We start from the raw sequence: 72,089 nt of genomic DNA on the forward strand, positions 1-72,089 counted from the left end.
CTTACACCCCAGAGCCCAAGGTCAAGAAAACTGAGATGGGCACAGTAGGCCTTGGCCCTCTATGGGCTGTCATGCCACTGAGTATATATATATATATATATATATATATATATATATATATTTTAATTTAATATTATATATTTTAAATCATTCTTGAAAAATTTCCCGTCCATGTAAGTAGATCTGATTTCGCTACTCGCTTTATAGTCCATTTTTTATGCTATTTTTTATACTGTTTTTTCTTTTATTTTATTTTCTGTTTTTACACGTTATTTTTACTTTTTTTTGTTCTATTTTATTTGTTGTAATTTTTGTAAAAAAAAAAAAATTTTTTTTGAGTGCTCCTCATACTATTGTATTAATATATTTTGCTTTGGCTTTACTGATACAATATCAGAAAGCACTCTGTTTTGCGGATATAATCGTGTGGGCTGATGAAAAGATTATATCTTTTTTTTTTTCCTTCGTTTTTTTTTTTTTTTTTTTTTTAACTGTGTTTGTTATTTTTTTACTTATTATTTCCCCCACTTTTTTTTTCTTCATGTGTCTATAATTGTTCTTTGTTTTATCTTCATTTTGAACTTATATATATCCTTCTTGAGTAAACCATCTTCTAAGAAAGGAAAACTTTAAACTTTGTGCCCAAACCCCATTAATTTCGTTCAGGTTACGCCTATGTTATGTTTAATGCATTTATCAAAGTTAATTCAGTTTTTTCTTCCAATGCGATTAGCTTATACTAAACTAATACCCAAATATTCTAGCGAAGTGTTCTTTCATTCCTTTCATTCATTAGATTTTAACAAGGGAATGAGTATACCACTTTTTTGTTGATTCCTTTTATAGTATACTGTTTCTCAAATAGAGGGCAGCACGATACCAAAAATATTTCTTTGCTTCTAAAAATTTGTCTCTCGTTTCCATTATGTATTTATTTAAAATATATTTTAAATACATAATTTTTTTTATCATCATAAATTTCATATATATTTACAATACTTTTTTTTACAGGTTTAAAGATTAGTAAATGCTATCTTCACAACTTACATAAGTAGAGGTTATCAAATAGCGTTATTTCAAATTATATTTAGATTAAAATTATCTATCGCTTTAAAAAATTATGAAATTTACTTCCAAATAATATGATAATAAAAAACATATTTTATGAGCTATATTACCAAAGAGTTATGAATATATTACCAAAGAGTTAGAATTTACTCAATTTTTTATTCTCATAAAGCCAGAAAATACGGTAAATTTTGTCCTATTCTGTTAGTTTTTACTTTACTTTTCCCCTGCGGTGAAAATCCTAATATTTGAAAGGGTTGACGGCAAGCATGCTAATGAATTAGTGCTAAAAAATCAAGTAACTGAAACTAAATCAGACACAAAGACATACTTTCTCTCAATAAATATACCTCTTTTTTTAAAAACAAATTTGAATTTGATTTGAAATTTTTGATTTTTAAAAACAAATTTGATTTTTTAAAAACAAATTTGAATTTGAACCCTGCGGTGGAAATCCTAATATTTGAAAGGGTTGACGGCAAGCATGCTAATGATTTAGTGCTAAAAAAATCAAGCAACTGAAACTAAATCAGACATAAAAACATACTTTCTCTCAATAAATATACCTCTTTCTTTAAAAACAAATTTAAATTTGATTTTAAATTTTTGATTTTTAATTTTGATTTGAATTGTTTTTTTTTTTTTGGGGGGGGGGAATAATTTTAATTGCCAAAGAAACATTCTGTACATAATTTTTTTTAACGTTTTAAAAAGTATGGGAAAAGGTAAATGCTTTGTTAAATCTGAGTAATGCTTTAAGTAACACTGTTTTATAAAGGTTTAATAACATAAAGCTGACATCTTGTTAAAAATTTCCACAAACCCCAAAACTCGTTATAAATCAGAGCTCATAATAAACGAGCTCGGCTGATTGTAAGCATAGAAATATTAATTATAATCAGTATGTAAAAAACGGATTATTTAAATATGAGGATCTTTTAAAAGTGAAAAATGAGTCTCAATAAATAGCAACCAATTTTGCACTAAGCCTGCATAAGATAGCCATGATTTTGACAAACTTAAAAGCATCTTTGAATTTACGGTATTTCTAAGTTATAACTTGAAAAACACAATCGTTCGTAAATTTAAACTGAAAACTTTAAAAAGCTTTAAACAAAAACAATTGATATAAGCTTCCATTTTTCTGCTTTTTCTTTTAAAAATCCTTCATCTATCCGTAATCAATGAAATAAAATTTTATTTTCAATTATCATTTACAATGAGTCTTAAAAAACATGAACTGTGATTTATTTTATCAAAAGGCTCATAAATAATTTCTGTATTTTATGAGCGAGAGCAAACTCAAAATCGGGTTGGCTGCTCGACGCCGGTTATTAAAAAATGAAATAAAATGTCATCTTCAGAATGGCATTTTTGATTGATTCTTAAAAGTATAATTTATTATGTAGAATTAAAAATTTATTGCTATGCCAGTTTTTACCCCCTCAATAGCTACTTTTTAAATTTTATCCCAATTTAAAAGGCTGCTTGAAATTTCGAGTTCTAGAATCTTGCGTTAACACTTTGATGCAAAATTATTATTAAAGAGATTTTTTCATACGTTTTTTATTTTGTATTAATTTAGGCCAAAATAAGTGAAAAATATTATATTTAGAGTTTTAATAATTTACGGTTATGAAATATAACATGAAATAAAGATGCCTTTTCTGTGTTAACGGTTAAATTTTTCAAACACGGCTCACCTCCAAAAAAAATTTCTAATTCGCACTTATTTACAGTTATTAAGATCAGATCTAAAAACATTTGTTTATTATCGAAATTTATTTATTTTACAAAATCAATTATTGATAAATTTTTGAATGAGAAGGAAAAAAAAAGTTCCAAGCTACTTTTTTTGGATTTTATATTTTAACACAAATATAATTCCGATAATCTAACAGATTTTTTTAGTAACTATGATATTGTTGTTTATAATTGAAAAATACCATAATATATTTTTGCTTGTAAATAAAGCGTCGGAAAAAATATATCAAAGGAACATCGGTTCTAAAAATCATATAAAATGACCCATAGTATGAACATTGCAGCATTATAGAATTATCAAAATAAAATTGTGTAAATTAAATTTGTCAACAAAACATTCTGTTATTATAAAAAAGAAAAAGAAATGGTAATAAACAAGGTTAGGTGTCTCAGAAAACAACACAAATGCTGAAAGTCTTTTTAAAATTCGACTTCGTTAGAGATGAAGAAAAAGGGGAGCATTATTTGAACAGGAAAAAAAAAAATATCCTGTTTCATGCTCAAATGCGTTTCTTAAATACATTTAATTAAAATTTTAGTGCACCTAGATACTTCTAGCCAGCTGTTCAAATACATCGCCTAACAGTGTCAAACTAATACTATAATTTATATCATTTCTTCCCTATGCCCTCTTTTTACTCAAGATGGCGGTGATTCCACGTCCTATGCTGCGAACTTTTTTGCTGTGCATATTTGGAGCTCTTGTATTGTTTTTCATAGCCAGAGATTATTTACAGTTTAAAACTCCATTATCATATTTTGCCTCGCGCCAATTAACAGTTTACTTAAACCCATCAGCTGCCACCATACATAAAAATGGTACCAAAAGAGAATTACTCCTTTTACAGATGGTGAGTAATTGTAATTAATATATAATCTGATATTAATTATAGTAAATTAAAAGAGTAATATTGAAGTGTTAAAAGAGTAATTTTGAAGTGTTAAAAGAGTAATATTGAAGTGTTAAAAGAGTAATTTTGAAGTGTTAAAAGAGTAATTTTGAAGTGTTAAAAGAGTAATATTGAAGTGTAAAAAGAGTAATATTGAAGTGTAAAAAGAGTAATATTGAAGTGTTAAAAGAGTAATATTGAAGTGTTAAAAGAGTAATATTGAAGTGTTAAAAGAGTAATATTGAAGTGTTAAAAGAGTAATTTTGGAGTGTTAAAAGAATAATATTGAAGTGTTAAAAGAGTAATATTGAAGTATTAAAATTTAAATGAACTTGTTTTTTTCCTTACGTTGTTATAACTGCAAATTTCTAATGGAAATGGTATGCCAAAAATACGATGACACTTTTTTTTCTATTTTTTAAATATTCATATTTTTTTTTAATTTGTAAATTTTAATGTTGATTTTTTGATGTTGGATGGTTTAATATCATATATCTAAGTTTAGGTTTGAAGTTGAGTGGTATGACCTCAATTTTCCTTTTACTCTGAAATGCGATTTTTTTTCCTTTCTTTTTTTTTAGTCATGTGTTTTTTAATACGATAATAATTTTCCCTACATTCCGTTGCTCAACAGGTATGTTTGCTCTACAGCTCATTTTCTCGAAAAGCAAACAAATTTTTGTTAAAAAACAAGAAAAAAAAATTTTAGGAAAGGAAAAAAAACACAATAATAAAACACAGTGAAAAATTGAAACACAAAAGAATGAAAAAATAAATTATAAAACAAAAGGAATAAAAAAATTAAAAAAGAAAAAAGAAATTAAAAGAATAAAAAAGAATAAAAAAAATAAATAAATAAAATTTAAAAAATATAGATAAATTTAAAAATATAGATAATTTTAAAAAAAAAAGTATTTAAAAAAAAAAGCATTTATTGCTGCTCATAACTAAATATAATTCTTGAAGGTCCCAAGTCCTTAAGCAGAAGGCGAGATTTACAGCTTAAACAGTTACTATTTAAACAGTCATTAAATGCCGCTTCCTCTTTCCTGCCGTAAGTTGTCAACAAATTTGCCAACAAAGAATATTATATTCATTTCCTTTACATGCCAGCCAACATACCCGTCGGGAAAATAAATTGTCGGACAAATGTTCATGTCGGGAAAAAGAGTTTTCAGGCAAACGTACCTGTCGGGCAAATGAAATGTCTGGAAAAACGGAATCAGACATTTGAGTTGTCGGGCAACCGAGTGTTGACCAAATGACCTTATTCGTTTCGAAAAAATACCTAGTGATTAAAATCTCTAGGAAAATTATATCAAAATGACAAGGCAATTGACCTAATTTTTTTTTTTTTTACTTTCACTTTAACGTTTCATAAAATTTTAACGGATTTTTTTGAAAATATTAACAGCAAATATTTTGCAAAAATTTAGTCTTTTTTGTATTTTGAATGGACTGTACTAACCACTATTATTATACATTTTTAGAATCCATAGAAAAAAAACGGGCGTTAGATGTCGTGGATTGTAAATAAATATTTAAGTAAAGAGGAAATAAAAACGCTCTCATATCTAACTTATCACTACTGAGGAAGTTAGTACTAAAAACATGAAGACTGCTTTTATTGTTGGTAGAAACCAAGAGGAGTTGAAAAACAATTATTTATTATAGGTCTCCAAGTTTCACACCTGGCAATTAAATTGGTTTTAAAGAGCTTCATCTGTATTATGAACCAATGATTCGAGAAATTTCCATATTGTCTTCATTTCTTTCTCAATTGAATATTAATATGTGTTCCGTAATGTGTTTTTTACAACATTTTTGACAAGGATTCCAAACCAATATATTATGGATGGTTATTACAAAATACCTTATATGTAAGAGGGATAATGGTGAGCCAAAAATACCATAATGAATCGAGTTACATTCTTGAATCCCGTTGGAAATAGAATTTCTTTTTCTATTATTAAAAGTTATGAAAACTTTTATATTTAGTACCTGGCTAATACTATTAGAATAATAATATCTTTAGTACATTTGAATTAGTAAGGTCCTAAAAAAGTAAATAAAAAATTTTATAATTGAAAAAGAACTGCGCGTCAATAACTTATACTTATTTTATTTTTTCCTTTATTTTTAATTAAACTTTTTATACCAATAATTTAAACAATCAGGAATTATTTTCTATGACGAAAGCTCAAATCAAGACAGAATGGTTGGTGCCTCCAGTCCATCACTAGTATTTAGGTAAAAAGCTGGGTTGGACTCTTAAACCTGGTTTGCTACAGAGGCTATCAGAATGCCCTCACACGGTAACTAGTGGACACAGTAAAGTGCGTAAAATTTAGTTTAATGGTCATCGCTTTCTTTAGTCTCTTTCAAAAATGGTGTGAAAATCTTTGCCATCTGCATAAAATGCCACCATCAAGACGCTTTTACCAAAAACACAAATTAGACTGTTTGGGCCTCACTAGGGAGGGGGGGGGGAATTTATACAAATCCCTTCAAAGTCATTGATTTTTTTCGAGTTAATGGTCGTTTAGGCCTGATCTTACTTCGTCAAGCTTTGGAGGATTAGTATCCTTAATTTTAAGATAAATATCAAAGATTCAGATTAGCCGATAATGAATATTTTGAGTCTTTGCTTTGCAATTACGGAATGAAATATCAAAGATTTTTTGCAGCTCTTCAGGCACGGACATCGAGCACCTTTTATGCTATACCCTACAGATCCAAACAATGAAACTTTCTGGAAGGAAGGCTTGGGAACCTTGACGCGGGTATGTAATTACAAATACATGATAAATTTTAAAAAATATGGACATGAATATGGTACTTCTAGTGAAGGTGGATGATTTGAATAGTCTTTTTAAATTCAAAATGTCAGAGAGCAGACAAAATTAGCATGCTCACAATGTTAATCAAGAATGTAGAAGCAGGCTGCTACCGATTGAATACGTAAGTGAAAAAGTCAAAATCGTGAAGTTTGGAAATTTTATTGTTTTGTACATGTTAATTCAATTATCACTTTCCATGCTATGCATATCTAAACGCCGATGTTACAATTACAAAATGTTAAATAAATATGGGGTAAAAAAAATAAGTGCCCATTGTAGGAAACCGGTAAACTTCCATTGAGTCAAAAAGTATCTAAGAATGTGTATATAGATATCACCCTTATATAAGTCGGTAAAATGTTTGAAACAATCGCGAGTAAAAATTAACACAAACCACAGAAAATGTATTTCAATACAAAATGATGAACCATGTTCATCAAGAAGGCAGATTGCCATCTAATTATAAATAAATTCCTCCTGATATATTTTAAATACAACGGCATTTTGTTGTATTAGCCTTGATATGTTAGCCAACAAAATTATTAGCCTTGATATGTTAGAATTGAACAAGTCCATTCATATTTACTCTGGCTGGCTCATTGAAGGCAACTTGCAGTCGGTATATATTATGCCTAGAAATTCTGTTATAATAAGTTTATACAACCATTGATAATATTGCTGACTTTGATTGAACGCAGTTTTAATTAACAGTCATTTACATTTAACAAATAAAAACTAGCAACGTTTCACTGATGATATCCATATGTTCACATTGAAGAAATAGAGGAAAAGTACAAAATTAGAACCTATCTTGAACAGAAACATTTTCTAAAAGTGAATTAACTTGCGATCAACAAAGCGATTTCGTAAGTTCATAAAGTATTGTAAACAGTCAAAATCTATGCAGTTAGTATCTAAAATATAATGAAGGTGGCCTAACGAAGGAGTCGGCTAAATGATAGAAAGGGAAAACTGTAAAATAATTATAAACTATAAAAATAATCATAATTATTAAAAATATTACTCAACCTTATCTGAGTTATTAAACAATTTATTTATTGTAGTGAACTAATCTCCCGTGGTTATTAATTCTTTTGCAGCTGGGCCGAGTACAACATTATCGACTTGGAAGACATCTTCAGGACAGATATAAAGATTTCATAACTACAAATCCCAAGGAGGTAAACAAATTAAATTATTAAATGTTCTCCGGTTTATTTCTCAAAGGTATGCAAGCATATCAATATGCATAAAGAAATCTTAGATTTCAAGACCCACTAGGGACAGAAGATCCTGTTCTTTGCCCACCATGACTCTTTTGCAATCGTTTTTGCCTTTTGTTTAAGTGTATTGCTTCAGCAAAAGCGGAAATATTAGATTGGTTAACTGAAAAATAGATTGGCTTGGAAGAGATCTTCATGTTCGTTGAATTCTTCAATTAAAAATAATTTACTAAAAGGTTTTCCTGATCACACTCATGTCATCAACATTATCCCCCTCCTCCTAAATACCTTTGCTATTCTATTGGGATACCTGCTTTTTTTTTTAAAACTAAACCACAAAATAGCATAATTTAAAATCAAAGCAGTTTTTTTTTCGTCATAAAATGATGAAACCAACCGTTTTCTTATAGTTTCGCCTTTCAATAGACTTATTAACGATACGACTTCATGAACAAAGCACAGCTTTAAATCTTTTAATAGCTACTCTATAAACACGTGTTATGTATTTTATCAATTAGTTAATATGTAAATTCATATTATGGCAAATAATAGCAATAAAATTTTATAATTTAAATAATAATTCAAATGATAAATTATCATTTAATAAAAATGATAAATGATGAATTATCATTTAAATGGTAATTTAAATGATGATTCTATTTATTTATTGAAGATCCTATCGTATTTGCTCTTTACTTATCTCTCCCCCTCAAGCAAAACGAAACAATGCTTTGATAATTTTTCAATCGTTTATTTTCGAAAACACAAAAAAAAATTTTTTTTCAAATAAAATATTGCAATGGATGATAAAAATTACAAATCATTTAAGCCTTTGAAAAACACTAAGAGCCATGAGACATTCTTCAAAATCATACTGGATAACACAAACCCGCGGCTACACATAGTTTGATGATAACAAAACTTGAGAGAAATAAATATTATCTAGCTAAAAGTATCCAAGCACCCAGTTCTACTAACTTGGAGAGTTTTGATACATATATTAATATGATGTTGACCCCTTTTGCATCGATGACAGCCTACATACGTCAGAAGATACTTGGTTTTTGATAAATTTCCATGGAATTGGCTTCTAGGGGCCAATCACAGCTGAAGAGAGAGTTGGAGTTTGAATAGTCAATTTTGCTGGCTACATAATCGGTATTCTAATTCGTCCTATGAGTATTCCCTGGGTTGGGGCTCTAAGAAGGCTATTCCAGTTTCTGAATAGCCATTTCGCCAAATCATGTCTATGCAAATCTCAAAGCGTGAATGTTATCCAGCTGGATCCCCAAATTATTTTCATAACAGTTGAGAGAGCAACATTATCCAGATTGTCCACATACATCTCAAAACTCATATTTCCAACCTCAGGAATTAAGGGACCCAGGCTTAAACCACGAAAAAACTCCTACACCATGATAAGCTCCACTTCTTCAGGTAGGTATCCGGATACTTTTAGTCAGACAGAAAATGACAATAAATGACCTAGATACAGGATTACATGAATTATACCACCATTTCATTAAAAAATCTTTTCACTTTGTTCGCTATAGCAGATAAAAAAGAATCAGTTGGCTGCTTCTGTATGAAATATCGCATTTTTTTTCTTTCTTAACAGACTTGGTTCCTTTTAACTTAGTTCTGAGGAGTAATTTTTAAATCTTCGTATTAGGTTGAACTTGTGAGTGCAGAATCTTCGAGGACACAACATGGCGCTTACTCCTTCCTTGCTGGTTTATATTCTCCAAAGGAAGAGTTTCAGTTTACCAATGAATTACTCTGGCAACCCATTATCAGCAAGAATTCTGGTAAATATAACGTACGTAATAATTTTTAGTTCAAAATGAGGATATGTTTTCCATTTTTTAAAAAAAAGCAAGATGAAGTAATTTTAAAGTTTTATGCAAATTTATTTTTAAATCGATGTAGATACTATATGAGGAAACTGGTGTACCTGCATTAAATACATGAATGTCAACGTCTAATATTACAAAATTGTATGAAATAGTAGATTGTTTAAGTATTATGGTATTGGTGATCACTTTTAAAAAGTAATCTTTACTTATGAAAATTTTAAATTTTAGTTAGAATGATCCCCCCTCCCCCAAGATTATAAAATGAATTGTATAATTATGTGCAAAATTTTTTCATTTCGCTTAAAAAAATCTCGAGATCCAATCAAATTTGCAAAATCATTAAAGGGTCAAAAATTTTGAACCGCTCTGCCGACCAAGCTATTGGGACCATGTTTTCCAGATTGCGGCTACTACTCATATTATCAGGATAAGGGTTCCAAATCCGTCTGAAAAAAGTGTGTTTATACCCAGAGAAAATACGTTTTTGAGTCTGATTTCTTAGCTTAAAATATCTCCTGCACTAATGAATTAACATGCATTACTAATTAATTTACTTAAACCATTAAGATTGAGTCCTGATTATTGGATTAAAAAATATTCAGGGTGTGCAATTTATATTTTATTTTATTTCATTTATTTATTTTTTATCACTGTTTATTAATTGTTTCATTTTTTTCATTTTTAAAAATGCAGTTTCAATTACATATCTAATGATTTTTTTAAAAAATTTATTTTAGAATATATTGACAAGGAGCAAATGCGAAAGACTTGAGAAGGAGTTCAAGGCTTTGAAGAATTCGAAATTAGCCAATGACACGAGAGCTAGGTTTGAAGTGTGAATTGTCAAATTTCATTTATGATTCATTAACGGTTTGTCATTATTGAAAAAAACAAGCAGAAATATAATGAACTATTGTTTTTTCCTTATAGGGTATCTATAAATTTTGGTCTACGATGTCTGGAAGAGTAATTGACGATTGGCATTTAGCAAATGATTTGGGGAAAACGTTTGCTTGCGAGGTAAATAAATAAACCAATAAAATTCAAATTAAAAATCAATTAAAATCATTAGAATATATAGTATAAAAATAAAATGATAAAATGTAGGTAAAATTTGAGAAAGAAAATAAAACTGTACTGATATTTTCGGTAATTATGCAAACGCATATTATCTAAAGACTGTTTTTCCAAGCTCTGTAGTAGCAGAGCGGATAATATGCGATATTCTATACATATATGCACATTATTAATATATATATTAATATGCCATTTTCAATATATATGAAATATCCTACATTCAATATGTAAGAGATATTTAACGTATATTTTAAATATATCTTTATTCAATCGTATTCGAATCTAAACTCGACATAAAAACATAATAATTCCAAAAACAACATTTACGACAAGTCATACTTATGCTCGCCCTTGAAACATTTGACTGCTTACATTCGGCCATCCTATAAATGGATGACCCCATCCATGAAAACAACAAAAATCAAAAGAGTCAACTAAAGTATATAGTCCTTTAAATAGGAAGGCAATTTTTTTGGTCTTTTCTGTTGAACATGTAACTCATCTCTAGATGTGTCTTCGGAAATCTGAGACAGATTTAGCGAGTCGGTGATTATCGATGGTTCATTATCATCGTCATCTTCGTAAAACAATGAGTCATCATTTTGTGATACGTCATCATCATTTACAATATGAAATAATTTCATTTGAGATGCATGAGCAGTTGTAGTGTAAGCTCGTCTTGTGCGGCCTTGTCCAGATTTTCTAAAATCTGTGACTTGATATACGTCGGACGGCAAGACCTTCATTACTACAAGAGGGCCTCTATAGCGAGATTGAGTTTTTGTACGCAATCCAGTTTTCTCCGGAAGTCTCTTTACAACGACTACATCTCCGACCGAATATTTATGTGCGTCGCAATGTCTTTTATCGAAAGATAATTTCATTTTTTCTTGTGATTTCAAAATATTGTCTCGTGCTTCTTGGCGCAGCAACTCGGGAGACGTATACTCATCAGAAGTCGGAAGCAACTCCTTGGGAAAATTATCAAATTTATTAGGTTTAAATCCATACAATAATTCAAAAGGAGCTTTTCCTGTCGATTTGCTTGGAGTCCAGTTAATGCAACGTTGAATTTCTGGAAGCAATTTGTCCCAATCTCTGTGAGTGTCGGATTGTGAGCTTGACGAAATCATAGGTATTAAAATGCGGTTTATTCGCTCTACTTGCCCATTTGCTGCTGGTCTTTGACTACAGTTTAAAGTATGTTTTATTCCATGCGTCATACAGTATTCCTTAAAATTAGAAGACGTAAAACAAGTTCCACGATCCGTTATTATCCTGTTGGGGCTTCCAAAATCATTAATAAAATTTTCAAGACACCTTAATACGCATCTTGTTGAACAACTAGAACAGGGCCGAAGGAAAACAAATTTCGTTAAATTGTCTACGAAAACCAACAGTTCTGTGTTACGATTTACAGTAATATTGAAAGGTCCTATAAAATCTAAATGAATTATATCAAATGGTCGTTTGCCTGGTGGTATTGGATTCAATTTACCCTGAACTTTTCCTGCTGGTACTTTCGTAAAGGCACAACTAACACATTGCTGTATATGCTGCTTAATATACTCTCTCATTCGAGGAAAATAGAATTGTTGCTTGATAAGTAAGACTACTTTATCAACCCCAAAATGGCCAAAGAGTTCATGAAATCGAACAGCAAGATATTTTCTCATCGATTTCGGCATTACGAATAATTTCATATACTTCCCATTAATTATTTCTAGGCGATAAAGTATATCATTTATGGGTGGCTTGTTTGACTAGTGCTTTACCAAGAGATATAGTTGAAATAATTATGCGAGAATCAGAAGAATTAGCGGAAAACTATTCTCATGTAAAGGAATTGTTACTAAAACGATATAAATTAAGTCCTGAAAAATTTAGACAGTTGTTTTATTCGCATAAAATTAAAATTAATAGCACTTGGCGAGAATATTACTATGAACTTGAAACATTTTTTGACGGATGGATAAAAGGTTTAAATATAAAAACAGTGGAAGATTTAAAAAATTTAATTATATCAGACAGAATTAAGCAAAGTGCACCAGCAGCAGTTCAAGAATATTATTTCTGAATTGTAAGAGATATTTAACGTATATTTTAAATATATCTTTATTCAATCGTATTCGAATCTAAACTCGACATAAAAACATAATAATTCCAAAAACAACATTTACGACAAGTCATACTTATGCTCGCCCTTGAAACATTTGACTGCTTACAAATATGCATGCAATATGCTATATTCGATATACATTTTCAATAATATGCTTTTGCGAATAATAGTCTATTTGCATAACTGCTGTGAGTTTGTAACAGTTACTCGTTACTACTAGGTCAAGTTTTTTTAAAAAAAAGGTGCGAAATTTAAAATGGAGGAAAGCCACAGTTCTGAGAAATGGAAAAGCGTTTGTGGTCAAAATTTTTTAATATTTAAAAACTTACTTCACTGCTTCATTATCTGAGCTTATAAAAATTTCTAAAAAATGAGATTAAGGCATTGATTTTGATAATTTTCATCCAGGTGGAAAAATGTTACCAATTTGGCAATTTTCAAAAAAGTTTAGGAACTTTTTAAATATATAATATTATTTCTCTGTTCTAAAGCCTAGACCGTTCTTTAGGGCAAGATAGCATATATAGTTTAAAGGTGCAGTTTTGCTTCAAGTGTAAGGCACTTAAACTATGGATTTTTCTTATTTTCCTTGACGAAAGAACTTCGAAAAACCATGTTAACATATAAAATTATCTGGCTACCTTATTTGAAACTAAAAATGTTTTATTTCTTTTAGAAAAAATACAATTTAACTATTCCTGATTGGGCTTATAAATACTGGAAAGAGCTGCAAATTCAAACAGCGCTCAATTATTATTTTCACTATGGAACAAAGGAATTACTCAGGTATCGTATAGGTAAGATAATTCATAAAAAATAACACCATATATATATATATATATATATATATATATATATATATATATTGATAATTTTTGCCCCGTTACTGCTCTATAACACTAATGTCCATAGATCAGCTTAAATAATAAAATTTTTTGTCTGCACTTATCTCTATATAAAAGGATCGAAAATCATTTTTTCATAAAAATAAAAAAAAAATTACTTTACAAGAACTCCTCACAATAGGTTTATATTCTATTGATTCGGCTAGTTTCAGTTGTGTCAATTTAACTAAGTCCTATAAACATGTTAAGAAAACATGTAATTAGAACAGGATCTTATTAATATAAATGTGGATAACTCATACCCAGAAATTTTGTCATACGCCGATAGGGGTGCTTTCCTATTTTAAACAGTTTCTTCGCTGCTTCTAAATATGCCTATTATAGAGATGTGTCCCTGGCCGCGTACATCGTCATTTCCTGACATAGGTTTCTATGGAATTTTAACCCTGATGATGTGCCCTAACATCGCTAGAAGTTTGTCTTTATATTTACGTGACCTTCTATTATTTGTAACGTTTGTAAACGTACAAAAATAGACTATAAATGTCATAAAAAATACTATAGTTTTAGATGCAAAAGTAATTTCTAATTTTATATACCTACACTCGAATTAGGCAAGATCAATTATTTCTATGAATGCAACAAAAAACTTAATTCACAGTGTTATTTTCAGAGAATTGTCTTTTAGTATTATCTACAGTCTTTAAGTTGTATTTTTGTTTAAAATAATGTTTGTAACTAATTTCATTGCTTATATTTTTCCTGTAAGAAATATTTATGCAGTCAGAACATAATAGTTCTTTTTCCGAGAAGCAAGATTTTACTTATAGAGACGTGATATTTTGTTTTCAAAAAAATGGCGAAGAATAGAACGGTTAAACAATTTCTTCTCTTTTTCCTTTACATTTCTGTACAGCATGATTTTCTATAATTACATAGTAATGTGGTACATGTAACTTATTTTCTTATCAACAGGACCTTTGATAGGATTTATGGTTGAAAAAATGAAAGACAGAATAAAAATGAACAGAGAAAAGCGTGTTTATATTTATTCTGCGGTAAGTTTCATAATAAATATTCGAATTTAAACAGAAATTTCTTTAAGTTTTGCTGCTATTCATGTATGGTAGAATCCATTAGCTCAGGGGTAGTCAACTTTCTTATACGTGGCGCTAAATTTTATATTTATCAGTAGTTAAGTTTTCTAAACGACCACCGGTTTAACCGTAATAGTTATATAATATCACAGTAATGGTTATAAAGCAGGAAAGACGTAAAATACTCTCAGTGGTAGACGGATCATGGTTAGAGCCCCCTTGCTGTCTAGCTAACAATGGGAGGTTTACCTCTGCATGTAACGCAAATGCGGGTTAGTTTCATCAAAAAGTCCTCCATGAAGGCAACATTTCTCCCAATAATTGATCAAGCAGTTCCCTTGTCTTCTGGATTGGGTTCTACGGAGTTGAACATTAGTAGCCGTAATACCAAAAATTGCGTTGGCTGTTCAACGACGGTTATAAGATAAGATATAAAGCAAGAAAGTAATTTTATTTCCCAAAATTTTTGAAGCATTGTTACAACAAGCTAACGCAAATATCTTAAATCTTTGGCTGACTATGGTGATTGGTTTGAAGTCAGACTGTTGTTATAATCTTGAACAGTCAACGATTAGCTGACTCGCTTAGCTGCTTCAATATTTTTTTTACATCATTTGTAATGGTGTAGTTTTATTATGATGACGTATCTATGGCAAAATTACGTAGCGGTACTGCATCATTTTGCGTTCTAAAATTTGACTCGTTATAAAATATAAACACTAAACAAATTTATTGCAAAAGTTACAAAAATATCTATTAATAATTCGACAAGATTGTTCTTTTTTAAAATAATTTCAATATTTTTTTACATCATTTATAATGGTGTAGTTTTATTATGATAACTTATCTATGGCAAAATTACGTAGCGGTACTGCATCATTTTGTGTTTTAAAATTTGACTCGTTATAAAATATAAACACTAAACAAATTTATTGAACAAGTTACAAAAATATCTATTAATAATTCGACAAGATTTTTCTTTTTTAAAATAATTTCCATTTTAGTATTTTACAAAATTCATAAAACGGAAAAGAAAAGAGGAAACGACTTTATTAGATATAACCCCTATCTCTCACAACAAAAGATGGAATGCTCATAATCACCCTATCTTTTATTAATTATTATGATAACGAGATACATTGTTACCAAATTGCTTAGGGTAGTACTTGTCGGATATTCCAAATGACTTGAATGATTAGGAGGGAACAACTAGTCACTCTTTTATTTTGTGACGTAGCTAAGTTAACTGTTAACCGAGCTTAAAGCCAAAACATAAATATTTCGTCATAAAAAGGTCGTCCCGCAGTGGACTGATCGTTAAGACACGGTTCCCAGCAGATCACCGAAGTCAAGCATCACTGGTTGCGGTCAGTGTGCGGATGGGTGACCACTTGGATCAGTCTGCGTAGGGACCGAGGGAGTGCGGTATTGGTCCTCGTTAAACTGTTCTACCGTAAAGTGCTCGACTTCGCGTGCAGGTCGTCGGGCTACCGAAGCGGGGGTGCCATCCCCTCTGCGGAGGATCAAAATTGTGATGGCATGTCTTCGGATCATCCTCAGGGATGTTTCCCAGACAGTCGCCAATAGCCCATTGTGCAGCTCTAGTACGACGTAAATGAACAAATCAATCAATCATAAAAAGGTCTTATCTTTGTTCTGAATATACATGGTGTTCCAAAATTATCTTTACATCACCTGGCTTGAAATTGATTACAGACTGGAAGTGCTTAGGACCACCAATGGTGCGCATGTTAAAGTGTACTAAACAAAACTTTATTAGTTGCAGTAATACATGCAAAAGACAGAATATAAATACCTTGTTTATTTTCGAAGTTATGAATTTTTGAAGTTGTAAAGAGAATTTTGGAACACCCTGTATATACAAAAATCGGTTCAGAAAAGTGAGAAGAGGTTTTTACTTTCTCAAAAATACACAAAGCAGAATTTGTTACGTAATAGAATCAGTTGAACCTTAATCATTGCTACGAAAATCACCTTACTTATAAGGCAAACTTAAACAGTTAAAGAGTTTCTGTGCCATTCGCCTTGTGCATTTCAGAAAAACATACAGAAATAGAAATAAACGGTTTCTTGCGTTTTGTTTCAAAAACCTAAGATTTATTCTTTTAAATATTTGAAAAGGCGTCATTTAAACTTGTTTTCCGGCAGTTAATAGTGGTTCTTTTAAAGTTTTCAGCGCCATCTCTTAACGAACATTTAAACTATTTTTTAAAACTTGGTTAGAATAAATAAATTGGTTCCCTTAGTGAAACTCAGGTAACCATAAATTTTTGTCTCATTCAGTGACTTTTCAAATTGGTCATTTTTAGAACACTTGATAAATTCAAATCACGAAGAGACATAGGAGTTCACAAACCAGAACTCAACTTCGTCATGAAACATTATAAACACATGTTTAAAAACTTATACAAGGCATATCGATCATGAAAACGATTAAAGCTTAAAAACTATCTTCAAAAATAAGAAGATATTAATAAATTGAATCTCAGAATAATTTATTAATCTTTCAATATTTCAGCATGGTAGCTATATTGCTCAGACCTTGATGATCTTAAATCGCTATAATTGGCGTGAACCTCCACCAGCTTCAACGATGGTTCTCGAATTGTGGAAAGAAGAAGATGATTACACTATACGATGGCTTTATTTCAATTCAACAAGTCCAGAAATACATGTAGAGCCACCCTACATAATCCATTTTGACATATGCGGAGAATTCTGCTCTCTCTCCAAATTCATGGCGTACACGGAGCAATTTATACCTAAAAACTACACTGCTGAATGCAACGATACTAGCAAAGTGTTTAAATCTTTAGACCTGATAGCTGATCCAACAACAGTAAGTGTTAGAGAATTAAAAAAAAAAAAAAATAAACAGTTTAGCTATCAAATTTTGTAATTCTGTTATAGGATTTTTTAAAAAGGAAAACATAAAAGCTTAATAGTAAATATGTTGTGATATTTTATTGTTAGTAAATCAGCTTTAGAATGTGTAAAAACCTTTAAAAGCTGTTTCAAAAACATATTTTTCAATCGAAATATACTTTGCTGCATGTTTTATAAAGTATTGCAGATACTTTTATATCAGAAAAGTTAGGTGTTTTCAAAATATAACTTGATTTTCTACTACAATTTAATCTTTTTGTTTAGGTTACAAATGTCTGACACACTATAAAGAATTAATGAAGATTAAAAAAAGCATATATTTAATGCGTCGTTTTCTTAACGGAAGAATTATAAATTTAGTAACGATAAAATAAATATTCTTTTATTCATTAATTTAACACTTAACAAAATCTTGCATAAATACCATTATTTTTGAAAGAGGAATACATTCATCTTTTATTTTTTTGACTTTAGTGATTAAATAAATTTAAAAATATTGGCAAAGATTAATCATTTGGGTGATGTTTTTATAAGATAATTTTATGAAACATCAAAATGCAACAATATTTATTAAAATCGCACAAAATTAACTACGTTTTAGCTCCAAATGGACTTATTCCAGTTTCAAAAATAATGACTCATATTAAATAAATAATCCCAAGAAACTGAAATCTTTATCAAGATATACTTGATTGAAAATTTCTTTGGCTTCAAAAAATATGAATATGGCAATAAAGTCCACAAATTTCAAGAGCTCAAAAATAGACGCCAATTCTAAAGACTCACCAGATGTTTATGACAACAAAAAAAAAATCTCACGTCTGTCAAGTCTTGAAAATGAGCGTCCATTTTTGAGCACTGAAACTTGTCGACTTTTATTAACATCTTCATATTTTTTTAAGACGAAGTTTTTAATAAATTATATCTTATGTAATGACTCATATGTTGTCATATTACATTATTCAGTTTTTTTATTTAAAAAAAAAATACAAGTTGTGACAACTTTAAAAATGTCTTCTTTGAGTAAATCTAATTAGAATAAGCTTGCACTGTCACTAAAATAATTTTTCAATGCAGTACTCAAATTTAACTTAAGTTTATAATCGAGTACTCAGACTCACAGATTATGTTTAGCAATGAAATGTACTTTATTGTGACTGATGAAAAATATTATATGCATGGTAGTAAGCAGAAATTTTCAAAAAAGGACTTAAATTTGAGATGATATACCCAAGGCAACAAAAAATTAGAATATGCAGAGTCTTATTTCATTTGGTTATAAATCAGTAGAATGAATAGTAAATTTACATCTGTTAAAATACAGTTAAATAAGTAAAATAAATAAAAAAAACATTATGGAAATAATTGTAAAAATGCAACAAGAAAAAGAGGATATATTTTTTAAAAGATAGTAAAATGATAATATATACAGTGAGAAAAAAAAAATAAACGGACCACCTTGAATAACCTTTGATCTAATGATCCGATCTTGTTTTAGGACTTAATCTTCATGGTTTGAGAGGGGAGTTGAAATATGCTAATTAATTAGTGCAGACGATAGTTTGAGTAACTAAATCAGACACAAAAGTTCTCTCTCTCTCTAAATATACATACCTTTTATCCAACGGATACAATTGTTTTACAGGTTCGACTATTCTTTTCTTATAAGTTTAAGGTCCATTTTCTGAAAACAAGTGTCTTCAAATTTTGCTTTTATTTTGATAGCTAATACATTTGTACAATTTTCAAAAATACTTTGAAATTTTTACCTATTTATCTGAGCGTTGGAGGATGGTATGGATTTGTAATTTTAATTATTATATAGGTATTGTATTTTTTTTGAAATTGCAAAGTTTATTTTATTTCATTAATACCAGCTCTCACAAGATAACATTGGCAGTTTTAATTTTCTAAGTTGCCCATTACAATACAACCTCACCATATAAAATATGATTTTTATATATTGTAATGAAAGAAATGTTTCCTTCTCACCAAAAAAAAAAATTCTCTTTTAAGAGTTTTTAGAATATTTTATTTGATATCATAAGAATATTTAAATTAATAAATAGGGGTGAGCATTAAAACACATAAAAATCTAAAATTATATTAAAATAGGTATTTTTAATGAATAAAAATGTTATCTTTCACTCTTCAATATTTTTTTTCAGGTACTTGGATCCTGTTCTGGAAAATTGCAGATTTCACATTTCATTCTTACACTAATAGTCAGTTATTATAGCATAAAAAGGATATTTTAATAAATACTTATTTTACTTTTCTGTTTAATGACTCACTTGTTCACGAAGTAATAATTAAGATTTAAACTTAGCACATATCAATCAGTTTTATATATATTAAGAATAAAATAAAACACTATGAATAAAGCACAAATAATGGAATAGAAATGAGCATACTATAGCTTTGGTTCTATAAACAAGAATCTCCCTTTCAGTCTAAACACAAAATAATAATACATATTTTGGGTTTTGAAAGTTTATTTTATCTCCTTTATAGAATTGAAACTATAGTATGTTCATTCCTGAACCTTTATTCAAATTGTCTTAGTTTATTCATATGTAGCACAAAGTATATCCTATCTTAACTTTTTATTTTATAACCATTGTTGAACAGCTGATCCAATTTTGAGTTTACGACTACTTATACTCAAATCCATACCCTTGTAATTTTGAACCTAATCTAGAGGACAAGGCAACTCCAGAATCAAGTATTGGGAGAAATTTGTCATTATGGGGGACTTTTTGATGGAACTAATCTGCATTTGCATTACATGGAGAACAAAACCACGAAAACCTCCTTTGGTTAGCCTCACAGCAAGCGGACTCTAACCCATGATTTATCTACCATTGAGGATATTTTACGTTCGTAATGTAAACGGTGCGAGTCGTCCACGGAATTTATATTGACCAGATATCGCTGGGATACGAACCTGAGTAATTTCATTGACAGTTTAGCTCCCTATTCTCATTTTTTAACTTTATAACCATCACTGAATAGCCGACAAAATTTCAGTTTACAACTAACAAAGTTTAACTCTGTATCTTCGTAATTTTGAACCCAATGCAGAAGACAAGGAACTCCTAGATCAAGTAATGGGAGAAATTGGCCCTTATGGCAGACTTGCCCTATCCTCATTTGCAATGATTAAGAAATAAAATATTTCAAATTGAAAATATTTATTTTCTAGACATCCTAAAGGCATAAATAAACTAGGCGCCAAACATACTTTATAGAACCAGACATAATGATGAGAATGTCTGATATATACATTGCAAATATTTAAAAAAAAATAACAAAATTTATTTTGATTTAAAAATATTTATTTTTTCAACTTTGTACACAAATAACAATAACTCAATCATCCCAATGTTTGATGATTGCAGCAAATAAATGTTTTCTCTTTTATACAATACAATCATAATGTAAAATTGGAATGAAAAATTCTAGAAAGAAAAAAAAAACATATCCCTCCCAAAAACAAATTTCTAAAAATGCATAAAGTTTTGAGTGTAAATAAGATATAATTAAAATAAAATAATTAAAAAAAAAGAGGAAAAAACATTTAACAATTGTATAAAAACACTCGGGTTAGTTAAAATGTTTACAAAAATTGATGCCCATGCCCAACTAAATTGTACTCATGACAAAAAGTATTACATCGTAGGACGGAATGAAATGGATGGAATGTACACAAAATGTCTTTGGTTCTTATGTTAAATGCTGCTTTTAGAAACAAAAGCTTACGTGAACCATTTATTCATCAAACTGCAGCAAAAGGTGGTGCATGTGGTGTAAGTGCTAAAGGAGGTCCATGAGGAGTGGAGGCTCTGGATTGTGTCCCACCCAACATATTAACAGAATAATGTGAAAGGCTGTGAGATGTGGTATTCAAACTACTCATTGTGCCCATCTGAAAAAGAAAAAAATGAGTTAGAATATATAAGTTCATTCTACTTTAAAATTTTTAGTATATATTTGTAAAAAAAGATTTTATAGAATTAAAAATGTAATCTTAACCTATAATAACAAAAAGAATTTAGGTTTGTATTTGTGTCGATTGAGGTGTAGGCATAAGTTGGCCAAAGATCTGAAATTTAATGTAGATTAGAATGCAGACTAGCAGTCAGTTAAGGCATCACTCACACTGCTGGTTAGAGGGCTGGGAGTAGTGAGTTCCATCCTGGTAGCTAATAAAACAACTGGCATGTATACACAGCAAGGTGCACGTATATGTCCTGTAGCTGAAAGTCTTTTTGTTGGTTGTAGTGTGGAAGTTTGAAGAGAGGGGCACCAGCTCAGTCAATGTCTCTATCATCTGATTGAGGTCAAAATTAAGAGAGGTTCCTACCACAGACGTTTAAATATAGAGCCCTATAAATGGGGCTAGGTGCTTGAACATGGTTGGGTGATAATGTAATAAGAAGTAAATTAAAACTGAGAATCTATTTTCTGTAGCAACTTGAACTTTAGATATTTTAGAGCATGTACAGTTATGAAGTTCACATTTTTGTCTATATGATAGATAGAATATTTTAAAATTATTTCATACAAGCTTTTTCTCATAATGGTACCCATGTTCACATGAGCTTTTAAATCCATCTTTGATGACGCCTGTTTATGAGTTCTTTTTCTTTATTTCACTATTAGTAAATGTTAGCGACTAAAAGTAATTTGTACTTGATGCAAGCCACAAAAGAACCAGTTGTGTGCCATTTTGAGGCATGCCATAAGTTCACTATCTTTGTTATAGGCATTTAAACTAAAATATCTGAGATGGTTTATTGACACAATATTTATAAATCACAAACGATATTATAGTTAAAAAAACATCTTTCTTCAGATTTCAACTTGCTAAATGATTAAACATTGTGAACTAAATTATATTATAGATATCCTTATTTAGCTCATATAAATTTTTACTATCATTGAATAGCAAGCTTAAATTAAATATATATTTCACAGAAAAAGGACCTTAGTTCATTTCCCAGTGGCAGAATTTTTTTGAGTCTTTTGCGACAGTTCTTCTTAACACTTATACCATACTTAAAGACATTTTCAATAGTAACAGAACAGATTCATGTTTACAAATGAAAAAAAAAAAAGCCTTTACGTATAGAATTAAATAATATATAATTTTTTTAATAGTAAATGTCAGAATTTTTAGTTAATCAACACATAAAATCTTCATAACATTAAAAAGAATTATAACTCGTCAAAATCTGTAGCAGCAACTACAAAAAAAAAAAAAAAAAAATTGACGACGAAATCACGCAATCAGACTCTTCAAAAAAGGGTTACTCAAATCCATGTTTCCCTTGTTGTAATAAACAATATTATATTAAAAATATATTACCTAAAACAATTTGAGGAAACCAATAGCAATAACTGCCGAAAAATCGATCATAAAAAACAATAAGATCATAGCGTCAAAAATTAAATTCCCTAATGCGCGATTTGAAGCTCTCATATTATATAAAATACATCGGGAGTATATATTAAATACGTCCAAACTATATGGTGATCTTTAAAAACTATGTACAAACTAATATCAAAAATATTAATTTATACAATAAAATGCAATCAAAACACCACATGGGCTTATGATGCCAAAGGCATAAATTGAGGGTGTCAAAAAAGTGATTACCCTATATTCCGGCACATAACGCGCCCTGGCGTATAACGCGCACCCGTAATTTCTAATAACTTTTATTAAATTTTAAGATATACTCTTCGTATAACGCTCACGAAAAATTGGATTGTACATGTGCAATATCTCATCTAGTATCAATAGAAAACCAGAAAGCCTTTTAGTGTGGGACAAGTTTAGGTCCCACCTTATAGATAATACAAAAAAATTGTTCAAAGAATGTAACACCGATATGGCAGTTATTTCGGGCGGATTGACACCATTAGTTCAGCCATTGGACGTCTGCTTAAACAAACCATTTAAAGCCAATTTAAGAAAACAGTGGAACACTTGGATGTTGGAGGGCGAGAAAACCTTTACGAAAGGAGGACATATGCGTCATGCAAGTTTGGAAACAGTGTGCGAATGGATATTAAAAGCATGGGATGAAATTAAGCCTGAGATGGTTAGAAAATCATTCAAAAAATGCAGCATTTCAAATAATCTGGACAGATCAGAAGATGATTGTTTATTTATGGATGAGGGTAACACAAATGATGAAGACGAAACAGATTGTAATGACGTGACTGAAGAAATAACGGAAGACGAATATAATGAACTATTTATGTAATAACGAAAATCAATAAAGTATATAAGTAAAGGTATGTTATTTCTTTAAAATAAAAGTATTTTTCTATATTTAAATTTTTCAATCTATAATTTTTTATATTCGGCGTGTACCGCGCACCCGTAAATTCCAATGTTATTTTTTGTATTAAAAGTGCGCGTTATACGCCGGAATATACGGTAGGTGTTTTAATGCATGATGCAAATTTCATGTGTTGAAATAATATCAAATGAGAAAAAAGTACTTCGGAAAAAAAAAATACTGAAAGGATGAAAAAATGGTGGAATCACAACATTAAAGGTTAACTAATCAAATGCCGTGTTGTAATAATATTCGTATTTAAAAGAAAAGAATCATAAGAATATCATTATATCACCAATAGTAATAACTGAGCAATGAAAGATATCAGGATTTTATAAAACCAAAATTCGAAGCAATAATTACTGTAAAAAGATGATCAAAATACTATTTACGATGTAATTGGCATGACCTGTGAGCAATAAAGTGAAGGTTCTAATGTGTGATTTAATATTTTTGTGCTAATGTCAGAGTAAGAATATTGAATAGATTTTATATATACCAAATCAAAAAAAGAAAAGAAAAATATACCACAATGATTTATTAATTCTTTTCCTACACATCTGAATTTGTAACAAATCCCCACTCACAGTCATATTTTATTAAAATATAAAATAAAATGTTCTAAAAAATCTATTTTAAAACAAACTATTTTTTAAATTTTTGCAATTTTGGAATTAATTTTTATAATATTAATTTTAAATTCTAGTTAAAGACAATCATTACAGAAATTTTTTATTTTTAAAGGAAAAAAAAAAAAAAAGAATTACAGTAGTTTTTTCCCCCTATGACATGTGGAATGTTCTTAAAGGAGATACTAAAAAAAAATTTAAAAAAAAGAAAGAAAGAAAGAAATAGAAAACATGGTTATAAAACTTAAGAAGGGAAGAAAAAAAATCTGCCACGGGGTTTATTCTTCTAGTAAAATACATGTAAATGTTACAAAACATGTCATATAAGCATTAATATATTAAAGCTTACAAGATTTTTAAAAAATTTTTTTCTAAAAAAGGAATTTTTGAAACTTTTTAAAGGCCTTTAAAATAGTTTCGTTATTTAGTTAAAAATAGGGAAGAGTTAAAATTTAAGTATATGCAATAAACACAAGCATTGTATTTTAATTAATTCATATCAATTAAAATATTTAAAAGTTTTTTATCCCTTTAATTTTTAGATAGGAATAATCTAGATAAAGCAGACAAAAAACAAACTTGTAGATAGATACATACTTTAAGCCTGGCCATATCTTCAAGCTTAGTAATGTCTGTTAGCTCTTGGTAGTTGGAATAAACAACCAGTATAAAAAATACCTGCAATATATTAGAAATATTAGTACAAGTATTTGTCAAAAAATTTAGGCATCATCTTTTCAAATATTTAATTATTTTTTATAGACTTTATACAAATAAGATGGAAATCAAATTTTTTTTCTAAATCTACAACAGAATTAAACCAAATTAGCTGCTTTCGGTAATTTACTCGGCTGTTCTAACAAACTAACTGCTTCGTGCTATCTTGCTGCATGGTATGTCATCTTAGAAATGCGACATTTCAAAATTAATTTTAATAATAATTAATCAAGTTCTTGTTGTTCCAAGGTTTTACATATGATTCAAGGGTAACCAACTTAAATAACTTTGACATAGCAACCTTGTAAAACAAATGGATTGGAATTAAATAAAACATATTTTTAAGGGAACAAATTAATTTGCTGTGGCAATTTCAATTACAAATACAGACAATTTAAGTTTAAAAGTATGTAAGTATTCATGCATTAAAACATAAATTTTATTCTTTAAGAGTGGAATTAAATCAAATAAGGAAAATAATTTAAGTGATTAATACATTTGCTGTAACATTTTCATTAACCAACAGAGATGTGGTAAGAGCAAATATGTCATGCACAAGTATTCATACATTAAGTTTGAAATAAGAATTACTAAAAGCACTTGAAATCAAAGAAAGTTTCTAAATTTTCTGAAACAATTTATATTAACATTTAAAATGAAAATAGCAACTAGAAATACAGAAGAATCAAGATCTATGAAGAAAAAATAAATAAAGATGAAAACAAAGAAAAAAAAAGTAACGAGAAAATAATAAAATACTAATTTCTATTATTTTTAAAGACAATTTCTAAAATATTTGTATTTTTACTGGCACGAAAAAACATTAAGAATCTATATATGAAATTTCATGCAAGATTCATTTTAGAGATATGCAAATTGAATTACAGAAGTAAGTTACAGATTTAAGGCTACTACATATAAATTTCTTCTTAGAATGACTATTTCTATTTCACAATATGATTTATTTTATTTTATTGCAACTTAGTATTATAATTAGCATTCTAATTTCTTAGACATTTTCAAAATAATTATAAGATCTGAACTTTACAAAATACAATAAAAAACTATGAATAAATAAAGAGAAAGCTAAAGCTTTAGATACAGATAAAGATTTTTTGACATTTCAAGCAAGCACACAAAATGAAAATTAAGTTGTTATAAGGTCAGTTGTTTCTTGTAAAAGAAATTTTATATTATTCCTTCGCTGCAAAATATACGCTGCAAATTATTTACTGCAATATAAGTTCTTAAAAAAATTCAAGAGTTTAATTCAAAAAAAAAAAAAAAAAAACGAAGTAAATTTAGAATAGCACAAATTTAGCAATATTAAGTTGAGTTATCAGGGGTCAGTCCAGACATTTTGCGAAAGGTCCGTTTTCGTAAAATTGTGAAAAAATTACTCATAATTTGTGAATATAAAATAAACGTTAAGTCACATTCTTTCAACCAGGGTCCTGTTTTTGTGAATATGTGCAAAAAACCTGTTAATGCAAAAAACTTTTTCAAGGAGTTTTTAAATTGTAAAGAGATACAAGATTATGCTCAACACTGTAATATTATAATAAAAAAAAAATTCTAAAAGATAAACAGCAATTGCTGCTACTAAATTAGGGATGCAACATACAAATATTTGGTATTTAGCCTATACTACTGAACGCAGAATATTAACTTCAGACGAATAAAGGAAGAAGCGTCTGCTGAAGACAAAACTTAGTTCGTTTACATCTGTCTCCCCCCCCCCAGGAAGGGTTTATTCGATTAACAAAACAATAATGAAGATAAACAAAGTTGTGAAGGGTCCGATTAAAAGATAAATTATTTTGTGAAGGGTCCGTTAACGGACCCTAATTTCTTCAAAACAGACCACTGATTATTATTATTTTTTGCTTAATATGGCTATTTAACTTGGCAAAAAATTTATCATACCGTGAGTTAAAGCTTTTGATTAAACAAATATTAATATATTTTAAATAACATAAAATTTTTCACTATTATTAATGACTTACATTTCCAGCTAACATCAATGTCCATATTATTAGCATTGCTTGATGATATGCATAATAAAGATCCTTGAAGAAAAAAAATTTGTTTTAACACACGTACATTAATAAACATTTATAAAATAGAAAGAAAAAAAACTAGGCAAATTTTCTGTAAAATAAACATTACTTTAAAAAAAAGTTTATATATAATACAAAAATTAATTGCTTTATAAATAAAAAATTGATTGCTTTATAAATAAAAAATTGATTGAATATACATAAAAAATTTATTGCTTTATAATACTTATAAAAACTCTTTAATTTTACTTATTTTTAATAATAATAATTACACAAGAAAATATTTATATAATGCAGGTAGTCAGGTTAAAAATGAATACAAAAATACAAGTTTTATTACATAAAAGAATTTTATTAGTTTAAAATTCAACTAAATGAAGCTTATATAATTGTTAAACTGTATATGAAATAAAAAATATAACAAATAAAAAACAAATTTTGTAATAAATATTGAAAAAAAGAAAGATAAACAGTTTATATTTTATTTTAAAAAGGGTTTATAAATTCCTTTCCTATACTGAATCTACTAGAACAAAGTAAAGTGATTTATGAGTATTGTTACAGAAAAAGTATACAACTACTAGTTCAAAATAACAACATGCAAAACATTAAAATCTAAAAACCATGATATAAGAAAGCAAACAATATTTAAAAGCATATAAGTTAGAACAAAAATTAAAGCACTAAAGCAATAAGAATTGAAAGAGTATCACACTGAAACTGAGATAAAATTTCACTATAATACATTTAATTTTTCCCCCATAAAATGCTATTAATAATGTTTTGCACCTAGGTGACTCATACAAGAGAGATAGAATTTCTGGCAATGTATTTTGAAAGAAAAAAAGTAAATTCTGCATTAAAAAATAATAAATAAATTAACTAATAATATATTAGTCCAAATTAATATTACACATTTACAAGCACTCTTTTACTAGATGATATAAATTTTCAGTAATAAATTAGATCAGTGTGTAACACAAAAATTGTAAATTTCAGGAGAGACGTCACTCAGATGCAATTTGAGATTAAACATTGTTGTCCTCATAGAATTCTATGAGGGAATTTTATTAGAATTTCTAAGAGATAGTTTTTTGCTATAAATAATAAAACAAATTAAAAGTACATACATTGGCTGTAGATTTGAAAAGAATGGCAACAAAATTCCAAGATGTAAATATGAGAGCTGCCATAAGCCATGGCATGAATTTTTTCTCAAGTTCCTGAAAAAATTATAAGAATAAAACTTTTACTAAATAAAAATAATAATAAAACAATTTAACAATGAGTATCATTACAATAAATCAGATTAAAATGTTAGTTATGTTAAAAGTTTAATTATTAATATTACAACTTAACCTACTGAACCTCTGTAATAAAATTTTACATACCGTATATTCCGGCGTATAACGCGCACTTTTAATACAAAAATAAGCATTGGAATTTACGGGTGCGCGGTATACGCCGAATATAAAAAATTATAGATTAAAAAAATTTAAATATAGAAAAATACTTTTATTTTAAAGAAATAACATACCTTTACCTATATACTTTATTGATTTTTGTTATTACATAAATAGTACATTATATTCGTCTTCCGTTATTTCTTCTGGCACGTCATCACAATCTATTTCGTCTTCATCATCCGTGTTACCCTCATCCATAAATAAACAGTCATCTTCTGATCCGTCCAGATTATTTGAAATGCTGCATTTTTTTAATGATTTTCTATCCATCTCAGGCTTAATTTCATCCCATGCTTTTAATATCCATTTGCACACTGCTTCCAAACTTGCATGAGGCATATGTCCTCCTTTCGTAAAGATTTTCTCGCCCTCCAACATCCAAGTGTTCCACCGTTATTTTAAATTGGCTTTAAATGATTTGTTTAAGCAGGCGTCCATTTGGCTGAACTAATAGTGTCAATCTGCCTGGAATAACTGTCATATCGGTGTTACATTCTTTCAACAATTTTTTTTGTATTATCTGTAAGGTGGGACCTAAACATGTCCCACACTAAAAGGCTTTTTGGTTTTCTTACGCAACCAGGACGGATTTGCCAGACATTTTTTACCCACAATTTAACACCATTTTCGTCCATCCAGCCTTTTTCGTGGACATGAACAAAAGTACCTTTTGGAAAAGTTTTTCTCTTAAAAAGAACCATTGGTTTTAGTTTCGTTCCATCCGCTAAGCAAGAAAGGGCTACAGTGAAATGAGATTTCTCATGTCCCGTTGTTCTTACGTTGACAGATTTTACTCTCTTTAAATCAATTGTTTTATTACCGATCATGTCAAACATGACTGGGGTCTCATCCATATTTCCTATTTGCGAAAGTAAATATTCCTTTTTTCGCAGTTCTATAATATATTTTTGAAAATTGAACAATTCCGAATTTTCGTGCGCGTTATATGAAGAGTATATCTTAAAATTTAAAAAAAGTTATTAGAAATTACGAGTGCGCGTTATACGCCGGGGCGCGTTATGCGCCGGAATATACGGTAAATGACTAAGTGTCTGTCTTTGTTGATTACGAAACATTACTAAGCAGGTCTAAAAAGTATGCCTAACTTTTACAAGTCTAACCAGGCGGGAAATGCTATAATATACATGCATGAATAACAATTCTACTTGCACATCGAATCTAATCTAATTATCCTTTTGGAATGCATTTTATGAAAATATGAATGTTTGTATCTATTATTAATCTGAAGAAAAAAAGAAGCATCTTCATTATCTCTACACCAACTTTTTTTATTTTAAGTATTAACTAGAAGTATAAAGTAACAAAAATATTGAAAATATTACAAAGTATTGAGCATTAATGGAGTTTCTTTTGTCTTGCTCTTTGGTTATTTTGAACCAATAAGTTTTGATAAGACAATCTAGAATGTTATTAGTGAAAAAGTATTATTGGCAAATGCGTATTCTTTAGTCTGCCAATTTCCTTTCATGCAAAATAAAAATCATATATTATAGTAATACTGAAGAAAAAAAACTAATAAATGAACAAAAAATAAAATAAAATTTAAAAAGATTTTTTCATTAAAATAAAAATTTCAAGTGCGATCAATTTAAATAATACTTTTACTTTAAGAGACATTTAAAAAACTATTTTAGATGTAGTTGATAAAAATAATGAAATTGCAGATGTTATATATTACCTTCCTTAAAGCTCTCATCAAAATCACAGATACTACTAACATATAAACAGCCAAAGCAAAGGAAATTACTGAGCACAGTATTAGTAAATTCCTCACTGAAAGAAAATGATTGAAAAATTCATAAGTAAGCAAAAGTTAATATTTAATAGAAACTTATGTTACTCTTATAATTTTAAAAAGCTTCAATTTCTCCAAAGAATTGCAGATAGAAGTTTTCAACATAACACAAATCTTCTCTAAAATTCTGAATATGTTTACAATCATGATTCAGAAATTTCTCATACCATAACATACCCACAATTATTAACATGCACACAAATTTTGGAAAAATCTTAAATTCAATTCTTACAAATCAAATTATATTATATTACTCACTAGACGTTTTATTACAGATACAACAAAAATTATAATTGATATTTTTACTACTCTAAAATATAAAATATAATTAATATAAAAGTCTTTTTACAAAATAATAATTCTCTGTATATTATTAATCTATTACAAAAGGACACCAATTGACAGAAATTTGATATGACGCACTTGGTTATTTGAAATTTTTTTAGTTTACAACTTAAACTGTGAAAGCTGCACGTGATTTGCAAAAATCTTAAAAAATTATATTATTTCTTAAAAATTAGTGAGTTTTGAATACCTTAGTAATAGCTGATTAAAATACAGTTAAACAACACATTTAATTGTACTCATTAAAAAATAAAGGGTTCTGAAAAATTTATGAATTTAAAATTGGAAATATAATTAGAAATGAATTTTCTTGAAATAGTATTATTATTCATAAAAGAAAAGGACAACTTGCTAGTAGTACCTACTATATTTAATATGTTTATTAATTTTGCAATTTTAATTTAGAATTTTTAGCAAATGAATAGAAAATCAGTACCCACTCTGACTGTCTGATTATTTTTCCAACCATCAGGTATTGAATAGTTAAGAGTTAAGCCGTATATTAATATGCAAAGTGTAATAATCTTTATTACGAGTTTTACAACGTTTTTCAAATTGGATACATCATGCCTCTAAAGCAGAAAACGTTGAAAACTGTGACATGTGTAACAGAACATTTTATACATAATTATAATTTAAATTAATAATTATGTATAAGTATACTTTTATCTCTAATCACATTTATTCTACTAGAAAAAATATTTACAAATGAAAAAGACACCAAGTATAAATTCCAGTTCTTATATTTTTAAATAAAATAGACAAGAAGTTTTATACATTAATGTGATCAATGATTTTTTGAAACTTTTGGACCTTTCCGAATCGCAGTTAGCGATTTTTTCCGGAGCACAATCATCTCTGAATTTTATAACTGTTTAATTTATGAACAATTATTGACTTTTCAGCTCAACATAATTCAAATTTGCTTAATTTAAATTGTTTTAGGTGGTTACCATTCTTTTAAACACCGACTATTTAAATGTTATCTGCCAACCTCAGAATTTTGAAGAAAAAAAACTTGAGACTTTTGGTGACCATGGTATAGTGTATCAAGCAGATCAATATAATAAAGTTATATATAAATATTAACTAACATAAAGTTAATAAAAATAATAAATATACATATTCTTTAAATTAAGTTTAAGTAATTTCATTTTATCTAAAAATTAACAAATGAAATTTTTATCTATTGTTTATAAACAGATCATTGTTCATACACAGAATTTTTTAAAAATCTTAAGTAAAATTTTTCCTGAAACTCTTTCTGGTTTACCTTCTTAATCAACATATTTTTCAAAGTTTGTTTAGACAATAAAGAACAGAATTAAGTTAAGATTTTCATTATATGGTTTAATTTGAATATTCTCACACCAGTCGTATCACTGTTAACGCTAACCAGCATCATTAACTTGTTCAACAGGCTGAAGGCATTACTTTCCATGTTACTGACTTCACAAATTTTGTATCAATCCCATCTCAAGAATAAAAAAATAAAATAAAAATATCTTCACATTGTAAAGCACAATACCGAGTTTCTAGAACATCAAGAAACATGTATTATCTTTCTTAAAACAGAAAAACTATCAACACAAAACTGGATGCTTAACAAAGAAACACATTTCAAAATATTTCTCAAATTTCAAAATCAGCTACTTAAGCATGTATTAATATATGGTTTTTAAAAGATAAATCATCCATATGCTTTGTTAGAAACAGTATCATGCTTTTTTTTTTACTAATTAGATATTTAAATTTTTAAAAAAAAAAAAAATCTGATTTACACCCTTGTGCAAATTAATTGAAACAAACTTTTTTTTTCGTGTTTTTTAAAGAAGATGTTTTGGGGTTGTTTCGGTTACAATGGGGTTGGACCTTTGCAGCCTATTGACGGTATGATGCGTTCTGAGCAGTACATTACTATTCTGGGTAAAAAAGTTGTTTCAGAGTTGAAGAAACAATACCCTGATGGAACAGGGATTTTTCAACAGGATTTAGCTCCTTGCCATACGACCAAAATTGTTAAGAAATTCATGTCTGAGAATCAAATTGAGACATTGTAATGGCCAGGGAACTCTCCGGATATAAACCCAATTCAGAATCTCTGGGCCATATGCAAGAATCGCCTATTAAATATGGACTGTACAACTATAGAGAAGCTAATCACGGCGTTAATTCATGTGTGGTACAAGGACACAAATATTATAAATGACTGTAAAAAATTAGTGGAATCCATGCCGAATCGTGTCCAAATGTTAATAAAGTGTCGTGGAGATCATATTATGTACTAAAAATTTTTGAGTTTGTATAAATTTAAATAAAATAGTATTTTCTCTTAGTTTTCTGAATTTATTGAGTTTGTTTCAATTAATTTGCACAAGGGTGTAATATTGCTTCTTATACTTTTCGTAATTTTTACTTTAAACAATAAAAAGGGGGGGATTTAAAGAGAATTAGTACTGAACTCAGTGCATTAATTATTCTATTAGAATAAATAATATAAAAATAAAACTCCTTACTTTAATTCAGTCAAAACAAAACAAATCAAAATAAAGGGAAAAAAAGCAATTTATAATAATTTCATCAACTTAATGTAAATCAACAATTTAGGTGAAAAATTAAATCCTTTTCTTTTTATATTCTGATGGCAACTCAAACAACACTTAATGAGCAAACATTAGGTCATGGAGGTTGTTGCCATTAGACTAGTAGAAACAACTTTCAAGGTAAATAAGGAAGAAATAAAAAGTACAAAGCATAAAGAATATCCTAAACAGGAAAGGCTAACTTTTTTCTCACATCACAAATTAAAATAATAAAAAAATTGCATTTTCTTATTTTATAATAAGTTAATATTAAATAACATCAGGCCAACTTACCATGCTTATTACCACTGTACACAAAAAGAAAATTTATTCCAAAATATCTGTAATGAGTAGAACCTGGTGAAGCTTCAATTAAAACATAAAGGTCAAAAATCGATAAGATTTGAGTGATGACACTTTGGACCTATAAAAGTGTAAAGAAGATTGGTTAACATAAAAATATTTGTAAGAGTAAAAAAAAAAAAAAAAAAAAAAAACATACATCAATTATTTTATTTATTACATTCATTAAGCGTTTTATTATTTTTATCATCCTACATTCAGTGAACTTGTAATTCCTTTGCAATTATGCATCAAATGACCAGCAAGTGTAGAATAACAATTTTCAGCATTTAGCTTTGTTCAAGAGAAAAGTAAAAATTGTAAACCCAGGCAGCTAGCTAATTGTTACAGTATGCTTAATTCTAAAATCTGTATCGACGTAAATTAATAAATAAATAACTATTTTCCCATAAGCAAGTGTTTAATTATTTCCTTTTTCCTTACAATTAATTTAGTCAAACAAATAACGAAAAGAAAATTTCTTCATTCATTCATTTTACTTGAAGTAATTTTTTAAAGGCAAGCAAAAGATTAAATAAATTATGAACAAACTCTTAGAAAAAGAGCCAGCTCAACCGGATATAAAGCATTAAAGTATTTTTAAACTAATTTGCTGAATAGTCAAAATTTTATATGAAGAAAAATAGATGTAACATAATCAATAACTAAAAGTTACATAAAATTTGGGAATTTCGCATTCCTTAGCTATATGTGTTATAAACACTTTATGGAGTCATTAAACGTAAAAACTGTTAATACTGGGCTCCGCCCCCTACTCACTACGCTCCTCAAAAAATATTTTTAAAAGTCAATATTTTCCACAAAAATGCAGAACATATTAATTGAAATATGTCTAATTATTGTAGCTTTCTATAAGAACATTTTGTTAATCTCAACGAAATAGATGATTACCTAGTTTTGAAAAACAATCATCTGTACTTGAAAAAATAAATCAAAGGAATGCAGATTGTGAGATTTAATAAGGAAAAAAAAAAAAAAAAAAAAAAAAAAGAGGTAATTTTACTCTTGGAAAATATTTATAGCAATTCAAATAGGGAATGGTTTTTATTGCTATTAAGTTTTTTTTAAATTTTTCTTCTTATTTACAAAAATTTCACTATGAATGTTAATATTTATATCTTAAACAACATAGCACAACACATCTTAAACAACTCTCTCTCTTTTTTGCTACTTTTCGAAGATATCTATTCGTGCGCGAGTATATAAAATAGAGATCTTGATAGAGAAAAATAAATTTTCTACTGCAATGAATAAATAATCGATATATATTTTAAAAAAAATCAAGAAAAAACAACTTTTTCAATATTTTCTAAATAAGAATTTCGAAAAGAATAAAAAAATACCGTTAAAATTAAAATAAAAAATGGTCCCATCAGTGCATCAAATTTTAACTCTACAGTGGCATTTTAGAAAACAGTAGATAGATCAACCAGCGTTTTTTTTTTTTTTTTTTCACTACAAGTACAAGTTTAACAGTTAATAATTCTCAACCTAATAACCGAATTGTATATATAATTCTAACGAAAGCTTTGTGCATTTTTCAGCACACCTTTGTAATTTCAAGTTTCTAAGTCTTATAGATTTTGAGCAGCGAAACGAAATGAAACGTAAAGCGGGGGGAAAAAAATCACAAAAAAAGTACCTAAAAACTGAATAACTTTCAAACAAATTGGAATTTCGAAAAAAAAATCTCTGTGTCTTCAAACATGTGACCTCTTCAACATGCCAAATTTCTGCTCGTTATTTGCATTTCTGCGGCTTGTAGAGCGACCCGTATGGTATTTTTTCCAACAAGGTTTTTTTGAATTAATTACAAATGTTAACTTTTTTTATTCTATCGTAATCCCGATACATTTTTCTACACATCTTAGTAATTTTAAGTTTCTAAGTCTCATAATTTTTGCGGAGCAAAACAAAATGTAACGTTAAGTTGAAGACCAAAACCAGCAGTGGCGGAGGCTTTTACTAATATTTTTAATATAGACAAATAGAATTTTTGTAACAATCTTGTTTGTAAAAAGATGAATTCCCATTAATCTTTTTAGAGGGTTTACATCAGAGGTCGCCAAAGTGGTCTATATAGACCCCCAGGGGTCTATTTAACATAAGCGGGGGTTGATCTGAGCCAGGGGGTCGATCCGAACCGGAAAGGTCGATTGGTCGAAGGATTATCAGTATTTTTCAGATATGTGACAATAAGAAATAAAAGAAGACTTGGAAATGTATACAGGTAATCTTCAAAAATTGAGCGACGATTTTAAACTGCGTCTTGTTGATTTGGAAAACATTGACATCCCTGATTGGATTATTGTGCCATTTTCTGCTCAAATTGAAAACGTGGACATCAACCTGCAAGATGAGCGTGCTGAATTTTTATGGGGATTTGAAGCAAAGACGATTTTTAAAAATTTAACAATAAGCAAATTTTGGACAAATATAAATATAATGCAAAAATATGTAAGACTTTACGAAATAGCTCAGCCATTTATGATAGCATTTCCAAGTTCCTATATGGTTGAAGCAGGTTTCAGTCACGTAAATTCAAACTTAACTAAGAACAGAAATAAATTAAAATGGAGTTTCGAGGGGATTTAAGATTAAAATTGACCAATTTTGAACCCAATATAACGAACCTTACAGAAAAAAACACCAGACACACCCATGTCATTAATTAAGAAGCAGTAAATCCGTTGTTACTTTACTTATTATTTCTGCTTACTTATAATTACTTATTATTTCATAAATATTAAGGTATTTATATTTCAACATTAATATATTTTTCATAAAACTAGTGTTACACTATGTACTATTACTATAATAAATGTTCAAAATCATAAAATAAATATACAAACACAGTATCTAATAGAGTTTTATTTTAATTAACAGAAAATTACTTTTATGGGGGTCGATGGAGATTTCGAAAAATTACGTAGGGGTCGATGATCAAAAAAGTTTGGCAACCCCTGGTTTACACCAAAGGAAAACAAATAACCTAAAAGAGACAGGAATGTGTATCGAAGAGGAAATTAATATACCCAACTCAGATAAAAAATAGTGAAATGGTATGGAAATGACAAATTATCAACACATTTTTTTGAAGATCTTAAAGAATTAACACATAGGCATACTGAAAATACCCTTCAAAAATTACTGAAAAATCACATGTCTGGACTAAAAACTAGTTTAATTTAATAATAGAGCTGGGAAGAAATAGCGTGATTACTGAACGGATAGAAGGAGTTGAAATCACGCGAACAACTTTCTAACATTAAAAATTATTTCGCAATAGGAAACATGGGCTATTGAAAGTAAACGAGTGACTGAATCGACGAATAGGCCAGGAGTAACGGGCATTGCTTTTGCACAGGAAAAATTTGCATTATCTTAGAGACGTCATTCTTTTAACTAAACGATTGGTAAAAAAATATAAATTTACTTATAAGTATATCACGTGGATAGACTACATGAAACATAACATACATTAAAGCTCAACAAAATTGTACGCGAGGTCAGAATTTGTAATATCCTTATCAACGGCATGAAAAATTGAATTTCCAACCGAAATTGTTATGAAATATGTTTCCGAAATTAAGATTCTGACTAGCATTTTCATTATTTATTTTTTAATAAAAAAATATTCAAAACAAATTTCGAAAATTTTAACTTGATTTATATAAGTATAACATAAGCAATCATTAAAGAGGTATCGAGGAAGTAATTCTTTGAGTTAATAATATACAAAACGTTATTTCTAAGAAAAACGAGCTTTTATAGTTTGACAAAGCGATGCCGGTTTAATTTCGATGGCCTGATTTTGAGATTATTTGCACACCGTGACGCCGTTATAAGTGAAGCGTAAGAAACAATTGTCATTCTCATTCAAGACACATGTTAGGATCATAGAGGTGTGTAAGACAGAATCTGTTATCAAGAAATCATTTATTGTACGGTGAGCAATTGTAAAAATAAAACTCCAGGAAATATCGTTTACTAATGAATGGAAGTTTCACCACCCGGCAAATTTTCTAGCGAATTTCAAAGACATGTATATAAAATACGAAACGAATAAATATCATCCTATCAGCTCCCACGATTTATCTCCGCAAAATAGTGCTTTCCAATATTACTTTAAAATATAACCAAAGCAAATTATATCAATACAACAGTGTGAGGAGCACTGAAAATTTCATTGTCTCTTCACTTAATATAACTAGGTATATATATTGAGGATCGGTGGTGTCTAAGGGGTTGTTAAAGAATTAAACAATTAATGTTAAAGGCATTATACAAGATCGTTACAAAATAGGTTTTTAAACTAGACCAACTCAGAACATCTGTTCCGTCTGTATGCAATTTTTGGGACAGGTCTGTGTTGCTGTAGCAAAAAAGTGGCGCTTCTGTGTCTGGCGTGATATACCATATACATAACAAAACCGAAGAACTCGTATAGGAACTTTTATTTTAACTAATGTAAATAACTAAACAACCGATTCCCATCGTTTGTAAGTTGTATAAACACACATTAAAATGTGTTTTTTGCATTCTTTAATTAACAATTTTACTTATCTGTTAAGAAATATTGTAAGATTTCTTGACAACTATAATTATTTATTTTTTGTTAATCATTAGTTTGAGTAACCAATGAAAAAGGGGAAAAGCATTACAAACTAAACTTAATAGAAAAAAAGTAATAAGCAGAGAAAATTAATAGTAAGAAAAATTTGAAATGTTCAGATCGTTATTGATAATAATTTAGTATGAGATAGAAAAATAAAACACTACTAATTACACCTAATAATTATGGAAAAAAAAAAAGAAATTGCGAGCTGTTAAGAGTTGCGAACAGCCTAAAAAACTATTGGTACCTAGCTATTTATTTTGTGATAAGAAATCTGTAGTTAATGATTTATACTTATATAATTTACAGTTCTAGAACGCAACAACAAGTTTGCATATTTTGATTTTTAATGCCAAAACTATATAATTTATTCTCAAGGAAGAGAGAGAATCGCAACAACTTATTTAAGAATATTTATAAAAAACAACAGACTAATCCGTTTCACAAAACTACTAACAAATTCAACAAAAACACATGTAATTAAACACATTAACTGAAACTTATTTTAACCGCATCAGATATCGATAGTAAATGATGTAAAAAAACACTTTTCAAGTTTATCGCTCATAAGAGCGATACATATTTGTCTCAATAGATTCATTTATTTATTTAATAGACAGCATTTATTTGAAACGTTTAAGACGAATGACGAACGCATTGTTTTAAACTGATCAATAATAATTGAAACGTTCTAATTTAAACCAATCTCTTTTAATAAATACAAAACAACCCAACGTTTTAATTTCATGAAAACAGCTTGGAATTTAAAGGAAAGCATTTCTGGAAAGTATAAGAAAGAATTTCTGTGACCTTACTCAAGCTAGCTCGAATTAGACGAAGCGAGTTGCTTCCTTATTTTATTGTTTTGCGGCGTTAAGCCAGGTGTAAATTGTAAATAGAATCGTGTTCGAAAATAAAAATTAATTGTTTTGCATGCCCACGATCATGGCAAATAATTAATTTTGTTTGATATTCAAGCTTCAGTTACTTTACATTCATCAAAGTTGATTGGCAAGAATGATGGAGGAACAGTAACTTCGTGAGATTTTCGACGATGCACGAGAATGAACTAACGAGTTTTCACGATTTTCAATTCGAATACCCAATTCCGAAATATAGTTTTTTCGCGATTTTGAAGAACCTAAAAATTCAAAAATAATTTAAATTCGAAATAAATTATCCGCATAATTTGGAAGCCAATTTAATTATTCAGCAGATAAAGTTTGTCTTCTCCTTTAAACGTATTAAAAAAATTACTGACTTGTACGGAAAACGACTTAGACTTAGAACAAAGATGTCGATGGTGCTTTCTTTCATAACATATAAAATAAACAGTGCCATAAATAACAGATAATTAAATCCACATATGTTTGGAAATAAGAACTTGGTTAACACTGTGATTGTAAATATTTTTAAACTAAGGTTTAAATAATAATTGCGATTAAAATAATTATTTTCTTGCGATAGATCATTATAGAGGATTAAAATAGTAAGGTTAGTTTAGTTCCCACTTAATTTCAGATAAAAAATTCTCAGACTGTTCCACGTATTTCAAGAAAATCTTAATGTAAATTCGATTCATATTTTATCGATACAATGCAATTTTGAGATGTTAGAGCAAAGATGTTAGAATTATTTAACTCGAATTTCAATAACTGATTACAGTTACTGACAATTCTAAGACTGATTATTTTCCAAATATGACGTAGGAATTTTGCAGGTTTTCGTTAAAAAAAAAAAATAAAAAAAAAAATTCAACCTTTCCTGGCTACTCCCTGCTTTTTGGAGACAAAATAAAATTACCTAACAATTACGTGTTTTCCCTTTTCTCCCTTATCCGTAGGAGCCTTGAATGGATATTCTCAAATTTAATTTCAACTTGAATCAAAAAGGCAATCAAAAAATTTTGTAACAAAAAGAGAAAGAAAAAAAAGAGGTAAAGAATAAAAAATATTGAACAAAAATTATACAAAAATTTAGAAGGAAAAATTAATCATCAAACAATAGGGCAATGCAAATTAAATTCATTTGCCGGTATATCAATAAAAATTTCCTATTTTTCTAACAATTGTTTTCGTACTGATAGCTATTGGTTCAAGTAATACAGATAAGTAAGAAAATCTAAGACAATTTGATTCAATAAAAATATAAATTATCCTTAGTTATGTCTCATAAAAATTAAATTAAGTCTTTTGAATAAACTCTACTGGAATGGAAGTATTTTATAATCAAGGATTTATAAACACAATGCTTGAAATTCTTATAGATGCGAGGCAGGATAATTCAACTGATTTTTTAATGATATAAACAATGCACCGTAGCATATTTTATAATCAATTTAAATTAAATTAAATATTCTTGATAATTCCTTTTAAAAAAGAAGAATTTAATAATCAAGGTTGAATCCATAAATACAGCGCTCGATTTTCATATGGATGCGATGCAGGTTAACTCAACCGATTCTTACGTGAAATAAACAAAAGCTTTGAAACATTTTTTTTATTGTCAGATCTCAGTACCGTTATTTCCCCAAACAATGCATGCACCTTTTTCATTGAAAAACTCGTTTACTATTTTTGGACTATGCCATTGGATTCTACAGATAAAAAAGCAAAATCTCTAGTCATATCTTATGAAAAAATAATTAATCACTCTTGGGTTTAGAATACACACAAGTTTCTCTTCGAATTGGGATAAGTGCTTAACCCTAAATAACTAGAATAAAATCAGCATCCTGTATCTTATTGTTAACGGATGAAAGACATGCAAACTATCATATTATCTTTACCTATTTAAAACAAATCAGTTCATTGGCACCTTCGTTCATTGGCAGTATTTTTATATTATCTTCCAGTGTTTTTAAATAGAAAAATGGCATTTATTGTTTAGAATCTTGAACGAGTTTAAGTGCAATGCTAGAAATTCGGCTGAGTAAAATCGGCAGAATTCGATTCTTTTAGACATTGCTTAGTAATCTACGAAAGTGACAACGATTTACATTGCATGCTAATTGAAATCATAACTATAACCTTTTGATTTTTTCTGATGTTTTACCGATTTAGGTAATTGTAATAGAAAAGTAATTAAATAAATGAATCAAAATTTTAATATATATTTATAGCCAGTGTTGAACAATTGAACCAATTCTGAGTTTATGACCAACAGGGGATAGAGCTCTCGCCTTCCAGTGAGGTGCTACAGGTTCGAATCCCAGCGATGGCTAGTCGATATAAATTCTGCACCCGGCAAGCACCGACCACAGTGCTGGCGTAAAATATCCCAGTGATAGACGGATTCTGGGTTAGAGTCGCCTTGTTGTCAGCCTCAACGAGGGAGGTTTTCGTGATTTTCCACTCCAGGTAACGCAAATGAGGGTTAATGCCAACAAAAAATCATCCACGAAGGCAAGTTTTTCACAGTGCTTGAACCAGGCGTTCCCTTATATTTTGGGATAGGTTCAAAATTACAAGATTTTAATACAGATTTCGAGCAGATGATAGACACAAATGAAATAATTAAAAAATTTGACAAGATTTCAGATAATAATAAATAAATATGCATTTTTTTTTAAGAAACTCGAAGTTAAATAATAAATAAAACATTATCACTTGCATAAAACATTATCATCTGATTTTTGGTATTATGTGACTTGTTAACAGTGAATGATCTATCATAAGGCCTGAAATATGGCATAAATAAGGGGGCCCAGGCTCAATCTTAAATGTTAATAAGTATCTTTTTTTTTAATGATACATCTTTCTTATTTTGTTTAAAAATATGCAACGCCGGATACTAAGAGTAAATTTCGGACGGAAAATAACTCTAGAAAACTGGAAAAAATATATTTCCAATTCTTTAGAATTATTACATTAGAATTGTTTCTAAACCAATTTAGAAAATTACTATAAATGCAATTATTTTTAAAACATACACCACTTTATTAAAATGAACTTCAGGTTTGAAAATGCTTACTATTTAGAGAGTAAATAATGCAGTAATAAAAAAAGAAATTAATGAAATTTTTAACATTCAAACAACAAGGGCGAAAAAATAAAAATGCACTCTTTTTTATTTCAAGATATTTTATTTCCTACTCTTTATTTTTTAAATAACAAAACGAATAGACTAATAAGAATTTTGATTTCGGATATAATTAAAACATAATAGGGTAACCTCCATTTTACTTACAAATAAATAAAAAATCAATGCCTTATTTAAGTTTTTATTTAAATCAAATCATTTGAAAAACAAGAATGAGAAAGAGAAGGTAACTCAAATTGAAATTCGACTGAAGAATATTTTCCTCATCCTCCACAAATTCGATCAGCGTAACTATGCATTTCTTAAAATTTTTATTTCTTTTACTTTTTTTAAATTCACCAGATTATACAACCTGATTGTTAAAAAGTTAGTTTCAACAAATAAATAAGTGAACGTGATTATAAAGAATTTTTTTAATTAAATTGATTATGTGACCTTAATTCGTTCGTTCATTTGCGCTTTCGACACGCAAGAGAGCTTCCAATTTCACCCTAAACAATGTCAGACAAGAAATTTGAATCTGTGCTGTTGGAATGTATAACACATTTTTTTCCTCTTTCAATGAGAGTGGAGTAAGGATTAAAAAACTGAACATAAAAAAATGGTAAAGAGAACAATAGGAAGACGGAACAAAAATGTCAAGAACAAAATAAAAACTACAACAGTAAGAACAAAGCTATCACCTAATAGCAAAATCCAAACAGAAGTATTTGAACAAAAGCAATGCCTCTTTGAAAAGAATAGCAAAGCAAGGAAGGCTTAATAAGATGGATGAAAAAAAGTATTTGACAATTTATTAGAGACAAGAATCTCTTGTTTAATTTTAAATAAAATTCTGACTCTTTATTGCTCAAACTGCATTGGAAGTTAGTCATTGAGTAATGAAAAAGAAAGAATAAATAAATCGGGTCTGGAAAAAAAAAATAATAATTTGGTGGGAAGGGGGGCGTAAAATTGAAGTATTGCTTGTCTCACTTCCTATCAAGTATCAATCTCCTATCAAGTATCTATCAAATTGCAAAGGTCGTTAGGTTGCTTCCTACATCATTTTTGGCAATTTTCTGCAGACCTAATGAACCCAGTATGATTATAATTTATCAACTATTACCAATGATTTGTTCCAACTCTCAGCGGATTCATTTTGGCACCAATTAGAATTAATTAAACTTACCAGCTGACTTTAATCCCAGCGTAAAGAAATATGGATTGGATTTTTATGTTGATTTGAATTAGTTTATCAATTAAAGCTATCTTAATTAGTTGATTCAAATCAGTCAACTGAATTTCAGAAAAAAAGTGTCCGTTCATTTCCACGAGCAACTTTTAATTTCATAGCTGCTACTATGAGTTCACGTAACAACACACCGTGAAAAATTTTAAATGTGTAACTAGATAATGTAAGTTTTGCTGTTACACAGTACACATATACATCTCAGTATGTGCATAATGTATTTGGCACCGCTATAGCAACCTAGTGGATGTCACACTTGAGGAGGCACTATATCTTATCTATTCTTTTCAAAATCATTTACATTTTTCTCACAAATCTGTACTATTTTGAAGAAGAAAAAAACTTATTATTAATCCTGCAACACATAGAAAACCATTGGTTATTGTTTAAAAAAAAGGTTTAAAAGTTATTTAAAACTGCCAAAATTTAAAAAAATAGTCTCTGTGTTTCTACATTATACAAACACATTGTTGCAAATCGATAACTTTGTACATCAACAATCTTGACACAGAAGAATAGAATAGATCAATGCTTTAATTGTTACACTACAAGTTAGTACTATTAATTCAAGAAAAAACAGTATTGGAAAGACAAAAAAAAAAAAAAAAAAAAAAAAAAATCAGCTGTACGTTGAGTTTAACTGCTTATAATTTAAAATTAATTCATTTTTGGGCAATAAAATTAGAAAAAAAGTTGTTAAAAGGTATTTAAGAACAGATTCTTGCATTTTCCCAACATGATTATATCAAAACATACTATTTAAAGTAAAATATTAGGATACTAAACAAAATTTTCAACATTTCCAAGCATCATTTTGTTTGGCATATTACATTACTGAAGAATGTCAAGTCATTCTTGACTTAGAGTTTGCTAGTAGTTACCTGACATTCATTTCTATCTGAAAATTCGTAATTCAATAAACAATTACAAATGCAGCTGTATAACCTAACTTTTTAACAACCAAAAATAGATGAATAAATATTTATACACCTATTACATAATTACGCTTCATAACACCACACTTTGAAAATTATATGCAGTTTTAATTGCAATTTAGTTGTAAGAAAAAATAAATAAAAATTTAGTTTACTTTAGTATTCTAAAAAATATGGGATTATTTAAAATATATTCAACTCACAGACAGTAAATTTTTTTCAAAGAAAGGAGAAACCTGATTTTATGTTTTTTCAGAAAAAAATTAACAAATAATTAATAATTGAAAAAAATTATTTATAAATTAGAATGTAGGATTTACTTGAATCAAATCAGTCATTATTTTCGGAGATTTGGGAAGAACTACAAATTACCTAGTATATTTATTTGGGTAGAAGGCAATTTACCTTGGTAATCAAAATGATAAATTAGAGAAATGCAAAAATAATAATGAATAAACAGGGTGCATAGCCAAATCTTTCAACAAAAATAAGCACCTTTTAAGTACTCTTTAAGCACTCAAAAAATATTTTTAAGCACTATATACATTAAGAAAATGCAAAATAATTTTCAAAGACAATTGCATAATCATGATAAAATAACTAGTTTCTGACAAAGAACTCTTTTCTTGATAATTAGATATTATAAAATGATCCAGCGGTTTTTCGGTTCGATATCAGAGGGTGGAAAATGAAGCTTGAAATTGAAAATATCTTGCAAAATGCAGAGGAATTGCTCATGAGAAGGCAATAAGTTCACTAAACCCAACTCAGTAGATGCACATATGAACTCGCAAGTATTTCATCAAACATGTAAAATGATTGGCTCTTTCATACACTATGGACGGACGGTACGTCAAAATAGATTGTGAAAACGTTGAATAGAACAATGTGAAAAGCACGCTTTTGCATAATACGTGGCGAAAATCGACAGAGTAACGAAAAAAAATTCTCATTTTTGAAAAGGGAAAATTAAGCACTTTTTAAAAACACCCAATAACAAATGCACCTTTAAGGGCTTTTAAATAATGAAAATCGAATATAAGCGCCTTTAAGCACTTTTTAAAAACGTTTTGCCCCATGATAAAAATACCTAAGTTTGTAAAGATCATTCAATCAATGTTTACATAATTTTAAATTAAATGATAAACATCATAAAATTCGAATTACTTATTAAGTATCCTAATTTTTTTTTAAAATTTCAATGAAATATATTTTACTAATGTAGTATTCTGATTTGCTATCTTGAAAGACATCAGATCTTTAGAATAAAATACTATTATAGTAATTTTTGATTGCTAAATCTTGAAGTTAATTCACATTGTAGTAATTTAACTCAATTTAATCCATAGTTCTTAAATTAAGTCATTTATTCAAGAAATTTATAAAAAAAAAACCCAATGACAAATGCTTTTTTCTCCTTGTTCGGTAACTACGTACATAGTGAATGCTGCTCTGCAATAGCACTAAAATAATAATTTTGCTAAGTATTTAATAGCTTTTATAATGAAATCACTCCAATATCATGAAAACGTAGAGAACAATCATAATTTGTTAAACATAAAAACTTCATAAATGTTATATCTATACCTACAGCAATCGCCTAGTTAATCAAGGATCAAAAGAATCCAAGTTTCATTTAGAAATTTTCAAGAACTATGTTCAGTAGAAAAATGTTGAATTCATAAAGAAATCTTTACTTCGATCATTTCCTAATGATATCATAAAATGAATAAAGAAAGGGAATATACCCCAGATTTTTTTTTTTTTCATTCTAAAATTTAGAAACAATTTGGTATTAATATGCTTTCAAAATTTCATTTTAACGAAAGTTGCAATAAACTATTTTAAATTTCATTTTAACGAAAGTTGCATTAAACTATTGCACATGAATTAGATCGATTGAATCTTGAACTATGTTAAAGTCTAAATTTTTTGCACTGAATGCATCATAAAATATTTTGTCAAGTTATAAAGTTGCCAGTGTTTTACAGAAATTCTTTGCGAAATAATCATTCAGAGGCATATTTAAATTATAATAAAATGCTTATTTAATTATATTATAACGAACTCGCAATATAAGGCACATTACAATTTTATTAAAATGTTAAAACCAGAATAAACTGCACAATACTAAAATTCTCTCTCCCAATAACTTCGCGAACTACGTAACAGATCTTAAGAATATGTGTATCAATACTGATTCAAAATGTTAAGAATCAAAGAAGAATAACAAAATTAATCACATTACCCCAATAAAATGTTAAAAACCATACTTTATAAATTTTAGAAACAAGAGATTGAAATTTATTAAAAAAATTAATTATATATGTTTACTTAAAATCAAGGTCATGCATAGATAATAGCACTTTCCCTTTAACTTTATAAATTAATTTAATGTACACAATTAATTACAAACTAGGGTAGTTTTTGGAGATTTCTAACGTACATATAAAAAAAATGAGAAACTTACTAAAGTGTAAATAGAAGCTACGTAACTTCCATTCTGTAGATCTGTAAACAGGGCGTTTCTTAGCAACGGTCGACGATGATACCACTTTTGTTGTTTTTTAAGAATATCGTGAGCTGAAGATAGCGTTGTTGACATTATGAAAAGATCATTAACGAATCAAAATCTAGAAAAAAATTCTTATCACATTAAAATCGTCAGATAAACCTTGCTAGATTACTTGACATAATGTTGCTTTGACCCACACAATTCGATCAACATGGACACTACCACAACTTCAATCCGGTTTCGCAACGATTCGGAGAAAGTTTTGTCACGTGATCGACAAATTCTTACTTTAAGTGCAATAGATGGCAGCACAGGTTTGTTGGTGCAAGAAAATAAAATCCTTAAATACTTATTATGCTGCCATCTCTTAGTGTCAATTGCTTCTATATGGAAATATAAAATTTTCTTATAACTTTTGCACAAGCAACAAAAACAATTAGGCTATAAAAAGAATTTATGAGCTAAATTAAAGTAGAGTATTCTTCAGTTACTTGAGAAAGAATAACTTCTAATTTTTATCATTTATGTAAAAATTTAACAACAAAAGTTACTGATGCAGTTACAATGATTGTGATAATTTTTTTTAAAATTTCATTTTTAGCTTTTAATTAACTAAATATTAAACTCTGACTTATAGAGAAATTTTTGTTCTGTATACTATTGTTTTGTCGAAAGATATTTTTTCCAAATAAATAAATCTGCGTGCACAATAAAGTACCGTACTCATATTCAAATAGTTAAACTCCTAAGAAGTTTTGGGAAAATATTTTTTTTCTTCAAAAGTTATTGATATTTTTAATCCTCCTAACACTTTTAGCTTCATATAATTTAGCATTGACCATTTAGAATTTTGTTTGAAATTTTAAAAAAAAAGATAATATAAAAATATGCAAAATGAAAAAAAAAAAAAGAAAAAAAACACTATAAAGATAATGCTTTTTAAAAACATTTAGGAAGACTATTTTGTGAGTAGCAAATTATTTAACTCACAAAATGTTTTTTAAATGCTGCTTCATACTCCTTTGATAAAATTTATAACTCTGCAATGATAAATAAGTTAGAAAATTCCTCATTTAAGCCACTCTGGAAAATCCACACTTTCAGCCCCTGACGTAAACTTTGATCAAGTTATGACTTTTTATTTCACTTTGTTTTATAAATTTTAAAAAGTTTGCGGTAGAAAACTTTTTGTGAGAGTGGTTATTTTCAACATCTTTGGAACTACGATGAGAATAAAAATGAGAAGTGATAAAAAAAATTAGAGAAGTAAATAAATGATAAAAGATAAAAATAAATAAGGAAAAAATAAGTTAATAAAGCAAAAAATCGCGATTTATGGAGGAATTTCATATCTCATTAATGTAGTGAAAATAGGCTTGCTTCGATTTTTTTTAAACAAACATTACGTGAAACTATAAACATGAAGATAAAACCCAGAGATTGGCAAGATTTGGTATCTTTATTTCCATCATAATTCAAGTTTCCATGCTAGAATTACAGCTTTTTATCAACTGAGAGCATATTTTTTTTCATATCATATTCGCATTAAACAACTGACCCCAATTCTGAGTTTATGTCTTTTAATGATCAATTCCGTATGCTTGTAGTTTTGAAGCCAATTCAGAAAACAGCGGAGCTTCTGGATCAAACATCAGGTTGATGGAACTTACCCGCATTTACGTTACGTGGACAGGAAAACCAAGAAAACTTTCCACTGCTTGCCCGAAGTCAGGAGAATTCTAATCAATGATTGATCCATCTCAAGATATTTTACATTAGCAGCACTATGGCTGATGCAAGTCGGGAGCGGAATTCTGGGAGCAGCCACAGCTGTTATTCGAACCTGGATCACTTAATTGGGAGATCACTTCATCACATCACTTCATTAATTCACTCAATTCCCTGAATCATCACGGCTCCTGCAGATAGCATTAAAAAAAATATTTAATTTTAATGGTTACAGTACAAATTACAATTGTTCACTTTTGTCACCAAAGATTAAATGTTTTGTGTAATTTTAGAATATTAGAAAAAGTTACATTCTTAAAAGCTACATATTGATTCGTAGACTTAATATACTCTACATATTGGTTCGCAGGCTTTTGAGGTTTCGCGTAACGAGTGGTCATTGAAGGTAAGTCCATTAATCGCTCTATCGCCAAGGAAAATAAAAAAGCCATAGATTAAGTGCCGTACACTTGAAGCAATGCAATGATTTTAAACTACATGTATAATCTTGTCACAAAGAACTATCAGGGCCCTAGAACAGACAAATAACTTAAATATTTTATAAGTTATTAATTTTTTTTGAAAATTGCCAAATTGGCGGCATTTTTCCACCCACGTGAAAATTATCCTAATTACTGCCTTATTCTCAGTGTTTTTCAAATTTTTCTGAACCCAGGTATTGCAACATTTTAGTAAGTTATTAAATATTAAGAAATTAGACCTCAAAAGCTTTTCATTTTCACAGAACTGTGGCTTTTCTCCATATTGGCATTTTGCACCATTTTCAATCCGATGGCGCTGGCTTTAGGCTGATTTAGACCTAACCGCTGGCTAAATTAGGCCTAACAGTCATAAGTAACAGTTGCAAACTCACAGTAGTTATAAAAAGGAACATATCATTCGCAAAAAAGCATAATTTCATATTACGACGAAGGAAGTCTTCGAAAAACAACCTTAAACAAATATTTGCGGGATACTAAAGTCCGCGTAGCTGTCCTAAGTTCGGGTTTTAAAACTCTTTTATCCAAAAAGTATTCTTAGAAAATAAATATAATATAAATAATTGTTTTATGTTTTTAGTTATTAAATATTTTTAATTACTTAATAAATTTGAGCGATAGGTCGTAAAAATATTTCATAAATATGAAACCGCGTAATAATAATGTATGCGAAATACAACATTTTGAAATAAATTGAATTAATAGATATAAAAAATAATATTTTAAGTATAAAAAAATAATAATTTAAATATAAATTAATGGTTTTTATATTTAAAAAGTGATAACAATGGCCATGAAGTTAAAAAAAAAAAAAAAAAAAGAAAGAAATGATAGAACTTTGTTTCAGGCAGGCCACACACTGGAGCGACAGCTGCAGTTTTCGCGCATGCTCAGAAAAGAAATATATGGATCCACCGGGAAAAGTTTGAGGTGACGCTATTTCGCCATTTTGTGTTTATATTTTTATTATACACTGAGTATATCTTTGAACAATTATCGATTTTTTACGAATTCTATTAATAATATTATATTTTCTATAATTATTTTAAGATTTCAATTTGTTCTTTCATAAATCATATTTTTTTCTTGTAATTTAATTTCAGTAAATTGTTGTCCTTTCATTAATTTGTAGATATGCTTTAAAAATATCTTTATTTGTTAATATTTTATTTTTTATCAGGCTATTATTTTGCTTGTAAATACGTTTTAAAATTTGAATCTATAAAACTAAATAACTTAAAAACGACAGTAATTGAAATAAAAAGTTAGGTATTAAATTAGTACTAATTCGTAAAGGAGATACATAACAGTTTGCCATACTTTTAATGACGCTAATGATGTTTGACTAAATTTGTTATTAGATAATAATTTAATTTAAAAAATAACTGTGTTCTAGAAAGCAAAATTAATGGAAAAAAGTACTTATTCTTTTGAGTGAATCTTGAAAAATTGCTAAACTATTGACTCTAATGTGGCTTAATTAATTTTAGTAATGGGTTCAAATTGAAATAAATAAGTTCTGTAGTAAAAAGGAGGTTAAAGGTAAAATGGAACTAATTCGTATAAGGGAAACGTAAAAATCTAATCTATTATCGACGCTAAATTAATTTAATTTTGGTAATAAATAGTAATTGAAATAAAAAATTAAAACGTGCTATGTAATATAAATCGAAATTAATAGAGAAATGATACTAAACCGTTTAGAAGAATATAAGGTATCACCGTATTATTATTGATGTTTAATTAATTTTAGTAATTACTGATTGGAATTTAAAATAAGCTATGCTGAAAGCAATATTACTGAATAAATAGTACTAATCGGTTAATGAGAAGCGTTAAATTTGCCAAACAATTAATGACCCCAATGATGCTTAATCAATTTTGGTAATAGGTACTAAATGAAATAAGTTACATACACTAGGTAATTTGAAGCAATTATTTAAAGCAGCTATTAGTTGAAAAAAAATGCTTCTGTGAATAAATAAAAAGTGCAACTAACATTAAAAAGTCACAAATTTTCAGTTTTCTTCAGCATATTAATTAACACCTGAAAGAAAATTTGCTTAACATCGCCTCTGCAGAGATGTTGTTAAATATTGAATACGAGGGTTGCTATTTATATTTCTGGCCTTGGCAACAGTAAGTGTTGCTAGGCGACCGCAGACAATTTTAATCGAAAGTTTGATATTTTTAAACATAAATTCAGCAGACGATTTACCATTATAGCTTCATTTGACAGTAAATTGAAAAGTTCTTCTCTTTCAAAAAATGGAATTGAATCGTGAACATTTTCGTGCCATTATTTTTCATAACCTTCGACGTGGATTGTCAAGACAAGAGTACTTCGATGAACTTATAATTCTTTATTCAGCGATAAAGCGCCATCCTACAGCACTGTAAAAAATTGGTATAACGAATTTAATCGTGGTCGATGTTCGATCCAGGACGAATCTCGTGCAGGTCGTCCAAAATCCGTTGTTGTGCCAGAAAAGATCGATACTGTGCGTGAACTGATAAAGCAAGATCGTCATGTGACATACCGTGAGATAGAGGCGTCTTTGGACATTAGTATGACTAATGAAATATTGCATGAACATTTGAGCGTAAAAAAAATTTGTTCGCGTTGGATCCCGCATAATCTGACAAACGCTCAAAAAAAGGCTCGTGTCGATTGGTGCAAGGAAATGTTGGAAAAATACGTTCAAGGTACATCAAAGGTTGTGCATAACATCTACACAGGTGACGAATCATGGATCTATGCATATGAACTGGAAACAAAACAGCAATCAACTGTATGGGTCTTACAAGACGAGGCAAAACCAACAAAAGTTGTTCGAGGAAGAAGCACATCGAAACAAATGGTAGCCTGTTTCTTCGGCATTAACGGTCATGTGGCAACAGTGGTGTAAGAGCAACGCAGGACGGTCAGTTCTGAATGGTACACGACCATTTGTTTGCCAGAAGTCATCGGAGAAATTCGAAAAAAGCAGAACAGGCGAATCATTCTTCATCATGACAATGCGAGCTCTCACACATCGACTCAAACAAAGGCATTTCTGACGGAGCGAAAGATCGAACTGATGGGTCATCCGCCGTACAGCCCTGATTTGACACCCAATGACTTCTTCTTATTCCCACACATCAAAAATAAATTACGTGGACAACGATTTTCGACCCCCGAAGAAGCGGTTGATGCATTCAAAACGCATGTTTTGGAGTTACCTCAATCGGACTGGAAAAAGTGCTTTGAAAATTGGTTCAAACGCATACAAAAGTGTATTGATCATCATGGAGAATATTTTGAAAAACAATAAAACCAATTTCGATCCTACATATTTGTTTTTTCATTATTAGGCAAGAAATATAAATAGCAACCCTTGTATCTGACTGTAAGCACAATTAAACATGCAGCACTGATGAGACACCAGCAAAAAATAACTCAAGTTACACGTGCCGCTTTGTTGTAGCATGAACCTATGTTGCTTTTCAGCTTCTGCGCGTGGCTGTTCTATTTTGAAAGAATGGCTAGTTTTTCGCGTCTGTGTCGCAATGTTACCTCATGTCACTTCAGCGCGTGGCGTAGCCATCTTTTATTTCAAATAATAAGTAACTAAGTTACTATTGATATTTTCGATAATACAAAAATGTTATCGTTAAAAATCTGAAGTGACCGATAACCTCAGAAGATCGTTTTCTGGAAGGATGTCAGGCAATCAGGTGAAAAATAAAATTGATACCATCTTTCAATATTTTTGTCCATATCTTAAGTAGTTTTCAAACTAATAGGTTATTTAATCAATTAAAAAATTATCTTTACTAGAATCTTCAAAAATTGCGTTAATAGGGTAGATATAAATAACTTGTTATATTATAAGAGGAGGTTTTTCCTTTCTAGGAATTAAGTGAATTAAGTTCACTTTCAGAAGAGTTACATGATGTCTGGAATATTCAAATTTTTCGTATCGTTTGTCTTCCTTTTTTTCATTTCCAAAGTTAATGGTAAGTTTTAAAGAATTTTCCAATCTTAATTTCTTAATTATTCTGTATTAAAAGCTGTAATTTTTCTATTTAATTCTGTAACAATTTAACAGCAACATTTAAATTGTATTTTTTCATATTTTGAAGAGTTTTGAAACTAAAATGCCTTTAAAAAAGTTGAAATGTTTATTGTTGTACTTATAAGCTACGGCGATATATATAAAGAATTAGCCGTCTTTGTCGATCAGCTTGGTCATTTTCAAAATTATCATATGCACCATATAGACTTTAATGGTAATAAAGTCAAATGCACTCTGCAACTGTATTTGAATACTCTAATTCTCCAACCCTAATTAGTTTTAAGCAATATATTAACAATTTTTTTTACCGTCTAGCCGCTGCCCGCGGCTTTACCCGCATGAAAGCGCTTTGATTTCAATTTTAACTATTTCCAAGAGATGACCACGATATTTTCGATAAGTTCTTTATGTATTCAATTTAACAATTTAAATATGTCCATCACCTATTAAATTACACAAATCACCAGAAGTATGAGTTCGGAACATTTCAGCATAGTAGGTAACAGAAGTATTGAAATTATTTCCATCTCTGCTCATCCTAATGCTCCATTACGTGCTGTACTATCCCCTCACGCACCCCTTGATCCATGACTTAAGTGTCGTTTTATGCATATGCTATTGCTTGAAAAAGCCAGGCTCCGTCACTATTAACTGATATGACAGTATGTCCCGCCAAAGCACCGTTTATGTCAGAAAATTACTGCTCAGTTTTAGAAAGAAAAAGAAAATATAAATAATTATTATTCTAAAGAGAAACTTAACGTAGAACTAACTAACACCACTTACATTATTACTTAAGACAACCTAACAAAATGAACAATATCTGCCAATCGATAGAGAAATACCTGAGTTTAAGGTACCACGTAAGAGAAATATATATATATATATATATATATATATATATATATATATATATATATATATATATATATATATATATATATATATATATATATATATATATATATATATATATATATATATATATATATATATATATTATATATTATATATATATATATATATATATATATATATATATATATATATATATATATATATATATATATATATATATATATATATATATATATATATATATATATATATATATATATATATATATATATATATTATATATATATATATATATATATATATATATATATATATATATATATATATATATATATATATATATATATATATATATATATATATATATATATATATATATATATATAGATATAAATAGATAGATAAGATATTCATTTCTCAAAGTGTTAAATGTGATATAGTATAAATTTAAAAATATAAAAACGTTTACAATGATTTATCTTCATACAGAAAAGCAACATACTACAAAAAACTAAAATTGTGTTAAATTAACGTGTTAATCGCAAATACGATTCAATGTCTTAACAATTAATTTCAAAATTGAAATGCTCTTCTATGTATACTGAGAATAAGACATGCAGGGCTTGAGGTAATATAGTGTGAAAAGTTAAATTTTTTCTATGGGTGAGAGTTTTAAATAAAACGTTAGCCATATTAATGTTTCCAGATATGTGCTTCACATAACTGTACAATTTCCTTTTGATATCTGTACAATACAGGACATACGGAATAAGGAAATACAGGAAATACAGGAAAACAGGAATACAATACAGGAAATAAGACATTGCCCTCAGGAAAATTGTAGTAATTTTAACAAAACACGATCCCTTTCACAATCTGAAAATATGACTTCAGGCTTTTTTTAGATATTATTTTAACATCAATATTGAATATTTAAATTTCCTTCTTTTTGATTTTTAACCTCAGGAGTTGAAAATTCGGAGTCAGACTTAAGACGATTTTTATTCGAGAACTATGATAAATTGGTGAGACCTGTGAGAAAAACAACAGATACAATACCAGTTAGAATTAATCTACATCCAGCTGGATTGCGTGACGTGGTAAGTTAACAATTTATTTTAAAAATTGGATTGCGTGACGTGGTAAGTTAACAATTTATTTTAAAAATTGGATTGCGTGACGTGGTCAGTTAACAATTTATTTTAAAAATTGGATTGCGTGACGTGGTAAGTTAACAATTTATTTTAAAAATTGGATTGCGTGACATGGTCAGTTAACGATTTATTTTAACAATTGGATTGCGTGACGTGATAAGTTAAAACTTTTAAATATTAGCTACTAGTCTAGCAATTAAAATAAACAACACTTATTATGTCGTCCAGTGGTTGACTCCGCAAATACGAGGCCAACGGCACGTTATTGGCAATATCGAGAACAGCTTAGAGATAAACGTTTGTCGACCAATGTGGCATTTCAGATTCGAATCCCAGCAATGGCAATGTTCATTCAAATTCAGCTCTCTGGTTGCACCGACCGCAGTGCTGATGTCAAATATCTCCTGCGGAAGACGGGTTATTTGCTTAGTTATTGTTAGAATCTCCTCGTCATTTTCCTGTTCATGTAACGCAAATGCGGGTGAGTTTCATCAAAAAGTGAGACTAGCTTGCCGGAATGCTTGATCCACGTGTCTTCTTCTCTTCTGGATTGGGCTAAAAATTACAAATCTATGGAGTTCTTTGATAACAACAAAACTGAAATTGGGTGGATGCCCAACGTTTGTTTAAAAGAAAAATATAGTCTGTGTTTACATTTTAGATATGCTTATGCTCAGGGGCGCCCATATGTTTGAATTTAGGGGGGGGGGGCTCATGAAAGAAAACGACAAATAGCTTAATGAATTAAAAAAATTAATGAAAGGAAATTTTATCTGTTTAAATATTTTTAATTTAATTCGCTGTAATTAATTAAAATTAATTTAATAATTAATTAATTTCGCTTTTAATTATACATGATTAATCAAATACGCATATGTTTCATTATTAATTACAATAACACATTGGTTGTAACTTTTTAAATACACTAAATGGATAATGTAAAAACTTATCAAAGAGTTATAATTTAACAACATTATTAGTGATATAATCTTCAATCGGGGGTATAAAACGAGTGTTTCACAGGGAATCTAGACCAAAATTCACAACATTTATCAATGACCTAGAAATAAAATAAATATAAACATTAAATACTGCTTGATTAGTTAAAATAATATTTCAATTGAACAGCATAGTACAAATTTCGAAATTTCAAAACTTGCATGAAACGTTCTTCGGTTCTACATCATATGTTATGCTACTACGATCAAAAGCAAATAACTTTACAAAAAATTATTAAATAAAATTTTTTATTTCTAGCTTTTTTTTTATCACAAAGAGTATGTTATCATTATTTACAAATATATTGCAGAAAGAAATGGAATTTAATCAACAGTTCGATTGCAGAACTTTTTCTGAAAATGCAAATTGAACATTTCTTTTGCTTTTTGAAAACTTATCAATAGCTAATTTAACTAAATTTACATCCTTTATTCTATCCTTGTGAACATTCAATAAACATAAACTACTTAAACGTTCTTGAGTCATGGTACTTCTTAGCCATGTTTTGACTCGCCTCAGAGTGCTAAATGACCTCTCTACCGTACAAGTTGTTGGAGGTATTGTTAAATAGTATATTAAAATATTTTTGATAGATGGAAAAAATTCTGTTTCCGACAGACTTTCAAACAAAGTCCCGTGAAACTCCTTGTTTCGCCAAATGTCAAACCAGACTCTAGCTTCGTTTTCCAAATCCTCATTATTATAAAACTTTGAAAGGTCTTTCACAGTTTCAAAAAATGTTTCTTTGTTAGTGTGTTTAAGCACATTCGGATGAAAATGCATTCCTTTAATTGGAATCTGATTAGACTCTGAAAACCTAGTTTCAAGGGATATTATAAGAGAATCCAAATAAGGAATGAAAAGAGATTTTCTATAATATTCCAACGGTGTAGTTGCTGGAATATTTGACCTGCGAATTTGCTTTTTATTTATTCTGGGCATTTTGATTTCCACATCAATTTCATTACATGTTTTTTCTGCATCTTCAAAAATTTTATCAAATTCCTCGTCTGCTTCAGCCCTATGTTTTTTAAAAACTTCCAGCAAATCATTTTTTATATACCTATGTACTGCATAAAGGTCACAATCAACTGATTGCATTTTATTGACTTCTGGTTCCAAATATGATGAATATCTAGAAATAATTGTTAAACATATTACGAAAATTACGGAAGAAGTTGCTAAGTCTAACTGATGAGCTTGGGATCTTGTTTCTTGATTAACTTCTTCATCAAAACTTAAAGAGCTTAAAGATTCTTTTAAGGTTGAAAAATGTTTGGAGAATTGTTTAATACATTTGTATTTTTCAGTCCATCTTGTCTCACACAACATTGGAATATTCGGTGCTTTTTTCCTCCGTATAACACTTTCCTAAAAAATTTAATGACCGTTTTTATTGTACCTATGGTGTTTCGTACCTCGGCGAGGTTACTCAAGTCATTGACAACTAAATTTAGTCTGTGAGAAGCACAGTGAAAGAATATAGCTTTAGGATATTTCTGTCGTATCCTTTGTTGCACGCCAGTATCCTTTCCGGCCATTGTGGCGCAGCCATCAAACCCTAATCCAATTAACTTGGACATGTCCAGCCCTAATTTCTCACAAAATAGCAAAATGGTGTTGGTTATACTTTCCGCATCGAGTTTTTCCAGCTCCGTAAAACCCATGAATTCTTCTTTTACAGTAAAGCCAATTTAATTTTCTGTCACGTATCTGATCCCCAAAGACAACTGCTCTTTACCGCTGATATCGGCAGTTTCATCAACTAACAAAGAAAATGCTTGACAACTTTTTATCTCCTGCAGTATCTGATCTCGTATAATTGAACCACAAATACTAATCAATTCATTTTGTATTCTGTGAGAAGTATATTTTGCTTTCCCGGAATGAGATTTGAGGTGATTTTCAAGAGTCTTATCCCCGGCATCAATACGAAAACGTAGAAGATCTTCAAAGTTTCCTTCATGAGAGAGTTTTCCACGAAAAGGTATGTTATGGGATCCGCAAAACACTATTGTTTTTAAAATAGATTCTAGTTTTAATCTATTAGCCTGGATTAGTTGTGATGCAGCAGAATCTAACTGTTCTAATACAGTTTTGAACTTCATTTCTGCAGCATCACAAAAGTTTTTCGAATCGGTTACAGCATTAATATGCCACTGAGACTTTGAGTGGGCTCTAGCGTCCTCGTGAAAATGTTTGTAATCCTTTTGTGCTTTGGTTATAAACGCACCAAACAATCCTCTTTTCAAACTTTTTTTGAAAAGAACGCAATGTTTGCATAACCCACCTTTCAGTTCAGGAGAATAAACTAACCATGAATAAACAGTTAGCCAACTTTTCTGAAAATATCGTTTATGCTTCTTAGTTTCAGGAACGTCTTTCTTAAAATCATAATCCAAATATTTCACTTGTTGGTTCGTTAGTAAATCATATCTTTCGCTATCTGATACTATTGATTTATCTATGTATTGTCCCAAGTCAAATTTTTCTGTAATATTCTCCGGCGTGGACACACTTCCTGATGTGGACGGCTGTTGAATCAAATCAGTTGTTTGAACTTTGGGTAGAGCATCTATGTCAGCCGAAATTTCTTGAGGGGGATTGTTTTCTTCTAATCTAACCCTTTTTGCTGGTCTTTCGTTTTGCGGGGTAAAGAACTTTCGTATATCCATAATTTTCTGAAAAAAGGAAAACTTCTTAATTTATATAGCTCGTTAGAATTATAAAATTACTAAGATGCATCAAGGCAAATATCAACATTTGCCTTATATTCAAGGAAATTACTTATAACATTAAGACAAATATAACAACTTTAGAGCGATTCGAAGAATTTTACAAATTTGTAAAATTCTTGTATAGAAAAATCTAAAAAAAAAACCTAAGAAAATCGCCTGAAAATTGTTCATACTAATAATAACTCTTAACATTATCATACCGTTTAGACATTTCCTTCAGCACAAAATGTTACAAATCTAATCTGCATTTTAAAAATTTCAAAAATAAATTTGTACGAGTAATTGCAAAAATCTTGAATACCATCTAATCTAAAGCATTGAAACTAAATAAAATCGCACTTTCTCATTATTTTTTTTATTTTACGAGTCAAAATTTTTGGGTTTTCTAATCATTGTCCGCTCTTACGCATACAAATTTTAAAGGGTTAAAAAAATCGTCGATATTTTGTGGGTTATTTCAGGGGTGATAACAGAAACTCATCTGCGTATATTCCACAAATAAAAATAATTTCCGCGTTTTTGTTTTTACTATAATTATCATCTTGCCTTATTTATATTTCAGTATTACTGGCGCCTTTGCTTCCGTTCAAATTCACATACAAAAAACAAATAATAAAATCACTTGGATAGAATACTTTTAAAAAGATTGTTTTTTTCTTCGAAAAGATTTAGTTTAGTTTGAATAATAATATGTTTTTTGCCAAAAAAGAATTTCGAAATAACAAAGAAACTTTGAAAAAGTGTTAAAATATATTCATCATTCTTTTTGTAAAGAAATTTATAAACTTTACTTATGAAAACAGTTTTGATTCAAACCATGTCATTTTAGAAATTAAAACTACTTCGAAGGTACGATTATATATATAGTCAAAACAAAATATTAAAAAAAACAATAAAGTTTAACGACTAAAAATTTCAATTAAAAATTTAAATATTGAGAATAAAAATCAAAACTCTAAATCCATAAATTTCTTTCTATTAAAAAACTGAACAGTTTGGTTTCAAAAATGTGTCATTCAAGACATCAGTTAATTGAAGAGAAAAAAAAACATATAGAAAATTGCAGAAACATTTTTAGAGAGTTACTTAAATGTTTTAGGAGGCTTTTGGTTTCAATATTATTTTAAATAACATTTCTTTATATTTTTAATAGGAAGGGCAAGAGTCACTAAAATTAGTCAAAGGTCCACAGTTTGAACGGAGCTACATTACGAAAAATATGCATAAAGGAATTATTTTCTTCTTTTAAATTTGAGTAAAATAAAACGAATAAAATAGAACTTACCTTTCACTAGTATTAAGAAATTCCGATATAATATCACACAGAGACAGTCAGAATCACAAGCAAAGCCGAGACGCAAACAGTCGTCCTGTGGACTCATCAGTGGCGTGCCAACTTCTTCTTGACTGGGGGGACAAGCCAATTCTAAGTCATAAACTTTGTCCGATCTAGTATTTTAAAATAAGTTGTAGTATTTTAATATTGTAATTTATCTAATTTTAATTATTTATTATTATTTCCATTGCTTAGGACGACTATGATTTAACTATTACATTCACACCAACAAATTAGATAACGAAAAATGATTTATCAATCGGAAACAAATTTTAAAAAAAGTGTATTAAAATTTAATTAATTAATTTTGTCATTTTACTCCTTTAAATTCATTAATGCTGAGCAGGACATTTTATAGATACATATTAACCCTTTAATGAGCCATTTATTTCTAGTAAAGGTAAATTAAAGTATTTTTGGAATTGAAATTGATATAAGAATAGTAATTGATACAAGAAAGAATAACCCATTTAGCTTATAAAAAATTAATCTAAATTTTAATATTATTATTATTTTTTGGTAAGTATATTTATCTTGACCTATTTGAAACTTATTGAGTTTTACTTTTAGTTATTTATAAAATAAATTTTATGAATACTACAAACTTCAGAAGGAATTATGTATTTTATAACTTATATACGTTTTCTTAAACTAACAAATGGTAACCAATTTTATTCAAACGCACTGCAAGAAAGCTGAAATTATTAACAAATGGAAACCTAAATTAAAATTGGTAAAACAGTTCCCCATGGACTTTAAAAATTGGGAGAAATTATACTTACCACGGCCTTAGAAAGGGTTAATCATGATGACATAATGTGGTTTTTCGCTTCTCAAAAACATATTGAATCAAAAGTAATTTGTGATTTACATTTTGATTCTGGCATAGATTTTAATTTAATCATGAATATAAATTTTCAGTATACAAAAAAGGAGAATTAACTTTATCATATTAATTTAATTTTAATGATAAAGCACAAGTTGTATAAAAATTGCAACAAATGAAGGACGTAAAATAGATTGGTTTCTCAAATTAAATCTTATTTAAAAATTACTTTGAATTTTAAAGAAATCTTCTGATTTTTCTGGTTTATTCCAAGGTAAAAATTGTAAATATATTCAAAGAAAAAGAAAATATACAATTTAAGACATATATGCTGTAATTCAACGAAGTAGAATTAACTTTATCATATTAATTAAATTTTCACGGTAAAGGAAAAGGAATGAAAAAACTAAAACAAATGAAGGAATTTTCATTAATTAATTGTAAAATTATAACCAAAATTCTATTGTATATTTGAGGTTACATGGTTATTGTTTTTTTTAAACTGAACAATGTAATATTATTTTTCGAATTATAGCTATTCAAAACAAAAATGGATAGCTGGATAGATCTTTTGAAAAACCTAATGATATTGGGAAATTATATGTTATATACTTTTAAAATATTTAAAAAAACTTCAAGTATAAATTAAATGAAATATATTTAAAGAATTTAAGTTATTATAACAAAATATAGAGAAGACAATTAAGAAAAATATCATAAACATAAGCAACGCAAAAGCTAAAATCCGATAAAAATGAAATCGAAAAAAATATTTACAATTAATAAAATAATAAATCTGAAAGATTTGTGGTACTTTCAAAATTTATTACATAGTTTTTATGAAGACTTATTATTTTATTAATGAGTAAACAAAAATAAACAGAACAAAAACAAAAAGTCCCATTTAGCTTAAAAATATTTGAAAAATAACAAGGACTGAAGAATAAAAATTATTATAGAGAAAAAAATCCGAAGAAAATAATATTTTAAAAAATAACTAACAAAAAATTAAAGTAAACTACGAAGTTTGAAAATTAAAATGTAAGGAAAATGCATTTCTATAATACCTGACTAAATATAGAAAGTAAATCAAGTCAGACAAAAATCAAATTACTACGCCATGTATACTGACAAAAAATGCATTAAACTGTGTCTGACGCACAAAATAAGGAATAAATTAAAAGATTATCTAGCAACCTTAGAATCGCCCTGTTAATAATTGAAAATTACAAATCGCAAACATGAGAAGGCTCTGACTAAATTGTTGGGACCATTTTTTTTCCAGATTGCGGCTATCCCCATTATTTTAAGAAATCTATATACGTTGAAAGAAAAATGTTTATTCAAAACGTTTTTGTGGGGAAAATTTCTTGACTCTTAATACCGTCTACTTTTACACTACTCTAATTATTTCGCATACTAAAAGTTAGGCTCTCGAGCCATTCAAGTTGAGTCCTGCGAAAATCCGAGTTTGATCTAAGAGCTTTGTTTATTTATTTGCTTATATTATTTATTTATTTGCTCAATACATTGTTCGATTTTGGTATAAAATAGAAAGCTTTAGCCTCTCGCTCGTTCACTTAAATAAATAACGCGAATCGAGATTATTTGAAGTGCACTGCACAGAATCACAAATTAAAAGTGCGTGCGAGATATTACGCGAAAGAGCTCTCTAATAACGTTTATTCTTGAACGAAATAATAATTTGTGTTTGGTGCGTTTTAGCCGCTTCTGTACATATTCCGTAAATTTTAACATTTAACTGACCAATTAGAATGTAAAAATTCTTTTATCTCTGCTTTTATCACTTTTAGTAAAAAATGCGATGCGATTATATAACTGAACAATGTTTTAAACTTTTTTTTAAGAATTGGGTGTAAATGTCGGCTATGAATTTTTGTTTGCTTCTTCGAAATGAACTATTGTTACAATTTATATTCTCTTAATTAAGATTCCTCAAAATTGTCAGGAAATCACATGAATAATCGGAACTTAAGGCGAGGATTTTCATTTCGAGCGATCCAGAAAACTAATTATTAGAACAGAAATTTACACTAAATGTATTAGCTATAAAATCGACGATGGCTCCTAATTTTTAGTTTGCCCAGGGACTTCTTTTTTCTCTTTCAGTCGAAATCTTAAAAGAAATTATAAATTTTTTTTCCTTGATGCATACTTATGTTATGATGCGTTATTTATGTTAATTGATGATAAAAACAACAATCTTAACACCAAAAGAGTTCTATTGATATTGTCTATCAAAAAAAAAAAAAAAATTAAACGAAGCTATTATGGATATAGTCCATCAAATAAAACAAAAATATTTTGATTCAGATTATTATTATTATACGGTATACAGAAAGCCAAGTATAATGGAATTAACAAGTCAGATACATACTGAAAATTGTATTTCGAAGGTTTTATAACATCAAAAAATGGATTTAATTTAAAACCAAGACTTTGATGAAAGTATATCTCTGTCGATATATAATCTGGTTACCATATGACGTATGAGATAAAATAATAATTAAAAAAGAATAACATTTGGAGCTGATTTAATTTATAAAGTTATTACTTATAATTATTTTTTAACTTAATTTTTCAGACAATTTCAGTAAGTATCTGAATTGTTATATTGATATTAAACTTTTATAACTGGCGCATATATCACTTGCAATGAAAGCTTCAAACTTAAAATTAAATAAATAATCATAAAAAAGTCTTTAATAAAGTATCGTTAGTCAAAAAGGTAATTATAACGCAAGTCATGAAGTTTCAAGTTTTTAAAACTTCTTGAATCCGTTTAATATATTGTTATAAAAAATGAAATCACTTATTGGTTTCAAATCTAAAATTTTCAACACGTGTTATAGAAATTGGATAAAATTTTAGGGTTTTATGTATCGCATATGCTATCTTTTAAAAAGTCACAATTAAAAAAGTATTCGGCAGTTGTATCTTTAACATCGAGGGAAAAATAAAATTGCGTTACTTTAGTGTGTCCCAAAAATATAGCTATATTTCCTATCCAGTCCTAAAAATATAGCTATATTTTAAAAAAGATTCATTTTTGAATATTTTGCCAATTGAAACTTCTGATTAGAATGACGTGTATCTGATCAGAACATATATATTCACGTCATCATGCAATTATATATGACAAACAATCCTGACACAGGACTATTTATTTATTTATTTATTTGAAATTCCAAAGCAAATATCATACCAGAGAAAAACGTCATACGACTTTCTTCCTACGTAAAAAATCTTTTTTTAATGATTTGTCTTGACAATGAATATTATTTGCTTTCGGATTTTTAAAGAGAACAATAAAATTTTTTAAAAAAATGTGGAAAAATAAAATTTAAGCAGTTTTATGTGTAAGGTTTTTCTCATCTTGTTCCAGTTTTATTTATCAGGATTTAAATCGAAATTGGAAACGGAAAATAAAAATATTTAAATATTCAATATATTATCAAAGAGAAATATTCACATTTTTAAGAAATGTTAAATTAAAACAGTATTGATCGGATCAATTTTTTATCCTCTATCAGCAGTATTTATAATTTCAGCATTAAAATTTAAAAAAATTAATACTTTAAATTTAAAAAAATTATTCATGAAAAAAGCTTCTACTATGTTACTTAGCACAAAGTTATTAACACAATTTGACCATCCTATAAAATCACGATTAAAAAAAAACTACAAAAATTACGCTGAAATTTTTTTCTCACCAATGCTACGGAAATAAATTGCCCCATTCTTAGAAATATATGTTTTGTTTAATTAAAGTTTTTATTACTGAAAATAATAAAATATTATAGAAATTTTTAACGAAGCTTTTTTTAAGAATAATTTTTTTTGTTGCATTTTTATTGCTAAAAATGTAAATGGTAGTTACTTTTTTTGTATTAAGATAAAAATTATCATTATTTATGCAAATTATAGTTGGTCTATGAAGGTTTTTTCAAATTATTTATTTGACATGAGAGAGGGAAAAAGAGAGAGAAAATGTGTAACGGATTTGGTGTTTGAATTCTGCTCTACATAATCAATCACATATAATGGTTATCATATAAGAAAAAAATAAACTAGTAAATTTAAAAAAGTAGAAAAGGGGGAAAAAGGAAATTCTTGAAAGTCAAGGGAGTCTTTGAAACCAATTTTTATCAGTGGGAGGATGCATTTTATTACTCTTTCCAGGGAAGGGTAAAAGAAATGAAATTATTTCAGTTTTCTAAACATTTAATATATTTTATATGCAATGCGTTTTTAAGAAGTATTTTGTTTTTAAAATTGTTTTTTTTCTCGTTTAATTACGTATATAGAAAGTTATCATATGTAAAAAGAAGTCTTTGTCTTAAGAAAAAAACAGTTTCTTTTTTCTAAAATTACCAATTAAACTGAATTTTATTTTCACGAATGTCTAAATTTCAGAAGGGGCAAAAGACGCTATTCGCCCTTCAATAAAATTTTTGCTTTTGAAGATTGCTTTAAAGTAGAAATAAATAGTACTTTTTTCTAAAATTACCAATTTAACTTAACTTTATTTTCACGAATTGCTAAATTTCAGAAAGGGCGAAGCACATTATTCGTCCCTTTAATTTAAATTCACTACTAAATAAAGTTTTTGATTTCGAAAATGACTTAAAAGTAGAAAAAATGTTTTTTTTTTCTAAAGTTATCAATTTAACTTGACATTATTTTAACGAATGGCTAAATTTCAGAAGGAGCGAAGCATATTATTCGCCGCCCTTCAATTAAATTTCAGAGGAAAATGAAATTTTATATTTTAAAAATAGTTTCACAGTAGAAAAAAATAAGACTTTTTAAAAAGTTACCAATTTAATTTGGCTTCATTCTCATGAATGTCTAAATTTCATAAGGGGCTAAGCACACTATTCGCCCCCTCAATTAAATTTCAGAATAAATAGTGTTTTCTTTTTTAAAAAAAAAACAACTTTGAAGTTGAAAAAAAGTTTTTTTTTTCTAAAATTACCCATTTAACTTAACTTTATTTTCACGAATGGCACATTGTTCACCCCCTCAACTTAAAGTCTCTGTAAAATAAAAATTTTGATTTCGAAAATAATTTTAAAGTAGAAAAAGAAATGGTTCCTTTTTTTTTTTTTTAACTTGACCTCATAGTCACTAATGTCTAAATTTCAAAAGGGGCTAAGCACACTATCCGCTCCCTCAATTAAATATCAAAAGAAAATAATGTTTTGTTTTTTTTTAAATTTAAAAAAGTTCCTTTTTTTCTAAAACTACCAACCTAACTTTATCTTCACGAATGGCTAATTTTAGAAGGGGCGAAGCACATCATTCGCCCCTCAATTAAATTAAATTAATTAATTAATTCGACCCCTCAATTTAGTTGAAAAAAATAAGGTTTGTTTTCCCTCTAAGTTTACTAATGTATAATTTGACTTCATTATTTTTGAATGTCTAAATTTCAGAAGGGGCGAACCGCATTATTCGCCCCCTCAATTAAATTAAATTAATTTAGCTCTCGCCCTCTCAATTTAGTTGGGAAAAAAAGGCTTTTTTTCCTCTAAGTTTACTAATTTAAATTGACTTCATATTTGTGAATGTCTAAATTTCAGAAGGGGCGAAACGCATTATTTGCCCATTTATTAAATATCAGAGGAAAATAATGTTTTCTTTTTGAAAAATAGCTTCTAAGTTGAAAAAAAGATCCTTGTCTTTATATTTATTATAACCTGTTACTTTAACTTCAGAGGAAAATAGCTTCAAAGTTCAATTTAAAATGTTTTTTTTTTTTCTAATAATTTACTTTTTTACTATTTTTTGATTGGAATTTTACTTGATTTTATTTTCTCGAATGTTCAAATTTCAGGAGGGGCGAAACATATTATTTGCCCCCTCATTAAAATTTCAGAGAGGGCGACTGACCCCCCCCCCACGGCTGGCACGCCACTGGGACTCAACGATTTGCACTTCTGTTCTTGCCCAATGTCCAAGAATCCCCCGTAGGCTCTGGGATCTTCTTGAGTAGGCCCGGATGAATGACAGCTCTAATCACCGGTATCATTTGATGCCTATTTGCAGTAATTCAATGCCGCAGAAAAGAGAGAGATCGACCCATCCGCGCGCCCTTCAAGCAAGTGATAACAAAAGCAAACATGATCTTGAATTGCTTTAGAAAATTTGGATTTTGTTAACTTGAAAAGGACTTTGATTCGAAAGGCTTTATGTTCATTTTTTTCAGAAATGCCGAAATTTCATTTTGTCCTATTTCGATTGGGCTCTAGTGAAAATCTGGGGATCTAGGGGGGGGGGGCTGGGCCCCTTCGGCCCTCCCCTATGGGCGCCCATGCTTATGCTCATTCATCTGAGGCTGGATAGATTTCAAGAAACCGTCGGGGATAAGAAACTATTTTACACAATGGCAGCAAAATACCTTAACCCACTGTACTATCGTAGCTTATTTTTTATTAAACACACATAACCGATATAAGTTAACAATTTCTTAAAAAATATTTTCTGCACTAAGAGGCGTTTCCTCTCCCGACCAAACTCAGATATCAAAGGGATGGAGACTGGTAGGGCAAAAAAATCTAAATATGCTTTCATTCCTTTTAATTTAAACTTCACAAAACTAATGGTAGATATTTACTTTGTTCGGCAGTACCTTCTCATGTATGCAAAATACAAGGTCGTCATCCAATCAGTTGAAACATAAAGCGTATAGATTTTGGTTTAATTTTTTTTCTGAAAAAATAAGGACAATACAATTCTGCAATCAACTGTTTTTTAAATGTATTAAATTTGCATACAATTGTCTGTTTTTAGATTTTTGATAAATATTTTTGTTTTTACGCTGTTAATGCTATGAGAATGTTTTAGCATCATCCAAATCGGCTTTTTAAACTGTAACAAAAATTGAATTTTTAACAATTTGAAGGCTGACAAATATGTAGTTTTAAATTATTTACTCAAAAGCACTAATCACAAAATTTTGCTGCTCTCACATTTTGAGGAAAAATTCATAGGAATACTATTTCTCCTAATCTTATGAATTGATTTTTTTATTTTTCATTTTCTAACGGTGTTTTGTTGCCGTATAATAATATCATTTAAAGTTTGTTAAAAACCGAAAAATATCGAGAAAACGCTTGTTAAAAATTTTACATGAAATGCAAGATGGCGACGATAGAGATATCTTAATATGATAAGTAATCAATCGAAATGTGTGGTTAGAATATGATATCTGATTTTTTAAGTAGAAGAACGTTTATAATAATGCTCCATGTTTGCTTTATGTTCGTCTTTGCTCCGAATTAGGAACTAGAAAGTACCTATAAATCCTAACATCATCATTCAATCTGTATATCCTAAATTAATATAATCCAATCTTCTATGTAATTCTCCCCAAAATAATCCTCCCATTGAATCTGTAATTCTTAAATTAATGACTAACATATTCAATTAAAATAATACCCATGAATTTATAAATTTAACGGAAAAACTGTTAAAAAAATATGCACTATAATAAAAGAAATTAATCATGAAAAAAATAAATTAGTAAATAAAATTCATAATACTTTTCAATAATTTGCCCACCCACTGTTCTTAAAATATTATTTTTTGAAATTTCTTTTTATTGATTTATTTTTTTGCGTATTTTCTTGCTTTTTATTCATTCAATTATTTTTCTTAAAATTTTACTTTCTGTAATTTTGCCGAAACGATTGTTTTTCTCTGTAGAGTTTGGTTATAAGAGTTTTTTTTAATCAAATATAATATTAATATAACTATCCATAAGTATATTTTAATTCAATTTCTCGACATTGTTTTTAAGCAAAGTACTTTTCTCATTATAAAAAGCCTTCCCGCTACAGCCTGCTTCGAGCCAGAAGTTGTCATGGTCGTTAAGGCTCTACAATTGCGTCATCAACAGCATAGTTGCGGCAATGTGGTTAGAGCTGCGCACAGACCATCTATCTGAAGCTCAGTGGGCTTCAAGCCGCCACTGGGGATCGAACCCCAATTCTTCACAATGGCAATCAGTACCTTAATCACTGAGACATCACGGTTCAGCTACCATTAAAGGAATAAAAAATACAAGAGACATTGTGCCGAAAAATTGCTGACTTTTACGCAAAATGATCTCTTTAATTCGAATGTGACCCTCGTTTCCACCCATCACTCATTGTTTTCTGAGAACATCCCACATTTATCACTTTTTAAAACGTTTATGGTCAAGAATTTGAGTTGAAGACCACGAATGGCGTTTATGGCCCTAAATTTGATTCCGTACTGTAATAAATACACATATTGAAGTAGGTATTTATGACAGCACATTAGGGTCTTCGAAAACTACATAATTTGTGCTTTAAAAAGTTGTTTTCCAGTGTATAAAGTGTGTTGTTAAAATAGTTTATTCTTTAAAAAACTGGAAATTATTGTAACTTCATTTAATTTTCAGGATATAAAAGATCGGCAAGTGAAGTTTGTTTCTTGGTTATCCATGGTAAGTATTAGAAAACTACATATAGTTTGTTTATAGAAATAACTTCCCTCGCTACAATGAAGGCCATTGGCTGCTATAGAATCGAGAAAAAAAATGCTTTTTAAAGAGGGAAGTTTCTTTCTCCCTTTATTCTCTTTCTCTCGCTAACCTGGGTCAATATTTGGCCCAACATCATTTCTTAAATATTTAAATCTCTTAACCATAATCATCGCCATTGCTTCGGACGAATATCGAGGGATGCTCTTTACATAGACAGACTATAAATGCGTGTTATGATAAAACAAATTAATTTTCTCAGAATGATCCACTTTTAAATCTTTTGCGGGGTTTTACAATTTTTTACACGAGGATCTTTCTCGTGATTGGTTGTGCATAGCTGCATAATATCTTTTTTTTTTCTTTTTTTAAATTTTTATTATGTCACTGCAAAACTCTTATACATGTAATGAATTCTTAAAAAAAAATTAAACATGACCTGACTAGAGGTTGCTACAATGCCTTCTTTTTATGTATACACAACGCTCAAAAGAATGTAAAAAAATTGATGGTGTCCCTTCAATTATTGCAGGGTAATGTGAGTGGGTGTACACATGTTCACGTGGGTTTTTCTGTGATCATTTTTAAGGTATGAGAAATATGCTGTCTGACTAAAAGTATCCGAATCCACCCAAATGTACGGATTTGTAGAAACTTGAGACTTAGATTAATGTGATGTTACCCCCCCCCATTGCATCGATATAATGCATGCACAACCTACATGTTACGTGCATATGTGGCGTAACTACCACTACAAATGCTAAATAACAAATCACTAGTATATAAGACATGTTAACTTGAATCCATTTGTAGTGGTAGTTACGCCACACATACAGCGTGCATGTGACAAATATAGATCTCAGTGAAATGTTGATTGTTGGATCCATCCGTTAAATTATTATGGTAAATCATTTTGCCGCACCAAGCATTACTATGATTATTAATAAAATGCAATTTTAAAATAATTTTAAAATGTGTAGGTTATATATTTTCAAGACGGAAGACTGCTATTTAGTTTATGGTTATTAAAAATTGCAGGTATAGATTTAAGTATTTTACGAAAGCAGCTTTAATTGTATTTGCAAGAATTTAAATATGCAGGCGGAAGCAAAAAACCGGTCATTCAAAAACCAATAAAACCAAATCAAGCAATATGAATATAAATAAAAGTAAAGTATGTTCGCTTATGGATAAATGGATATGAAGATTGGTATTTTTTAATTAACAATTATTCTTGTTACGGCGAATTCTAATTAAAATTAGATTAAAGCGTGTATATTAACCTGCACAAGGCTTAGTAAATATTGGAAAGAAAAATTTGATATCCACAAAGCAAATCGAAGAACTTTACCGGACACTTATGTGTTGCCTCGTAACTGAGGGGAGTTTTATAAAAAAAATTTACTGAACAGTTTTTTTCTGACATAATTTGTTTTAAATACCTAAAATGCTATCTGGGCTATAATATTTGGATTGCATCGAATAAAGTTTTTAGAATAATTGAAAAAAGAATGACGACATAAATATTTTAAGTATTTATTATGTGAAAATAATTTTAGTTATATATTATTGTCATTTATTTAGAGATGGGAGGATGTATATCTTACATGGGATGCTGCTGAATATGGCATTGATCGACTCATAGTTCCAATGGACCTAATTTGGACTCCTGACATCTCCCTCTATACAACGTATGGTAGCTATTTTCATTGTTATTACAAATTCAGATAGATTTTTTTTGTAGCATTTTTTGTTCTCTGAAATTTTTTTTTAAAGAAAAAGTAATGTAGAAATTTTTAAATGTTGCGAATTAGGTGTCTTACATTCGATGAAAAATAATTGCAATTAGTACTTCGGTGCTTGTGATATGGTATTCAGTCAATAAGTAATCTATTTTCTGTTTATGAAAAATGTTTTAAAAGAATAAATTAAAAATTCAATACCAAAAAAATTCCCCCTTAAAAATATTTTTTTTTGCATTTAAATTTGACTTTATTACTTA

The 72,089-nt window shown here is 28.7% G+C and overlaps 3 protein-coding genes across 3 annotated transcripts in view; 2 read left to right on the plus strand and 1 right to left on the minus strand.

Moving 5' to 3' along the window:
- The first annotated feature begins 3,422 nt into the window (after positions 1–3,422).
- LOC107457076 (prostatic acid phosphatase) lies at positions 3,423–19,965 on the plus strand. The gene is made up of 10 exons (XM_016075135.4): positions 3,423–3,683; positions 6,410–6,505; positions 7,663–7,743; positions 9,458–9,604; positions 10,379–10,474; positions 10,572–10,661; positions 13,514–13,634; positions 14,658–14,740; positions 17,319–17,639; positions 19,855–19,965. The coding sequence occupies exons 1-10, from the start codon at positions 3,477–3,479 to the stop codon at positions 19,942–19,944; spliced, it is 1,332 nt and encodes a 443-aa protein (XP_015930621.1). The 5' UTR covers positions 3,423–3,476; the 3' UTR covers positions 19,945–19,965.
- Positions 19,966–21,002: 1,037 nt separating this feature from the next.
- pasi2 (Protein) lies at positions 21,003–47,632 on the minus strand. The gene is made up of 7 exons (XM_016075152.5): positions 47,313–47,632; positions 33,949–34,078; positions 30,611–30,705; positions 28,576–28,668; positions 27,392–27,454; positions 25,266–25,346; positions 21,003–21,614 (listed from the first exon to the last, which is right to left on the minus strand). Exons 1-7 carry the CDS (start codon positions 47,445–47,447, stop codon positions 21,465–21,467), a joined length of 747 nt encoding a protein of 248 aa, XP_015930638.2. The 5' UTR covers positions 47,448–47,632; the 3' UTR covers positions 21,003–21,464.
- A 5,431-nt stretch (positions 47,633–53,063) lies between these two features.
- Positions 53,064–72,089, plus strand: part of LOC107457090 (neuronal acetylcholine receptor subunit alpha-9) — a 25,486-nt gene continuing 6,460 nt past the window's right edge. The window contains exons 1-4 of the mRNA XM_087168131.1: positions 53,064–53,584; positions 55,468–55,601; positions 70,007–70,051; positions 71,672–71,778. Coding sequence (XP_087024257.1) covers positions 53,518–53,584; positions 55,468–55,601; positions 70,007–70,051; positions 71,672–71,778 — 353 coding nt within the window. The 5' untranslated portion in view covers positions 53,064–53,517. The remainder of the gene's footprint in view (positions 53,585–55,467; positions 55,602–70,006; positions 70,052–71,671; positions 71,779–72,089) is intronic.

The sequence above is a fragment of the Parasteatoda tepidariorum genome, chromosome 7, assembly GCF_982258835.1.
Source record: "Parasteatoda tepidariorum strain Cologne lab strain chromosome 7, Ptep-v5.0, whole genome shotgun sequence".
Taxonomy (NCBI): domain Eukaryota; kingdom Metazoa; phylum Arthropoda; class Arachnida; order Araneae; family Theridiidae; genus Parasteatoda; species Parasteatoda tepidariorum.

Bases quoted from the DNA above. Each gene is read 5' to 3' on its own strand.
- LOC107457076 (XM_016075135.4), top strand. From the start codon at position 3,477: ATGGCGGTGATTCCACGTCCTATGCTGCGAACTTTTTTGCTGTGCATA. The intron at 9,605-10,378 runs GTACGTAATAAT...AATTTATTTTAG, and splicing joins AGAATTCTGGTAAATATAAC to AATATATTGACAAGGAGCAA. The intron at 14,741-17,318 runs GTAAGTTTCATA...TCAATATTTCAG, and splicing joins GTGTTTATATTTATTCTGCG to CATGGTAGCTATATTGCTCA.
- pasi2 (XM_016075152.5), bottom strand. From the start codon at position 47,447: ATGTCAACAACGCTATCTTCAGCTCACGATATTCTTAAAAAACAACAA. The intron at 30,706-33,948 runs GTAAGTTGGCCT...ATTTTCTTTCAG, and splicing joins GTACAGTGGTAATAAGCATG to TGAGGAATTTACTAATACTG. The intron at 21,615-25,265 runs GTATGTATCTAT...TTTCTTTTTCAG, and splicing joins AAGATATGGCCAGGCTTAAA to ATGGGCACAATGAGTAGTTT.